This window comes from Panthera pardus, unplaced genomic scaffold (genome assembly GCF_024362965.1).
Source record: "Panthera pardus isolate Hobbes unplaced genomic scaffold, ASM2436296v1 HiC_scaffold_18, whole genome shotgun sequence".
In the NCBI taxonomy this organism is placed as follows: Eukaryota; Metazoa; Chordata; class Mammalia; order Carnivora; family Felidae; genus Panthera; species Panthera pardus.
This window is the reverse complement of record NW_026526743.1, coordinates 23,106,030-23,177,149: the sequence shown is the minus strand read 5'-3', so window position 1 is coordinate 23,177,149 and position 71,120 is coordinate 23,106,030. Positions and strand designations below refer to the sequence as shown.

At 50.0% G+C, this 71,120-nt stretch overlaps 1 protein-coding gene across 2 annotated transcripts; it reads left to right on the top strand.

The window, feature by feature from the left end:
- The first annotated feature begins 15,034 nt into the window (after nucleotides 1-15,034).
- VSTM2B (V-set and transmembrane domain containing 2B) lies at nucleotides 15,035-41,496 on the top strand. 2 transcript variants are annotated; one of them, XM_019423278.2, is made up of 5 exons: nucleotides 15,035-15,657; nucleotides 16,212-16,396; nucleotides 17,313-17,342; nucleotides 18,692-19,172; nucleotides 40,788-41,496. In XM_019423278.2, exons 1-5 carry the CDS (start codon nucleotides 15,576-15,578, stop codon nucleotides 40,874-40,876), a joined length of 867 nt encoding a protein of 288 aa, XP_019278823.1. In that variant the 5' UTR covers nucleotides 15,035-15,575; the 3' UTR covers nucleotides 40,877-41,496. The 2 variants fall into 2 exon arrangements, with proteins under 2 accessions (XP_019278823.1, XP_019278824.1); XM_019423279.2 differs by lacking the exon at nucleotides 17,313-17,342 and having other exon boundaries at nucleotides 15,295-15,657.
- Nucleotides 41,497-71,120: the final 29,624 nt, after the last annotated feature.

Below are 71,120 nucleotides of genomic sequence, written 5' to 3'. Positions count from 1 at the left end.
AACACTTCGTTCTTTAGGAATAAGGAATATTTCTACACCAGTCTCCACACACACACACACACACACACACACTCCCCAGGGCAGCCCAGGGAGGGGCCTGTTCCCCTGGATTTCACTGCAGGTTCCAGGTCTGGATGTAGACAGTCTGGATGACCTTCATGAGTTCCAGGTCCTCCAAGGCTCAGTGGCAGAGCACTGGGACCTACCCTCCCAGGAGGTCACAGTCCGTGTCACAGAAGAGGGACACACAATGTGCCAACAGGGTTGGAAGAAGAAACCATGAGCACTTCAGGGAGAGCTTCTAGAAGGGGGCTGAGCCTTATAAAAACCAGCTATGGACCACTATTCAGAGAGTGATTTTTAGTCAGGGATAAAGACCGGGACAGATACTCCCAGCACTCTTCCAGTCTTAATGGACAGACACTGGGGTCCTGGATATGAAAACAAAATGGGAAGGTACTGGCTAGGGAAGTGAGGACTATGGGGGTGCACCTCTCTCCAGGCATGGCTGAACCAGGGACATCAATAACATCATAAGATGATCTTTCTATGGGTCAGCTCTGGCTTCTCCCCCAAGGATGCAAAGGTGGCTCTGGCCATCCTCACAGCCCAGCACTGTGGTGACCAGGGAGTGCTGCCTTCCTGATGGCTGTGGCCAGACTCCTCATTATGACATAGACATGACGTCCAGCCAGGGCCCTGTGGATCTCTGAGTCTATTACCATGGACAGGGCTCAGAGTGCTCTGACTGGCAAGATCTGGGTCACATTTACATCTCTGAAGCAGGGAATGGTCGCCCCACTCACTCCAGAAGAATAGGGTGTGGGGGGAGGAGTTATCTCCATTTGGAAAGAGCTGTAGGCTTTTCCCTTAAAGATCAGCTATTCATGGCCCTGTTGGCTCAGAAGGTAGAGTTTGAGCCCTGCATCTGGTTCTGAACACTAACAGTGGAGAGCCTGCTTTGGATTCTCTCACTCCCTTTCTATCTTCCCCTCCACCACTTGCTCTCTCTCTCTCTCTCTCTCTCTCAAAATAAGTAAATAAACTTTTAGAAAAAATTAACTATTAACTATAAATGTGAACAGCAAGCCAGTATCACCTTCCTCCACAATGTGGGGACTGGGGGGTGGAAACTTAAAGAGTAGAGAGAATGAGGCTAACATGCAGAGAAAGAGCCTAGGGAGAGAAACAGAACAAGAGTTCCTGGATGAAGCTCTGCCTGAAATCTATTCCATTTCTGTGAATCAACAGACCTCTTTTTTGTTTGTTTCAGGTAGTGTGAATTGTTTTTCTGTCACTTGCAACCAAAATGAAGACATGTTTAAATTCCTGTCTTCCCAGATAAATGGTGAGCTCCAAAAGATCAGAAATCATATCTTCTCCAACTCTGTACACCCCATACCAAGCACAGGATCTGGCATGAGTAGAATGCTTAATGGGTGCTTGTTGAATGAATGAAAAAGTATTGATAGTGATGACAATGATGAGGTCTTCTTTCCTCGCTGCCCTCTGCACATTCTTAGCATTTGTAGAGCACATTCCTGCACTCCACTGTGCCTGCACGCAGCATTGTCCCCACCCCTCACAATAGCCTCAGATTTGGGGTGCAGCAAGGGGGCTGGCTCCCCATTCTACAAGAAAAATGAGGGCTGAGGAAATTGTCACCCAGCCATCTTTCCTCAGGGATTGTCATTTGTTGCATGTAGATTAAAATGTTTTTGAGAGGCCCGTTTATGATACTAGGGAGCCACCTTTTGGACAGGTGGTGTCCCTGCCTCCTCAGAGGGTGTCCCCTCTCCAGAGTCTCCCTAAAGCTGTCGATATACCCAGGCACCTACTGATAGAGGGCTTGTGCAAAGCAAGGCGACAAAGCCTTGGACATGTTTTAAGAGTGAGATGGAAATCGTTAGCTCCCATTTTAATTTAACAAGCCCAATTTTATAAATAAGAGTGAATTTTCCCAGGCTATTATATCTAATTATGCATTTACATCAATTCACATTATGCGGTTCTTGAAATGTTAATACCAAAGGCAATTTTCTGCTGACGGGTGGCATGGAGAAGAGCTTGCTTCACATTACAAGTCAATATTTTTGGAAATAATTACCCAGTTGCTCACTAGAGTCTGCACTGACTAACCCAGTAGCTGTGTCTACACAGCTCCCAATTTGAGATGCTACAAGGGGAGATCCCCCGACAGGGAAGGAAGGTGGGAGGGACTGAGCACCCCCCACCCCCAACCGAGTGACGAGTCCTGGCGGCCTCTGCTGGCTGGTGGAACCCTGGCTCCACCTAGAACCAGGACTGTGTCCTCTGACTGTATCACTAAACTACTCCAGAGCTCAGACTTTCATCTGCAAGATGGGAATGACACTAGTAACTCTCTCCTGGGGCGTAAACACATTTATGCCTTCACTCATTTGTTTGTTCAAGAAATGCTTACTGCAGGTTACTCTCTGCTGGGCGCTGGGTAGATACACAATGCAGGGCAATGAAGATTATGCAGAGAGTAAAGCCCACTGGACGTCACTCTTGTTCTTGAGTGATGACACATCTGACGGAGGTCAGCAACCACAGACCCCCAGGGGAACACCAGAAGGACTGCCCTCCAGCACACAGCCCCAGTAACTTTTCACAGGGCTTCTCCCAAGTGGGAGGCAAGTGCTAGGTGCTGGGGCCATGGGACAACTCGGCATCATCCAGGAAGAGGTGGCAGGGGCCAGGTCGGGATGGTGGTTCATGAGATGAAGAGAAATGGATAAATCTGAGAGATATCCCAAAGGTCAAATCACAAGCTGCTCCCACCCTGGGAGCAGCGGAGAGAAAGGTATTGAAACCCCTCCTGCCAGGCTATAGGGAGGGTCAGGCTAGTTACTAAGCCAGAGATAACTACCAGGTTCATAGAGGACCAGGCTTTGGAGAGAGTCAGGCTGGTCAGGTTCCCTTGTGACATGTATGCGGAAGTGCACACAGACAGAGGACCACCTCCATCTGTGAAGGCAGAGAAGAGGGCCTGGGCCCAAGCTGCCAGGCCTCCAATGCCCGGTGGCTCGGCAAAGACAGCCAGCCCCCTATAAGACAGGTAACACAGCCAGTAGACAGGTAAGACAGCCAGTGCAGGAAGAGGGAAACCAAGAGCTGCGGTCACAAAAGCCAAGGCTAGAGCTTCAGGAAGAAGAGAATGTGTAGAAGGTCAAGATATGGGCTAAAAAGTGTCCCTTACACTTGAGAACATTGAGGCACTGAGGTATCTCACTGGGAGCCATTGCAGTAAAGGCATGGAGTGCTGGTTCAGCCTGAGGAGGACTGGACAGTGAGGACACAGACACAGACCTGCCCCAGAGGAAGGGGAGAGAAAGGTAGGTGGTGGTCTCTGTCAGCCTCTGCAAGAAGGCCTGGAATGACACAAGCCCTCATTCTCCCCAGCCTGGGGCTCTTAAGCCCAGAAGGGAGGGACAAAGCAGGCAAGGCAGGACCTATGGCCCAGCACCTTCTTCCTGTGTGTGAGCCCAGCCTCCTCACCTGTAAAAGGGAGAGGAACTCTAGACACAAGGAGGCTGTGAGGGTGACAGGGTGTGGATCCTGGCTGGCACCAGCACCAGGCCCCAGCCCTCCAAAGCCAGTGCAGGTGAGAGATCTAGGACTGGGGTGGGGGTGGGGGTGGGGGTGGAGGAGCCAGATTCAGGAACAGCATCCTCACCCAAACTTGAAATGGATGGAAAACTCAGGTGAGTCTGAAAACTCCACAGGGCCATATCTCACAGGAAGCTCTAGTCTCACAAGTATCCCTAAAGGGTGCACAAGGGAGCTGCCCAATCCTCTGTCCATGTCTCCACGGGCTTCAGATAAGGCTTGGCTGGGAGAGGGAGAGGGCTCCACCAGACTCCTGCCAGGACAGCTGCAGCTGGGCTGGGGCTGGTAAGAGGTGAGGCCCGGAGGCCCCAGCATGCTAAACCCACGAGGCAAACAGGACCCCTGGGCCAGAGTGTAGGCTGCAGATCCCGGAGGTTTATTTTTGTGGTAGAACCAACATTTAAAAATTAGATTCTGCATAGAAACCTGGATTTCCACCTTCACTAGAAACACTGGAGCATCGGGCCACCTCTAAGTGGGGCATGAGAGCACCAGTTGCCCCAGTCCTCCCCCCTCCCCAGTGATCCCCACCAGTCCCTTTGCCCTTTGCAGTTCTGCCTGGGCCCCGGATAGCCTCAGACCTCGCACCTTGAAGAGAGGTATTGGACTGCAGCCTGCCCAGAGTCCCCATCCACTCGTCCACCGAGAGCAGCCAGGCAGGAGAAGGGAAGGGTGGGGGAGAGGGAGGAGGAGGGACGAGGAGTAGAAGGAGGGATGGGGAGAGGGAGGAGGAGGGAGGAGGAGTGGAGGGAGGGATGGGGAGAGGGAGGAGGACGGAGGGATGGGGGAGAGGAAGGAGGAAGGGGGAGGGAGGAGGACGAAGGAGGATGGAGGAGGAGGGGGAGAGGAAAGGGGAGAAGGAGACATTGAAGAGGGTGGGAAAATCTGGGTCTCCTGCTTCCCATTTCATGCCCACAGGAGGCAAGCAGGAGGCCCAGACAGCCACCTGGCTGCAACTTGCCACCCAGCCTTCGTGTGTGACACACCAGCCTGCACACACACACTCCACATGCATACACACCATTTGTGCACACACTGGGCATATGCACACCATTTACACACATCTATGCTGTCTGCCACACCAGTTGTCCCTGCAAGCAAATGCTGTCTCCGCACACACACACACACACACACACACACACACACGGAGGGCATGCTGTCTGGGCACAGGCATGCCATCTGCACGCATATGAGAGCTACACCATCTGTAGTAGGTACACTTGTGCATGTGTGGACACACACACACACACACACACATCCTCCCTGCAAATGTGTTGTCAGTGCACATAAACACTGCAGGTGCCCACCTCCTTTGCCCTGAGGTCACACCCCTGGGACCCCAGGTCCTGGAAAAAGGGATTCGGTAGAAGGCTGGGCTCATTTGGAGAGTGTGCCTACACCAGATAGTCTTTGAGGGGACAGGCTGCTTGCTGCAGGACGTGTGTGCAAACCACACAGTGACAGAGGATGGCAATGCCTGACGGCAGGCCCCAAGGGTGCCACCCTCCCAGCCCCTCCCCTGTCCAGAGATGGGGATGCAGGAGTGTGGAGAGCCATGCCCCTTTGGTTTACTCCACGTGCACTCTGCCACTCTCACCATGAAGCACCCCAGCTGTCACCCTAAGCTCTGTCACCTTGCACAAATGTACCGCCCACTGCCCCTCCTTCCCCTCAACTTGGCCACCATGGTCTCCTCCCACCTGTCCCCAGCTGGGGGTTCCAGGAGCCATGCCTGGGCACAGGCCGCAGTGCTGCCATCCTGTGGGGCCAGTGCTCTCAAGGACCCCCACCGGGAGCTCCACAAGCACGGAGCCCACCAGAGTCTCCTCTTCCTTGTCCAGGCTTGCCCTTCCTGACCCACCTGCAGAGCCCACTGTGAGCCACACACCCACCAGGCACTCTCAAAAGGCTTGCCAGGCTGGGTTGAAACTCTGAATGCCACTTCTCTAAAGTGCCACAGAGCAAGATCAGAACTTGACAAAAATTCACACCCGTTCTGCACCCTTGCCAGCTCCCTGACCTGAAATGAGCAGGACTGGTGTCCTGTTCTCTGGGGACAGCAGGGAGCTTAGCAGAGAGAGGAGGAACAGGGCACAGGCCAGTGTGGCTGGGGGCCTGGTCTCTCCCCAGCCTCACACCTCTTCCCAAACAGAGAAACTTATTCAACAGCATTTTTCTGCCCTTGGAAAGGGAAAAATGACATTTCGAAACATTACTGTGAAAAATTAATTTAGGTCTGAAGCATCAAAGACGTTTTGTAAACAAAACGAAGGCATTTTGTGGCTGGCTACTGCCCGAGTTTAAATCCCCAGGTGCCTGGGTCCAGTCAACAGGCCCTGGGGGGAGCAGGAACCATACCCACCTGAAACAGCTCTCCTGGAGGAAAGCCGTGGCCTGACTCCAGAGCCCAGAGGACAAGAGAGCAATCACATGCATGCAAAGCCAAGGCAGCCCCTGGCTCCCCAGGCAGAGTGACCTTTTGTCAACTTCGGACGGGAACACAAATCTGCCGTCACTCTGGATCGGCCTTGATTGGATCAAAATCCCATTGGAAAACAGGGGGGAAAGGCAATAAAATCTCCAGAATTGATATTAAGCCACTGACATTTCACAAACCGAGCAGCTCTGGCAGCTGCCAGTCTACGGGCGGGAGGAACTCTAAAGGGGCAAGTCAGGCGTGAAGGTCACGGCGGTGCAGAGGAGACTCTCCCAGACCCAGGCATCAGCACCGAGGGACCAGGAGCCTAGAAGGCCAGGGTCCAGTATGCTCAGGCCAGGGTGGGGGCCCCTGCCTGGTGGTCCCATCTCTTCTGGACCCACACATTTGCCCAGGTGCACCCCAGCAAGGGACGGCTGACCTCCAGGGCCATCCAGACCAGATGCTCTGTGGCTCTAAAGCCAAAGATGATGTTAAACTCGGAGCTTGAGGCTGTTCCCCTGACCCTGGTCCTGTACCTACTGGAGCCTAACAGTGAGGAGGGGCTGCTGTCCAGGATGAAACCAGGAAAGACAGACATTCCTTTGAGAAATCTGCCAGGAGCTGTGCCTCATCCCCCTGCCATCCAGCGCACATTGAGCACCTGCCACATGCCGGGCAAAGTCCAGGAAGATACAGGCCAGTGTTCTTTTCCTGCAGGTAACCCAACTGGGGCAGGAGCAGGGAGGCAGGCTGAAACAAGGTGCTACCAGAAGCAGGCACCTGTGTCTGCCACTCTGTGTGGACAAGGAGGGGGGGACCCGAGGGCCCTCATGTTTGCTCCCAAACTCTGCCAACTCTGAGCACAGACCTATGTGTGCTGGCCTCACAGGGAAAGCAGGAGGGACAAGGAGGCCCTGTCCAGAGCTCAGGGAGCCCAGGAAGCCCCTCCAGAGGTGGCAAATCCTGCCATCTCCTCCTCCCTCACCCATGGCAATGGCAGATGTCACTTATCCATGACAGCAAGCTTTCCTGATGAGCCCAGATGTGGCCTCAGAGTACTTCTCAACACAGAGCCCCAGTAGCTTCCAGTACCTCACAGGAGTTGGCCTGTGAGGTGACAGCAGGGCTGAGCCTTCCTGAAGTGAGAGCTTAACCCGGTCATAAGGGGTGCTCTGAGCGCAGGCAGGTGAAGGACATCATGAGGAAGGCTTCCTGGAGGAAAAGTCTGGCAGCTGGAATCAGTCAGAAGAGCAGGTGGACAGGCAGGTGGGCAGACCCTGGGCTGGAGCAGGGCTGGTGTACCAAGACCACAGGGCTCCAAAGTGGGATTGCAGGAAGCAGCCTCAGTCCAGCCCTGGGGCTCCCAGAAGGGGCGGGAGGTGAGCCTTCCCCAGACCTGTAGGTCCCACTGTGGCTCAGGATGGTGGTAGGGACAGAGAGCCCATTCTGCTTCCTCACCCTTCAGAGCCATCCACATGTCAGGCACCACCTGGGCATGGGGGTAGCTGCCTGAGGACTGCAGTACCTCCTGATGACCCCAAGTCCCCCACGGGGATGCTTTGCTCAGAAGTTTCTAGGTGGTAGCCTGGAAAGATGCCAAAACCTTAGGGCCCTGGAAATAGAGCCATTGGTCAGCCTGACAGGAATTTCCTGAGCTGCTCCTGGGGCCCAGAAATGCAGAGGACACAGGACCACAATCATCAGCATGAGTGATGCCCATGACAACTCACAAAGCTACTTGGTGGGCATCAGCTCTTTTGAACCCCACAAGAGCCCTGGGAGGTAAGGATCGCGGTGCCCTCTGATGGGGAGGTGAGACTCAGCTCAGCGTGGCAGGGAGACTCAACTACGACACACCAGGCTTCAACCACTCCATCACTGCCCCAACAGCACCACCCCAGGGCCTTCATTCCCTGACCATGAGGCCAACTCCTCAGAAGGCTGGTCAATCACAGACACAGGGGGGCTGCCATAGGCTCCCCTGGCCCCCAAAAACATCTCCACTGAAACCATCAAACAACATCTCGCCACAGGGGAGACCTTACTGTGGGTCTGGAGAAAGCATCGGAGCCGAAGCCCTGACCCTCTGTCCGACCCCTGGCCATTATTAGCCAGCTCTGTGTTTTCTAATCAACATCCTCACCATTAAGGTGAAGAAAGCACATAGGGAACTAACAGGGTTTTATCTCAAACAGATCGATCTGCTCAGATCCGTCTGGCCCCGGCCTCTTAATTCTCCATAATGTCAAAGCAATTTTTGGTTAAGTATACAGTCTGTCCTCTACTAAATTAAACTAATAGATCTAGTGGGAAATAAAACCCCAAGTGCATTGGGAATATTAAAAATTAAAAAAAATAAACTCTTCATGGGTCTGTAAGATTTACTTTGGCAAATGATTAAATAAATAACACAGAGACAGGCTGTAATAAGATCCATTAGTGGACACTCAGCTCCACTGGTCACCTCCCCCCGCCCCGTCTGTACCACCCTGCCCAAGCACCCAGGCTCAAGGATGGCCAGGCAGTTCCCTGAAGTCCCCCGCCCTACATTCCTCACAACACAAAAGCCAGCAAGACGTGCACTTTAGCGTGTGGATCTCTGCTGGTGGTGGTGCTACACCTCAGGTGCTAAACCGGCTGCTGCAAACACTTTATCTCAAAAATCAATGATCCTGCTTCCCCCCCCCCCCCCTGCTGTCAGCATGGCTGGGATACCCTCTTTACAGATAAGAAAAGTGAGGTTCCAAGAGGCCAAGGCAAGACCAGGATCTGAACCGAAGCCCATCTGATTCCATAACCCTGGACCCCACCTTGCTCTGCTTTGTTCTAATCTGCTTTTGACTTAATTTTTCATTGAGCCATCAATAACCTAGGCCAGGAGGCAGGATCTTGCTCATCAGAGACGGTGTCTGAAGCCCCCAGAGCCTGCCCAGCTGCTGTTCTTGCCAAGCCTGGCCCAGCACCTTTGGGCATGTTCATGGGCGGTGCAGAAGAGAAAGGAGGTAGGGTGGGAATTAAAATCACATTTTGCAGTTGGGGAAACGGAGGTTTGGGGGCTTTCCCAACCGAACCCCAGTGTCCAAGGCACCTCAGACAGGCCAGGGAGGGTGGGACAAGGCATTTTTCCCCCGGGACTCAAACACTGTGGGGCTCACCCTAAAACTTTCACACCTTCCTCATGCCAAGTGTGCTGTTTGTCAGAGCCAGCTCTCAAGTGCAAAGAAAGTGGGGAGATGACAAAAGAGAGGGAGGTGAGGTCTCATCACAAGGCCACTGCTTGGAGCTACATCCAAATAAGGAGAGGTCTGTGACAACGCCTAGCTCCTGCCCCCACCCCCCACCCAGACGCCCCATCCTATCCTTTCCCCAGATTGCCAGCTTCTCTGCTCCCACCACTACCTCACGCTGCCCTCAGTCAGACCTCCTCCTTGCTACCTTCAATGCTAGTCAATGGTCTCGTCACACAGGACTCTTCTCATTGCCGCACCAACTCCCCAGATCTCCCGCCTCCACACCCCTGCAGAGGCTGCTACTCATCTGGGATGCTGACACACCCTACCCACACCCCCACTGAAGCCAGTCAAACTCCTCTCTGCGCACATTCCTGAACAAAAAGGCCACACATCCATGAAGTCTTGCCAGAGGGGACCCAGCTCCCACTATTTGCTTCCCTGTTAGGCTCTAAGCCCATGACCAGAGCCATGTCCTGTTAATCTCTGAGCCCCATTGTTCTAGGCACAGAAATCCTTCCTGTGCCTGGAAGGCCACATGTGCCCTCACCTGCCTCCCTGTCCCAACTGTGCACCCTTCACTTATGAGGCTCTGCCACCTTCTATTCTCCAACTCCCCACTTTGCCCTGCTCTTGGCCTTCACCCTTGCCACGTCATTCTGCCTGAAGCACTCTGCCTCTCCCAGGTCTCTGCCTGTCTGTCCACTTCAGGTCTTCCTGTGTCCACCAAGACTCCCACTAGGTATGTCCGTGTGTGCGCGAGTGGGCTGCAGGTTACGTGTTACACTCCACTGAGATGATCAGGCTTCGGTTTTGTTTCTTCTTCGCAGGTGTGCCTCTACCCCCTTCTGGGCTGAAATGCAGGTTCCTTGCAGGCAGAATGCCGCGGGGTCCCCAGCACCCTGCAAACTGTAAAGTCCATACCCACAGGTATGTGCTGGATAAATGAATACTGGGCTCTCAGGACATGATGGCTGGGTAAGTCTGAGGTGAAGCAGGCAGGCTCTGCCTGGAGTTTCTCCTCTCATTCCATCTCTCCAGGCAATCCACAAGCCCAATCAATCCTGTTTCTGACAAGCAAACAAACAGCCCCAGGCACAGGGGACCCTGAGCAGTGACACCGACACAGCAATGACAGCCCAGACCTGGGACTGCAAGCCAGGCCTGCTTCTCAGAGCGCGCACGGGCAGGGACAGGGCAAGGGCGGACCCACCTCACTGATGGCCCCAAGGCCCGGTGTGAGCAGAGGATACTCTCTTATCTCCATGTGGGGGTAGAAGACGACAACAGAAACCCAGACTGTGAGCTTTTCCGCTTGCCTTCCCCGTGTCTTAGGGGCACTCAGTCATCAGTTCCTCCCCATCATCCAGGCAGAGAGGGCCATCCTCCACCATCTGGAGCAGCTGACCTGACATTTGCCCTTGGATGGCAGCATTCCTGGGGCTGGACTTCAGGCCCTTATCCCTTGACAGTGAGGCCAGTGAATGACTAAACTGGCCAAAAATAAAAGCCCCCATAAATCTGGTATTTTCCTTTAAGCTGTCGGGTACACAGAGTGTGCCGGGATTATTGATAGAAAAGTTTATGGATGGGTTGCATCTTAAAATCAAAATACATTACCCAAAATCAATGTTGCTGTACGAGGCACGGGGAGGACAGGAAAGGTCAACCGAGACAAGAATATCGAAACCAAAACTCCAAGAGGACCTGAGCATTAAAATAAATAAATTTTGAAAGTGAGTTGCAGGAAACACATTCACTTAAGGGCTGTAATTTAAGGGTACTTTCACGAAAGGCTGGGCAGTCTTTTTAAATAACACTTTTTGAAGTGCCTTTGAGAGTCTAGTGAATCCATCCACAAAATGGTATTGACAAGCACAGCATACCCCAACTGGCAGCCGGATCACAGCAGCACAAAATGACAATGGGCAGGACAGAGCGAGGCAGACACGGGCAAGCGCCCATGCACAGCCCCATCGGTGGAGCAGGTACACTGAGGGCCTACTGGTCACGTTACAGGAGGGTTCACCTCCAGGCCCCTCTACACAATGATCCTGCAGGCATTTTGGAGCCTGTGGAGGGAGAAAGGGAAAGAAAAACCTTGTAGTCTAAAGGGTGCCTGTCCCTACCTACTGATGAGCTGTTGATGAGTAGACAACAACAGCTTCAGAGACACAACAGTTCTGAAAAGTCTCTCAAAAGTCCATCAGTGGGAAACCAGCCTCATTTCATATGACCAACATTTCCTCCAAACAGGGCATCTTTGTGGGAGCCCAAAGGACTGGCAGTTGGCAGGGGTGAGTGGGGTGAGTGACTGTGTCCCCAGAGAGAAGTTTCCTTTTGAGAAGGGAGCAAGAGGAGCAACACGCATGCCCCGTCACAGATGCCTTCTTTAGAGCCTCCGACTGAGACCACATCCCACAGGTCACTGCAGATGTGGCGAGAAGGAGCCGACTCCCCTGCAGAAGGGGGGAAAGATGCAAACAACAACCTTCCCACCACAACCAACAGCACTCTTAGTTGCAACATTTACTGAGCCTAAGCAAGGGCTGGCCCCACTGGGAGTTAGAGACCCAGAAAAGAAGGGCACAGCTGCTGCCCTCGCAGTCCGCCAGCGGCGACGGGAGAGCAAACAGTCTCTCCGGACACGGGACTGCTGTGCACCTTGTAACAAGCAGGGAAGAAGCTGTGAGACAAGTTCAGGCTGCCATTAATCAAGGGCAGAGGGTCCCCGCTCTCCGTACCAACTTCAGGTACTGAGAGACCAGAGTCTTACCTGGAATAGGGGAAATTTCAGTGTTTTGATTAAGAATTAGGACCCCAGACTAAGATAGATCTGAGCTGAAGCTTTACTCTGCCACTTACTAACTGTGTGACCTGGAGCTAGTTCCTTAAGCTCTCTGAGTTTCAGCTACAGTGTCTCTAAAATGCGGTTAAATCACAGTGCCTACCTCATAGGGTTGTTACAGGGATTAAATGAGCTCATTCACTCACTCCACAGTTTTTTACTGAGTTTCTATTCTATGCCAGACCCTGTCTAGATGCCACAGATGCATCAGTGAACAAAGCAGTCAAAGAGCCCCCATCCGAGTAGAGGCTACAGGCCACAAACAAGAAATACAGTAAATAAGGATGCTGTACCATATGCTGGAAGGCGGTTAGTACTAAGGAAAGGAGAAAAAAAGGAGAGCAGGGTAAGCAGAGTGCTGGGGAAAGGGGTGTGCAGATTGCACTCGAAATATGGTGGTCCCAGGGAGCCTCATTGAGAAGGCGGCTTCTTAACAAAAACCAGAACATGACACAGTGTGTGAGCCAGGTGTCCGGGGAAGGAGCATCCCAGTCAAATGATATAGCTAGTGCAAAGGCCCCGGGGTAGAAGCACTGTTGCACTGTAGAAGTATGTTGTGCTGTAGGAAGGAAGCCAGTGTGGCTAGGGAGCATCATCAGGGAAAGGACAGAAAACATAAGATGAGGACATCGTGGCAGGGCAGAAGGGGAAGGCAGCTGGTTTGACCTTGCCAGCCATTACAATGCCGCTGGTGTTTACCCTGAATGAAAAAGGAGCCACTGTAGGGTTTTGAGCAGAGAAAGAGTGATCTGATTTCTGTTTGAGGAGGATGGCTTGACTGTCAGGTTGAGAACTAATGTGTGGAAAGTATATACCCAGTGCCCGATACATGAAAAGCGTATGAAGGAGTATAGCTATTATTCTTGTTAATAATAACACCAACTCATACAATAGGCAAGATACACGTTACCCCACGTGGTGGTACAGGTTCAGAAGACTCGCAAATCTTACTGATAACATAGGTGTGACTCCCTCTAGCTGCAGAAATTCTCCCCTGTATATCCCTGATACTGGCCATCCATCTCTGCTTGCACCTGGTTTCAGGCCAGGAGATTGCCCCTCCAGGCAAGCCACTGCACAGTGGGCCATCAGTTCTCTTGACATCAGAACTCTGCTTGGTATCAGTCCCCAAAAGAATCTGCTTTCCTAGAATCCCATCAAGGTCCTGAATCTGTATAGCACAGTGCAAGTCTGCCCCCTCCCTTCAGATGCTGAGGACAGCAGTGGGGTCTGCAGGGTCTCACATTCAGCAACCCAAAGCAGTGTGTAAAGGAAGGTGAGGTTGCTAAGGAAAAGTTCCTGGTCCTACGGGGGAAAAAAATGGAGACAGCACCTGGCAACTGCCTCTTTGGGTTGAGTTCCCCAGAAAGAAACTATAGAAAGAAGAGGAAGGCCCTAGACATTCTTCCCTTCCCAGCCACAGACCTTGGCAAACAAGGGCTCCATAGCTGAGCAGCAGTAGCCTGAGGATGTGGAAATGACTCCTTGGTCACAGATGAGGATACTGACACACAGGCCCAGGAAGGGCAAAGGGACGCTCTCCAGGGCATCGTACAGGTAAGAGCAAAGCTCAGGAAGGGCCTAAAGCTACTTCTCTACTGAGGGCGTGCCCCTGGGCAGCATGGACCAGCTCTGATGCTGTGATGTGTCTGCTCTCTGGGTTTCCTTCTCCCTGGCTCTGGGAGAACCCTCTGGTGGTGCCTCCAGGAAGCCAGTGAGCAGGGAAAGCAGACGCCTGAACGGCAGGGGCGCGGGGGTGCTCTCTCACCCCAACAGCAGGACAGAGCTGAGAGGTTAGGGCCAGGAGGGTAGGGAGATACACTGAAATCGACCATTTGGGTTTCCCATGAGAAAGGAAGCAAGAGAGACCTGAGCCGAGCTGCGGAACTTGCCCCTACAACTGTGTGCCCATCAGAGCCACAAGCCCGCCCCACGTTTCCCTTTAGGGGCCAGACTGCACTCCCGCAGAGAGCTGGGGAGGGGCAGGCTCCTGGTGAGGGCCCGGAGAAGTACAGGGATGCCAGGGACGCAGGGGCGGGGGATGGGTTCCGGAAAGCAGCGATGGACCCGACCTTTGCCTCTAGCTGCCTGGGGATCCCCCCCTCCTTGCACCCGGTAAAGCGAGAGCTGCGACCGGCGAGGAACGAGTGGGGACGCAGGGGCCAACGACTGAGGTGCAGGAACCCCACCCCCGCTTGGAAACCTCCGGGGCCCTGAGTCGTGCTGGGCGCTCCCCACCCCACCCCACCCCCGCCGCCTCTGCCGTCACTCACGGCCGCTGCTCGCTGGCTTGCTCGTGCGCTCTCCGCGCCACAGGCACCTGCTCGCCGGGCGCTCTGCGCTCACTTCTCGCTCGCACACTGCAGACTCCTGGCGTCGCCTCCGTCACCCGGCCTCGTCCCCAGCCCAGCACAGCGCTCCGCCCTTCTCCCCGGCCCCTGGCGCCCACCCACCAGCCATGGCCTGGGCCTGGGACAAAGAGCGGTGCAGCTCTTTGCCCAAACTGGGGTAAGCAGTTGAGGGCAGGGGTCTGCGGAGAGGGCCGCGGGGCACGCAGGATAAGCGGCCGTCTCGGGAGAGGGAGATTGGGAAGAAGCCAGGGAGAGTTTGGGTGGGAGGACCCCCAGCCAAAGCGGGTGCTGGGCGGGGCTGCGCTCCAACCACAGAGACTGTGGGCCCTCCAAGCGACCCCCTGGAGGGGGTGCGCGCTCTGGTCCGGGGGCGGTGCCGGCTGTGGAAGGGGAGAGAAGGGCGGGGGTGATGCAGCGGTGGAGGCGGCTCCGCGCCCAGCCACTGACCGCCTCCTCCCTTTCCCCTTCCCTTCCCCCTCTCCCCGCCTCTCTTCGGCTCTGGGTCCGCCACGCCGGACCCGCTCTCCCCGCGCTGCACTGGGTCGGACGCCAGGTCTGCGCGCCGCGGCTGAGCGCCCACTCGCCTTGCGGAAAGAGCCGCGGAGGGACCAGCGGGGGCGGCGGCGGGAGAGCTCGGCGGGAGCCAGAGGAGGTGGCAGTCGGGAGCCAAACCATAAGGAGACTGGGAAGCAGAAGCTCGCAGCTCTGAGGCGCGCACTCCCTTGGCAAGGGATGGGTCCCGGGGCGGCCCAGCCTCTGTCCGGCCCGCCGGGCAGAGACTGAATTGCGGTTCCCCATCGTCCTGTGGACAGCGGGGTAGAAGGAGGCACGGACAGATCACCAGTAGCCTCCCGGCGGGACCTCGCGTCCTGAGCCCCCCGCGCAGCGCCCCCCGCCGGAGCCGCGCCGGGCAAGCCGGCGAGGGAGCTGGGCTGATTGGCGGCCGCCGGCGGCCGGGGGAGGGGGCGCCGCGCGGGGCCATGGCAGGCTCGGAGGCGTCCTAGCCCGAGCTGGAGCCGGATCCGAGCCCACGCTGCCACCACCGCCGCCTCTCCGCGCCCGGGCCCCCGCCGCCGCCGCGCCCCCCGCGGGAGATGGAACAGCGGAACCGGCTCGGCGCCCTCGGATACCTGCCGCCGCTGCTGCTGCACGCCCTGCTGCTCTTCGTGGCCGACGGTGAGCGCGGGAACTTTGCTGCCGCGGGGGGCTCAGGGGATCCTTGCTGGGGCCGCCAGAGCCAGCCTGTCCCGGTCGCCAAGGAGCAGGAGGAAGAAGAGAAGGGGACGGCTTCACGGTCTCCAACAATCCCGGTGTTCAGCCCGGGCCCAGAGGGGCAGGGGGAGGAGAGCGGCGAAGGGTCGCCGCAGCTGCGGCGCTCGAGCCGGGGTCATTCGGAGCCGGACCCGTGCTCGGGCTGCGGAGAGGCGGCTCGCGGGGAGCGGGAGTCGGCGCGCCCCAGCCTGGCTCCGGCAGTGCGGCTGGGCGCCGGGTAGAAGCGTAAGCCGCCCCTGCTGCCCCGCCCGATCCTGAGGGAAGCAGCCTGCAGCGGTAGCTGGTCTCTGCTAGGGCCCGGCAGCTGCTCGACCGAACTTTGCTAGAGCCTGGGCCACGCTTGTGGCTTGGGGGTGGCAAGCACAAGGCCGGCGAGCCGGGGACGCACCGTCTCGCTTAGGGTTGCCCCAGGCCCCCGCCCCACAGCTGGTCACGCCTCTCTCTTCCCCCGCCCCCAGCTACATTTACCGAAGTCCCCAAAGATGTGACAGTACGGGAGGGAGACGACATCGAAATGCCCTGCGCGTTCCGGGCTAGCGGAGCCACCTCGTATTCGCTGGAGATTCAGTGGTGGTACCTCAAGGAGCCGCCCCGGGAGCTGCTGCACGAGCTGGCGCTCAGCGTGCCCGGCGCCCGGAGCAAGGTAACCCGCCGCCCACGCGGCGCCGGCGCTCTCTCGGCTCAGGCCGGGGCGGCTGGGGTAATCCTGGCAGAAAAGGCAGGGCGCGCACTGGTGGAGCAGCCCATCTCCCACCTTCCCCATCCCCACAGTATCTTCAACAGCAGCAATCGTTACCCACAAATCCTGGTAATCCTTCTCCTTTCCCTTAAAACCTCCCGAACTGCAGCCTGCCGCTAAAAAGCAACACCTCATCCAGTTCGACTGCTCTTGCTTGCTGGCTGCGGGCACCGGAGTCAGATGGGTGCTGGGTCCTGAAGGAAGACCACTTGGTAGGGCCAGGCTTTCCCGGCCCTCTGCTACTCCGAGGTCCCCGGGGCACAGGGCCAAGGAGTTAAGCTCCTCTTGGCTGGGTTCCAGAGGCCCGCAGTGCACCTCAGGATCGGAGGGAAGGCTCCCACTGTCAGTAGGCCTCTTAAACCAGTCTCTTACGTACACTCAAACACACACACACATACACACAGCTGCCCTCTACCCAAGGTCCCACCCAGAGTTACTGCTCACGTCTCCCTCTGCGTCCCGTCCAGATACACCGGCCCCTCCATCCAGCTTTCCACGGGGTTTAGGGAAACACTGCAGGGAATGAGGATGCTCCAGGGAGGGTGATGAGCCTTTCTTCCCACCCTGCTGGCAATCCAGCCTTTCCTCTTTGGCCAGCAGGTGTGCTAGGGCAGCCCCTCCTGGGTCAGGCACCATGCTTCCTTCAGGGTAAAACTCCAGGAGATCCTGATGTCCTTCGTGCCCTCAGCCCCGGCCACTTCCCGAGCGGTTTCGAATCCTAGCCCGCCCGCAGAGAGTCCCCTTGCCGGAGGCGTATATGAGTTCCCCGGAGCCTGAAGGCCGAGAGCCTAATGTGTCTCTCTCCCTCTTTGCATTTTAGGTAACAAATAAGGATGCAACTAAAATCAGCGTAAGTGTGGAGCCCAGCGCGGGCCGCGGGAGACCCCTTCTGGCCGCTTCGCGCCCCACATCTTCCTCCCTTTTAGAAAGGCTCAGCGGCCGCCGTGGTGTAGGGCCTTACTCGCAGCCCTGCACAGTCGGCTGTTTGGCAGGTCGGGGGGCCATCTGTCGCCGCTAGCGGAATCGGGTTCGCTTTTGTGTAAATCAAGGGTCCCAGGCCTGAATCTCCTTTCTCCGTTCGGCGCTCACCTGTAAAACTCTCCTTCGGCCGGCCGGCGCGTTCAGGCCCCTGCGCATCCGCTTGCCTCTGTTCTGCTGGCATGTCTCCCAGCAACTGGAGCGCGCTGCTCCTTGCGCTAGCAGCGACCTGTGCTCCGACCGTGGGCCCACCCCTCCTCCACACACATACACACACCCGGCGCCCAGGTGGCGCCTTCCGCCGCAGCCCTCTCCTCTGCCTGGGGTCCGGGTCCCGTGCCCGGCGCAGTGGGCTCCTTGTGGAAGAAGGTGTGGGGCGGGGGTTGGCGAAGTTGAGAGGCGCTGGGGTCGTGGGGCTTGGGAGGAGACGCGTCTACGCTTCCCCAGCTGGAGCATGGAAGTATCGGGGCCTGGAGACCACCAGGGCCTCATAGAGCTCTAGGTTCCGAGGTGAGGGCCCCAGAGCGGTTGCTTGCCCATGTCTCCTCCAGGACGCTGGGGAGGAGAGCTTGGTCGGGAGCTTCAGGCTGCCGCGCTGAAAAGCAGACTGCGAAGTAGCAAAGCTCTGGGGGCCCAACAGCAACCTCAGCGTCGCCTCCTTGGGAGGGTGGAGGGTTAGCTGTAAAGGGCTGGGGGGGGGGGGCAAGTTTTTATGTGTACTGAGAGCAGAGTGGCTGTCCTTCTGGCACTACCCAGGCCCTCCGAAATCCAGAGTAAAGGAACATTGGTGTGAGTAGATGTGGAGGGCTGGGCTTAAGGCCGTGCAGCAAAGAGGGTGGTTAGCCACAGGAGGCCGAGCCTGACACTTCTCCAAGATGCAGGAGGGAGGAAGGACGGGTAGGTTCTGCAGCTCTGAAGGTCAGAAGCATAGTTTGGCAGGAGGATGCAACGTGATGAATTCGGTTAAGATGATGGGGACACGATGCAATGGGTAGGACCATCCAAGATCCAATCAGGATTGGGAGCCCCAGGCCACTGGGGAGCCACGGAATGAAAGGAAAACCGGGTCGCGACAGGCAAACCTGCGTCCAGAGGTGTTGGGGTGCTGTGGCATGGGGGCGCAATGGCAGAGCTGGGCGCAGGTGCACTTCGCCGGCAGGGAGAGCGCGTCGCGGACCTGTCCATCCCGGCCTTCTGACCCCAGCCCCTGCTGTCTTGCAGACCGTGCGCGTCCAGGGCAATGACATCTCGCACAGGCTGCGGTTGTCAGCTGTGCGGCGGCAGGACGAGGGCGTGTACGAATGCCGCGTGTCCGACTACAGCGACGACGACACGCAGGAGCACAAGGCCCAGGCGCTGCTGCGCGTGCTCTCGCGCTTCGCGCCGCCCAACATGCAGGCCGCCGAGGCCGTGTCCCACATTCAGAGCAGCGGTCCGCGTCGCCACGGCCCCGCCAGCGCTGCCAACGCCAACAACTTGGGTGCCACCGGCGCCGCAGGCCGAGCCACCTCCGACCCCGGCCACGGCAACAAAAGCCCGCCTCCGGGGAGTCCTCCTGCCGCCCCAGGTCCCGGAGTCCCAGAGGCGGCCGCTGCCTCCGCGGCCCACGCAGCCGCCACCACTGTCGCAGCTGCGGCCGCTGCTTCGTCAGCGTCACCGCCACTGGGCCAGGCGGTCCTTCTGCGCCAGAGGCACGGCTCAGGTAAGAGCGTGTGCAGAGAGGGGGGCGCGCTCGAACGGGGACTGCGGGGACAGGGTCCTGAGTGGCTCTGGCCAGAGAGGCAGCCCTGCTCTGGCACTTGGCGTTTGCCTAGTGGTGGTAGTTCACGTGGGTGCGTGCGCCTGGGGCAAGTTTTCTGCAGCCTCGCTTGGGTTCTCTTCTTGTTGTTTCCTGTTTATTGCTGGTTGCTTCGAAGCTTTCAAGACTTGTATTTAGGAAGGGGGGAGGGGCGGCCTTGCCCCAAATTCTGGGTAAGAGTAGGCAAGCGGCTCCAGTGTGAGGACCCCTCTCATGATGAGTTTGGAGAACTGGACCTTTTTCTCCTGGGGTCCTTAGAGTCTAGAGGGTGGGGCACTAGCATCCAGAGTGGAAGGAGGTGGTTACCACTCAGGCATGGTGAGTCTGGATGCTGATTGACTGATGGAACAGACAGAATTTGTCCAAGGCTGTGTGGTTGGGCCTGGCTGAGTAGCCTCTGCTCTCTTTGGTTAAGTCCAGAATGGTCCTAGGCACAGGACCTGTGCTATAAATAGTCCCCTTTGGGCCCTCTTGGGGGATGGGGAAGTAAGGATAGAGCTTTGTCATTGCTAGGAGAGCACCCACATGTTAAGGCCTGCTTTCCTCGGGAGCCAAAAGGGCTGGGGGAGATGGAAGGTGGGCAGGCAGAGGGGAGTCAGAGAGCAGGAAAACATACTGACTGCCAGGGCAGGCAGCTCTGGGGCAGAGTGTGTATCATTCTTGGAAGATTGAGAAAATAGCCACTGAAATCACTTTGGTAGGGGTTAATTCTCTCAGAGAAAATCTGCTGTAGAGACTGGCAAGGCAGGTTTTTAAGGCCCAGGACTAGAAGTGGTATATATTACCTTCACCCTCACCTTTTGGCCAGAACTAAGCCACTTGGTGCCCCATAGATGCAAGGTTAGCTTAGGAGCTGTTTTTGACCTCCTCTCTTCTGGGTAGAAGGAGAGCATAAATCCTGGGGGGACTTAGCCATCTCTCTTTAGCACACAGTAGGTGTGCTGGAAAAGTAGTTACTGACTTACAATTGGCTTAATTGCATGATTAAAAAAAAAAAAAAAAGCACCTCTGCTTCACTCTTATGGGATGTTCTACAGACCATGAGTGGAGTGGCAAAGCAAAGGATTTGGAAAGCAGAAGCCCAGATGTGAGTTGTGCTTCCACGGCTTACTAGCTGTATGACTTAAGCAAGTGGCTTAACATGTCTGAACATATTTCTTCATCTGTAAAATAGAATGGTATTCCCTGATCTCAGAGGGAGCTCAGTATGGAGATTTCTATGTAAATGTTTGTTGTCATCACCTTGGTCATTACCTGCTCTGGCCAGAGAGGAGGGGATGGGGGAGATAAGGCTGAGTGGTGGGCAGTTGGAGGCCAAGCTGCTGAGGGCCTTGAATGCCCAGCAGATCCAACAGAGACTTTAGTCAAGGCTTTGGTCAAGGAAGTATTATATGAAAGAGATCTTTGAGAATAAACTTGGTAGTGCTCACAAAAGGTGTTAATGAGACCAAGGCTATGGGCTCATTCCTGCTTGAATCTCCCTGTCCGCCTGGCCAGAACCTTGACACCTTGAGCAGAACAAAGGCTGATCGGACTATGCCCCGCATTGCTAGTCAGATATTCAGTCTCTGGGCTGGCCACAAGGGGGCTCTAGGGCAACTCATCCCAACAGGGAACCTGTCTGTGGAGGGTGGCACGGATAGTAAGTACCCTTCTTTCTGGGAGATCTGGGGGTCCTCACATCAGTTCAGTTCTGATGGCACAGTGTCCAGGACCTCCCAGCAGGTGGGGCCTTGGGCATCTGCCAGTCACAGGGCAGTATTTTAATGCCCACACAGATCAGGGCAGCAGCCCAGGCTGGGGTTCCTCTGCCCTCCCATGGAGTGGCTTGTAGTGTGCATTTCCCTCCAAAAAGCACAGCCAGCTGGGCTCCCATCAAGGCAGGGAAGGCTCCCATTAGGCCCTGGCAGGGAAGTGCCACCAGGTTGGGGGTATGGTGGCCCCTAATGTCTCTGTCACCCCAAAACTGTTGCCAGCTCCTGAATAGGCCAGGAACCATGTAGACACATCTCAGAAAGAACCCCAGGTTTCTTTCCAACTCCCATTCAGAAAGCCAGAAGGTGGGCCTTCTGCCAAAAGACCAGAAAGCCTACATCTTCCTGTCTCCAGGTGAAGGTCTTGGGAGAGTCGCGGTGCAGTGGGCACCTCTGGAGATATGCGCATGGAGAAATGGGTTAGCTGACTTCTAACCCACAAACATACCTGAATTACCTTGATCCCAAGGAGGGACCCATGCTGTCTTAAATGTCCCATCCTGCCCACCACCCAAAGCCACCCAGGCTGGGGCTGTCGATGGGGCAAAGTCTGAAGACTACCTTTTGGTGGCAGGCATTAATAACCTTTCTGCAAGGCTGTGTTGTTGAGCCATATGTAGTCCTGCTGAGCCTCCCTGGGGTGCAGCAGGCCAGCCAATCACCCAGAGCTGCCAGCAGCATGAGCTGGAGAGGGAGCTTGAGACAGCAACCTCAGGCTTGGCCTTCCCTGCTCAGTTCTTAGCAGCCTAGAGGGCAGGGGACCAGGCAGGACCGCTGCCACCTGGTTCACAAGCAAGGTGATAGACTCTGTTGACAGAGTCTATCAGTCAGGGTGCTTGGCTAAGCAAATGGCACATTCAAACAGGGTCTCGGGGGAGAGGCGATGAGAGTAGTGTTTGAAGGTGTGGACAGGGTTAGGGCAGCCAGAGAAGGGTGAGTGCCAGTCCCCAGGGCTAGTGGCAGTGGGAGCCATTAGCACCTCTAATGGCAAAGCGGGAGTGATTAGTATAACCCAGAGGGGCGCGCCAGATGGAGTGACCTGCCTGACAGGAGCTGTGGCCTTGGTACGATGGCCCAGCAAGGACCTCAACTTCCTCCTGCCCTCCAGTTCCCGTCAGGGCCTCCTACTGGCCAAACCCCCCTAAAGCAGAGGCAAGGGTGCTGGCTGATGCAGCCTATACGGACCAGTGCCCAGAGGCTCAGAGCAGAGTGGAGAAAGGTGGATTGGGGTGGGGGGGGGGGGGGGGAGGAACAGAGGGAATAACCTGACTCTCAGAGAGCGGAAGATAGGTTCCACCCTAGCTCCAAGACAAACCCAAAGGTCATCCCAGGCCGGGTCAAGTGCTCACTCTGGCTGTTTCAGAATGGCAGCCTCAGTGGTGGTCCCAATCCACCTCCCCAGACGGTCACCAGTAAAGTGATTACTCATGGAAGAAAGTCAGAAGAAGTCCCAGACAGTACTGTGGTACTCTGTTATTCAAGCAAGCTACTTTGGTGATGACAGAGAAGGGGTGGGGTCGGCGGGGTGGGTACTGACCTGAATCCCTCACCCTTCAGCTTCTGCACAGCCAGGCCAGGAAACCCTTCCTGTGCCCCACTTGCACCCAACACAGCCAAATACATATTTGTACTAAAAGTTTATGTGCAAAAACTCATTCATTTCACGTCTCATTTGTCAAGAGACGTTTTGATATTTGTGCTTAAAAATAACATGGGCTGGATTAGCACAGCAGAGCTGGCACAGGAGACCAGGCCCCTTCCTAGCCACGTTCTCATAAATCTGGCTCCTGATTAATCTGAACACTGACCTATTTTATATGAACACTTTGTTGCTGATTGCCATTTCTAGAAAAAAAGAGAGGGAGAGAGAAAGAGAGAAAACAAAACAGAGTACCTTCCAGACAAACCCTTCTAATCCGGAAAGGCACCACAGTGAAGCTAAGTGTGGCCTCAGAAGAATACAGTTAGCAACTGAATGGCTTGCATGTTGGCAAGAGGATCCCCTCTGCAAGGACCTGGGGCTCAGATCTTGTGGTATGTGAACCTCTAATTAGCCTCAAGGCTCCAGCTCCAAGGAGAGGTGCCCTGGCCCCTACAGAGAACCGGCTGATGTGGCAAACTCCTGCCTGGTGCCCACACGGAGAACTGGCTCTCAATATTTCATTTCCTAATGAGAGAAAGACAGCCAAGGCCATGGGTGTGCTGGCTTTAAAGAGGCTCTTACTGCTGGGAGCCATCAAGGGGAGCATCCTTGGGTGTCTCCATGGCAACCGTAAACCATGACTGAAGGGGGCTGTGGACAAGGTGAAGGCATTCACTCTCAACCCATGCCCCCGTGGCTGACAAAGCTGGCGGAAATGGTGCCGGCATGACCTGGGACAATCTCCACAGAGCTGGGAAAGTCTCCAACTAGGCCAGCAGGGCCAGGCGGCAGTCACCCAGTGTTCCCATCTCCCTGGACCCACGAGGACCCAAAAACAATTGGCTTAAATAAACAATCCACTCTTCCCTCAAGCTCCGATGTGACACGAGGATCATAATTAAAGAGAAAATAAATCTGGCACAATTTGTCCCAGAGAAGAGAGGGAGAGGCTCCCTGGGTATCCTGAAAGAGAAAATTAAAGGATTTCACAAAGAAAATGGCTAAGCCTCACAGCTGGCGAGAGATGCCTGCATCATCCCTGACAGCAGCAAATGTGTGTGATTATTGGCTGCATGGCGTCCTCTCCCTCATCAGCCTGTCATGTGATTGCCATGAGTGGGAACTGGCAAGGCCAGCCATGGGCCCAGCTCAAGATTGGCAAGGGCGCCCATGTATGTCCAGGATAAAGCTGTCTGTGTCAGTGGGAGTCCCAGGAGGGGCTAGCCCTACTCCAGCTAAGGCAATCAGAGGAGGCTTCCTGTAGACAGTGTGCGATTTCTGACTCGAAGGGGCACCTGGGGCTTTGTCCTCCTGCTTAGGTCAGCCCTGCGGAAGCTTCTGGAGGCCTCACCTCCCTCCCTGTCCTGTACCACACAAATAGAGAAAGTCACACCAAATGGAATGTCATTTGTCCAGTCGTTAGCCAGCTCACTGCGTGGCTATTCTCTCCTTAGAAGAGAGACCCCAAATTGAGGGTAAAATGGCTACACTGTGGATTTAATGGTGATAAATAATACTTACCTTTTACTGAGCACTGATTATGTGCCACACGCACATATCACAGATTTCCCTCCTTTTTGCCATTCTCCATAACTCCACCTGCCTCACTTCATCTCACAGTCTGTCCCCAGGGCCCAGACCCTTTCCCCAGCTGGAGTGGCAGCCCCCATGAGAAAAGCCGAGAGCCGGCCTTTCTAAATGTCACTGGGAGCCAAACCCACCACGGAGCTTCTCATTAAATACGCCAGGTGCACATTTTTAGAGCTCTGAATATTAAGGATTCCCCAAGCATCTGTGGGGATAAATGAGGTCAAGTGCTTTTGTAATACGATATTGATTGGTTCTGCCCCATGTGGACCAAGGCAAGGGCTTGGCTGTGGTCTAAACCCCTGAGCTTTATGGGAGAAGGCAGCTTGGTTTTAGCACATCTTTGCAGCACAGGAGAAAAAAAAGTATTATCTTTTCTATTCCCCCATGCTTTGCTATCACCAGGCATCTCTCAGAAACTCATACCCGAAGCGTGAGAAGCTTCCCTTTGTCTTATGTAAGGGCTGCAGGAAAGTTTAAGACGACCAGCAAACAGGCCCAGCGCCTGTAACTGCTGATCCCTACCTGTTCTTAAAGGGTGACAAACTCCTTCCCTGGGGTGGGGCTTCTGGGGAAATTAACCTGCTTGTCAGTGGCTTTGGTGCTCTTGGGGAAGGTGTACTATAAATACTAAGATAACTTATCCAATTTGTCCTGCTCTGGGCTCAGGCTAGCTGCTATTGTGCAGTGAGTCATGGAAGCGGCCGCTGGAGGGGCTCAGCAGCAGCCCCTCAGTAGCCGGTGAGACCTGTACCCTCCATGAGATGGCCCTTGAGATGCAGGTCTTGTGAAGTCCTGTGTTGGCAATCCCAGGGGAGGCCGTTTCTAGAAATTATTGGTTGTTCTGTTCTGCATTACCACCCCCCTGGGCTGAAACATCAAAGCTACTTCGAACTGGCTTCTGGTGTTTATGGTTCAAGTGGAATGTTGAGGGGAGGGGGGAGCTCTGTCTATACAAAATAGAGCCAAAGTGGACATTACAAAAGCTTTCTCCCCACTTATAATCCACCCACACTTAGCTACCCCTGGGGGCTCTGTTCTGTCCGGCTCAGAAGTGACCACCTTGCCAGAAGGGCTGCCATGGGGAACAGACCACTGGTGTCTGTGGAGGCCACCTGTACACAGGGCACCTCCTGAGTGCACCTGCTGGACACCCAGTGCCCATTAAGGGATGAGCCCAAGGGGAGGGGCCTGGGTGAGGTCAGTTGTCTCAGGAGCAACCTGAGAGACAGGTTATGGTGGAAGAGACAAAGTATAAACCAGAAAGAGGTTGAGAACAATTCAGGAGGAAGTTATCCTCACCACCTTTTCCAGACATTTCTTTCTTCCTCCTGACATTTCAAATGCTCCTCACTGTTCAGCTACCTGGTTCATAATTAAGCCAGGGTTGGGTGACATAACATTCTCCCTACTTCTGGTCCCTATAGAGCTCTGACCGCCCAGATATCAAAGTATGTGCCTTATCCTTCTTAACCTTTGTAAGTCCTGTGCTTCCCATTCTCTGCATGAGTCCAACCACTTGCATTCAAATCCTGATCCACGCACCCCACATGTGATTTCTGTATCTGTTCTCATCTGGATGGCACCCATACCCATGCCAGAGAACAAGTGACAGCATCAGAGGAGATAATCCACAGAAAGAGTTGAGCTTCAGGAGACCTAGCACCTAGAAAATGCTCAATAGATGTTGCTTCTTGTTCTCTGCATTATTTGCAAGAATGGAATTGACTGTCCAGGATCATTTCATGGTGCTCCTATCTGAGACCTCACTCCGAGACATTTCTCCCTCTGCACATTCTGTGAGCATCATGGAGCTAAAGGTGATGGAAGGAAGCTGATGAACTAGCTTCAGAACAGAGAGTGCCTTCAGATTGCAAATGGCTCAGCAGGTCGCTATTTTTGTCCTTCTCTCTCTGTGCCACTTTGAGGGGGGAGGGTAGGAAATGGGGAGGATGCCACGTCCTCGTCCTTGCCTGGCTGTGGCTATTTTCCATGAGTTCGGAGCTCCTTGGTGAGCAAGGACAGGTTCATCATGGCTTCTCACGTCCAGCCCCGAAGTTACACCACCACATTTGCACACCTGCCTGTAGGCCTCATTGTGCACCTGTGTTATGCCTGGTCTTGCTTCACTGTTCTATAGGTTGTTGGCAGCAGGGAGGCCATTGTGATGGGAAGAGGGGGGCCCTTTAGTGGCTAGAAAGCCAAGTTCGGAGGAGAGGCTGGTGTTTGCAGCACAGGACGAGAGCCTCTCCACAGGAGAAGGGAACAGAAGGAACAACCCCCTCAGTGGCAGTCAGCTAGCCAAAGAGCCTCCAAAGCAGGCCTGGGCTGGAGAGGAGGTGCCCCATGTCCTCCTCACTGGGACTCTTACCAGTAGAGGTAGAGGAGGTTTTGTGGGCAAGCCCAGTGCCTCACAGGGATGGGCCTATGAAGTGATGGGGATTGGGGCCACTGTCATAGGCTTGGGCATGCCTGGGCTCTTCCATGCAAGGGCTTGCATTTGTTTTTCCTATTCACGCCCTACCCAAATGCCCTCCCTGTGGCTCACAGTGCCTGCTGCCTGCCAACAAAGGGGTACTCAAGGATCAGTGAGGAGAAGGTAGGACAAAGACCACCAGAAGGAGGTGCTGGGAGCATAGCAGGCTGCTTGCAGGGCCAGAAGACCAGGACCGCTCCTGGCCTGCCCCACATGAGCCTGCCTCCCACCAGCACAGGGAGCCTACACAGGTTCACCAGAAAGGAGGCCCACTCACTCTTACTGGCTGTCGCCAGAGACAGAGAGCCCCTTACTCTGCTGATCCCTGGCCCCCTGCCATCAGCTCTCCTCAGGAGGATGTCAGTTTTCCTTAAGCCAGGAAAGCCCAGCTGCAACATTAGTCCCCTTATAGCAACTTTTATTACAATTGATTCTCATACAAATGCCACTTGGCCCAGATGAAGGATCTTTTATAAACCCGGGGGAGGGAGAGCTGATATCATGTCATGGCTCATTCTGAGCTAGGGTGGGGGTTCTTGGCCAACTATATCTGGTATGGCCAGAGCCAAGGGGCAGAGGTCTTCCCAGAGCATTAGGTAGACTCAGCCCCCACCTCAGGAAGAAGCTCACAGTCTCACCATGGCAGTCAGAATAAGCAAGAAGTGCTCTGAGAATGAATTCAGGGCTTAGCTGGGGCATAAGAAGGACTCAGAAAAGGTGGCACCAGTGGAGATCACTTCACAGAAGGGAGGAAGGCTTTGCTGACCCTGCAGCCAAAGGGGTCTCATCCACCCTGAGTACCCAGAAGGGCTCCACTGCTGTCTCAGGGCCCCCAACATTTCCTTCCCTGTCATGGAGTCAGTGCCTAGCTGATTACCCCATCCAGACTGATGCCCCGGGGAGACAGGCCCAGTTCCTTCTCATATCTGTATCCTCCCTACTCCATGTTCATTGGGCCTGTCACCAGTTCATTCATTCATTCATTCATTCATTCAACAAATGTCAAATTGGGCATCTTTTATGTGCAGGAACTAGGCATGGATGACACAATGTGAATAAGACCTACAAGGTCCTCAGAGTCTGATAGAAGGAGAAACAGACATTGATCAAATAGTCACATGGCAAGTGGAAATTTATACCCATGGCTGGTTACTCTAAAGGAGAGACCCATGGGTCTCTAAGGAGCTAAGAATAGGGGGACTTGACTCAGGGAAGGGTCCTTGAGGGAGTGACACTTGAGCCATAATCTGAAAGATGGTTAAGAGTAAAGAGAGAGTGTAAAGGGAGTGGGTAGAGCCTTCCAGGAAGAGGGGGTGGCATGTGCAAAGATCCTGTGGCAGGAGGGAGCAGGGGAGTACAAAGGCCTGACAAAAAGTTAGTATGGTTGGGGCAGCAAAGCAAGAAAAGGAACAGAGGGAAATTTATTTTTTTAATGCCTTAAGCAAGATTTTATTTTTATATGAAATTTATTGTCAAATTGGTTTCCATACAACACCCAGTACTCATCCCAACAGGTGCTCTTCTCAATGCCCATCACCCACTTTCCCCTCCCCCCACCCCCCATTGACCCTCAGTTTAATCTCAGCATTTAAGAGTCTCTTGTGGTTTGCCTCCTTCCCTCTCTGTAACTTTTTTTTTCTCCCTTCCCCTCCCCCCTGGTCTTCTGTTGGGTTTCTCAGGATCCACATATGAGTGAAAACATATGGTATCTGTCTTTCTCTGCCTGACTTATTTCACTTAGCATAACACTCTCCAGTTCCATCCACGTTGCTACAAAAGGCCATATTTCATTCTTTCTCATTGCCAAGTAGTATTCCATTGTATATATAAACCACATCTTTATCCATTCATCAGTTGATGGACATTTAGGTTCTTTCCATAATTTGGCTATTGTTGGAAGTGCTGCTATAAACATTGGGGTACAACTGCCCCTATGCATCAGCATTTCTGTATTCCTTGGGTAAATTCTTAGCAGTGCTATTGCTGGGTCATAGGGTAGATCTATTTTTAATTTTTTTGAGAAACCTCCACACTGTTTTCCAGAGCGGCTGCACCAGTTTGCATTCCCACCAACAGTGCAAGAGGGTTGGAAAATTTAAGTAAAGAGTAGTTCAGAGCTCAAACTCCATAAGGCCTTATGATAGAGATGGGAGCTTTGGCTTTGTCCTAAGGCAACAGCATGGGGAACAAGTGGGTGGCAGGGCATGATGTTTTTGGAACTGATATTCTGGCTGCAGTGTGAAGATTAGAGAAGTGGGGACAGAGTGGATGTGAAGAAACCACTGTAGAGGCAGTGATCCTGCTAAGAGATGACAGGTTTTGGACTACCTGTTTGGATAGATAGGCGGATAGGTAGATAAACAAGTAGCTGGTGTCTGAGTTAAGGGAAAGATGTGAATGGATGGATGAGAGTGTAGGGGATGAGTGGAAGGAAGGATGAGTGAACGTGTGGATGGGTGGATGGAGGGAAGGACATGTGGACATGTGGATGAATGGATAGAAGGATTTATGGATGTGAGAATGGATAGAAGAATGAGTAGATGGGATGGATAGAAGGATGAGTGGATATATGGATGGATGGAAGGATGAGTGGAGGTTTGGGTGGGTGGATGGAAGGATGACCGGATGTAAGATTGGATGTAAGGATGAGTGAAGGTGTGGGTGGATGGAGGGATCAGTGGATGGATGAATGGATAGGTGGATGAGTGGGTGGATGGGTAGATGGAAGGGTAAATGAGGTGTGGATGGGTGGAAGGAAGAATGTGAATGGGTGAGTGAATGGGTGAGTGGGGGGATGGAAGGAAGAGTGGATACGTGGTTGAAACAGGAATGGGAAGATGGGTCCATGTGGGAGACAAGTTGGGTATTGCAGGATGAATGGGCTTGGGGCTGCAGACATGCCCAGTGTTGGCATTCCCCACATGTTACACTGCATACTCAGTCCATATCTTCTAGGATAGAGGCCACGGGGAGAAAGGTCCCAGGTGGTGGCATGGCACAAACTGACTAGGCCCAGAATTCCATGCCAGCCCTTGCTTCTCTCTGCAGTCCCCAGACCATAGTAAGATGGGTGGGGTGAGTAGACACAGCTAGTCCCCAGCCTGCTCCAGCTCCCCCAACACCTCAGCCTTTACAAGGCACCAGCATCACTCCCAGTGAAGGACATGAGCAGGGGCCTTTCCATATGCTGAACTCTGGTTTCTCTGGTGAATGCAGCCTGACCAAGACTTGCTGAATATTGTCCATGTAAAAGTTACCGTGGATACATTTTTTCAAGCATCTAAAAAATCAAATCTCCAGGTGGGCAGATGAATAACTGTATTCGCATTAAAGACTAATGTAACAAAAAATACACAAGGCAATAATTCATAATGCATGCTAGTCTACAGAGTCATATTTTAATGCGTGACATATCCTGGGCAGCTCCTCTGTGCTAATTTTATTTAATGAGCACATGTTCTAGAATTTTCAGAGCACTATCCCTGGGCAATTAAAATGTGTTAACCTTTTCAGTTAAATCGTGTTCTAAAGAGAAGTCCTCAGCATGAAACAGAAAGAAATATCTAGGCACCATGGAGGCAGAGCCTAGAGGAAAGGATTGCTATTGTGTCCCAGCCGTGCCAGACTCAGGGGCCTCCAGGCCTTCCTCCCTGGCCCTCAGGGCTCCTGTCTGTCACTCCTCCTCATCTTGGCCAGGCCCACCTCCATGGAGCAGGGCGAGAAGGCTGAGGCAAGGACCCACACACTGAACAGCCTTCACTGAACCAGCATTGAGTGAGTGCCCAACATTTGCGTGAGCCAGGGGATGTGAGGCAGACTCTGTGTCAAGGGACATGAAGGCTATGGAGGGGACATGAGGGATTTAAAAAGGCCAGGATGCCCCCAAAGAGGGGCAGGTCCACTCATTTGAAGCCCATTCCCTATCTGTGTAATGGGCACACTAGTACCCCAGCATCCACAGGTCTGTGAGTTTCAGACCTGAGCCTCTGGTGAATGGTTCCCAAACAGTGTTCCTTGGAACCCTGAGCCCCAGCCCTACCCCCAGCTTCAAACAGAGCTGTTCTGTTTTTCTAATGATTTGAAATATCAGGCTTCCATGCAGCAATTAGCTTAAAATGGAGGTTCCACTGCTTTAGAAGATTTGAAAGCAACTGATATAGTCCAAATATATATATATATACATATATATATATATATACGTAAGTATATAAATTATATAGAGTATACAAATATGTTTATGTGTGTGTGTGTGTGTGTGTGTGTGTATGCCACCTTCTAAGAAAAGAATTTGAAGTGGCTTTCAAAGCTGCATGTGACCTAATAGAACAGAAATTTTTTAATGAAGAAATCGGAATACAGGGAAAATGAATGTGAAATGGTGAAACTAGTTTGAGGAAAAGTTGGACAAAGAGATGTGTGCACACAGTCTCGGGCAGTTGAAAGGTCAGATCAGGGTGATAGCGATGGGCCTCCAGCACCACCTTGTATTTGAAGATGAAAAATGAGATTCCAAGCATGAAGCATCTGGTGGATGTCTGGTGCATCGTGGCTGCTTAGACTAGCTGGGGACACCTAAGAAGGACTCCCATTCATTCATTTGATGAATATTTTATGTGTGGGACGCGCACAGGGTGGTGGGAGAGAGGAGTCAAAAGGTAGACCTTCCATGGCCACCAAACACAGCTGGGAAGGATCAGAACTTGCTGTAAAGCCCATAGGATGCAGGGAGCCTCCAGCTGGAGTCTGGGGGATGCAGTGTCTGAGGGAGGCCTGGGGGTGCAGAGGAGGCAGACAGGTGACACGGGGTGAGCAGCACGGATGATGGTGGGGCTGTAAGGGAGGGGTGAAGTTGCAAGGTGGTCTGGGGTGGGGCCAGGAGTTAGGTCTTCAACCTGGGATGGAGCCCCTGGGGGATTGGGGGGCATCGTGTGTTTGCACATGATGTGTTTTTGTGTTTGCAAAGGGCACTGTGGCCTCTTTCTGGGTAGGGACCTGTCAGGTTAGAGCTAGTGGATGTGGGTCAAGAACGTGGCCCTGTCATGAGAGAGCTGATGTGAAGGGAGGGTAAAAGGACCAGCAAAGGTGGGCCAGGGCGGAGAAGTGCACAGAGTGAGAACTGTTTTGGAAGCCACCTTGTAAGTGGCTCTGGGCTGGGCTGGCAGGGAAGGGTGGGTTGGCTGTGGGCAGCCAGAGGAGACAGGATAGGGCTGACTAGTGAAGTGGACAGCATGAGTGGCTTCCATGCAGCATCCCAGTGTACTGGGGCTGAGGGCATCTGAAGCATCGTGGAAGCAGGGGAGGCAGAAATGACCCTGGGTTGGGGTCAGGAAGAGCCTCGAGCAGGCTAAGGAATCTAGGTTCGATTCACAGGTACCAGGGAGTCACTGCAGATTAACTTCTGTATCTGTACTGCCTACTAGCTGTGCAACTTTAGGGAAGCCACTTAACTTCTCTGGGTCTCGCCTGTGAGAGGGGAGTGGCTTCTACCTCCTAAGTCCACTGAGAGGGTGAAGGGAGAGAATTTTCTTGGCACTGAGAACCCAGAATCATGTGCCTGTTAGCATCCTGCAGTCTCAGAGCTCAGAGAATCTGGATGGGCAGTGGGGGATCCCCCTGAGACCTGGACCCAGCACTGAGAGAGGCCCCCCACCACCCCCGCATGGGGAGAACCCTGATGCTTACTGTGGTCTGGGCTACCCCTAGCCCTACCAATGCCAGCCTCCTGACCACACAGAAAGACCTGTTTACCATTTTCATTAAGCAACACCATTAAAGGATAATTTGAGGCAAGATCTAATTTCAAAAGAAATAGAAGCTGGAAAGGCATTCACAACAAAGTTGGCTGCATTAAAAAGCTATTACGAAGGTTAAAATACAGAAAAACATCTCATCCCCCATGAGGTCTCCCTTGGAAGCAGCCTAGGGCTGGGGTCAAGCCAAGGCATCGGGGAAAGGGTCTGGCTCTTTGGTCCCGAGAGGTGGCGTATGTGGTGGGTAGGTGTGTGGACGGCAGACACACTGTCTGAGTTCAAGTCCGGGCTCTGCCATTTCTCTTAGTGTGGCCTTGGTAGGGCCAGGTTTAGCAAATAAAAATATAGGACCCCCAGTTCAATTTGCATTTCAGATAAACAAGAGGTAGCATTTTAGGTTAAGTAGGACCCGTGCAGTATTTGAGATATACATGTACTTAAAATTATCCATGGTTTACCTGAAATTCAAATTGAACTGGTGTCCTGTATTTTCTCTGGCAACCCTAGGCCTTGAGTATTTTGCTTCACATCTCTGGACCTCAGTTTCCTCACCTGTAGAGTAGGAATAAAAGAGTGACTCCTACAGTTATGAGGATTGTATTTGATGTAATATACCTGTGACAGTGCCTGTGTGAACAAGAGCTAGCCAGCTTCGCTGTAGTCATCCTGAAGCTGATCACCTCTATCTGCTTGAGCCTGGCTGGGTCTGCCCCCTGCCATGCACTCCCCACTGCTGGTCATCTGCTCCAGCATCAGATCCATTCCCTGCTGGGGGTGGGGCTGCTTGCTGGGGGCAGAGGAGAGGAGGAGGTCTGAGGCCAGCCCTCTGGTGCTTGGGCTTCCAGAAAGGTGGAGGGGTAGGACATGTTGTAAGAAAGGCATTTATGGGAGTGGGGGGAGAAGGGGAGAAGACAAAGGGCCACATGAATAGCACAGACATTTGTCCCAAACCCTCTGTGCCTAGGTGCTCAGGGAGGGCTTCCTGGAGGAGGTAGTGCTTGTTCCAGGCTTGAGGCAGAGGTCAGAACTAGACAAAGGACAAGGAGGTTCTGCAGGTGAGCCCAGAGTCTGCTGTAGGCACTCACCAGGAACAGTGGACTGGAGTGCAGGTCAGCTGGCCGGGCACAGCAAAGGCGAGGTTGTTTGGGAGTGTCACAGAGAAGTCCTAGCTGTGGCACTGAGCCGGAGGCTCTTTCTCCTGTGGGTAGAGGGGCCGCATCGAGGTTATGCACCTCAGGGAGAGTTCTCGGGTGTGTCTGAAGGAGGGGGGGTGAGCAGTGGGTGTTGTGGAGACAAGAAGATGCTTTAGGAGGTCACTCGGGCCATGGCAAGGAAGAGAAGGCACAGCAAGCAAGGCTAAAATGAGTGTCCCACACCTGCCCCTGCCCCCCTTCACCCCAGGGAGTGCCTAGGCTCCCCCCACTGCCTAGACACTGAGGCTACCGGAGGACAGCTTGTGTTCGAACCCAGGACCTGGGCAGACTAGGACAGCAGGGTGGATCAACACGGGACCAACGGACCCACGTCCCATCTGCTCTCCTACATCTCTTCATCCACACTCAGCTCTCCTTCCAAACGTCTCTGTTTCCTTTAAAGCCCAACGGCACTGGTTGCGCCTAGTTTTTGCCCTAGTTACCAGCACACATTAATTTTATGGCAGAAATTAATTCTGTCCAATTCTGTTAGTGCCCGGTTATTCCTTGCTGACTCCCTTTGAATAAATATCCATGAAGAGGCTTTAATTAAAACGTCAACAAGGGAAGCAGCCTCCTTGCAAGGCAGCATCTTCCCGTTCAGCTGTGGCCGGGCTGCCTGGCCTGCTCGCCACGGCATCCAGGGGAGGTAGAGAGCCATGGGGAGGTGGGCGCAGCGGCCATGGGGAAGCCAGGAGCGTCAGAGCAGGGAGAGCCAGCTTCACACAGTGCTGTACGAACCAAGACGGGACCCTGGCCAGGCTTCCTGGATGCTACAGCAGAGGCTCAGAGGCTGCAAACTCAGGCCCCACCGAGCGCCAGGCGGGGTGGTGGAGAGGAATGAGACTGGCTGGACAAAGGAAGCCCCAACTGTTTGAGGGCCAAGAAGGGAACTAGCAGCCACCCTGGGCCCATTTGGGGGTCAGAAGCAAGCAAGGAGCAGCAGATTCCTGCCAGAAGAGGAGCCCGCTACTGGTCATGTATCTTGGAGGAAACCGTGCCCAGGGTTACCTGAATCTGTGCTTTCAGGTAAAAGTCTCTGAGTTTTACATGTTGGATTATAATTTATAATTTTTTAAGTTTTTGTTTATTTATTTTGAGAGAGAGAGAAAGAGGCTAGGGGCAGAAAGATAGGGAGAGAGAGAATCCCAAGCAGGCTCCACACTGTCAGCGCAGAGCCTGATGCGGGGATCAAACTCACAAACCGTGAGATCATGACCTGAGCTGAAATCAGGAGTCGGACACTTAACCCACTGAGCCACCCAGGTGCCCCTATAATTCATAATTTTTATTTAAAAAAAATTTTAATGTTTATTATTTTTGAAAGAGAGACAGAGCGTGAGCAGGGGAGGGGCAGAGAGAGATGGAGACAGAATCCAAAGCAGGCTCCAGGCTCCAAGCTGTCAGCACAGAACCCAATGCAGGGCTTGAGCCCATGAAGGGAGATCTGAGCCCATGAGATCATGATCTGAGCCGAAGTCCGACGCTTAACCGATTGAGCCACCCAAGCGCCCCAATTTGTAATGTTTGAAACTGTGTGTACCAAGTCAGACCCCTCTGCAGACAAGACTGAGCCTCCAGTGGCCATTTTCCTTTCCTCCCCTTTTCCTTGCTGTTGCCCCTGGGCTCTGCAGGAGATGGTGATTTGTAGCCAGTGAGGCAGGGCTGGAGAAGGGGGTAGGGTGAAGAAGAGGGAGAGGCCAGCCCCCAGAAGTGCCCCCGACCCTGCCCTCAGCTCTGGCCTGGTGCTTCCAGATCACGGGCATCTCCACCATGGCCAGGGTGACTCCTACATGCCCTCTCTGCTTGACTCCACAAACCCCTCTAAACCCAGAGAGAAGCCTCTTGCACCCTGGCACTGGGTTGCTCTAAGAGGGTGTCTCTCCTTCGACTGGGGGCTGGCCCTCTGCTGTGGGTCCAGGATGGGCAGGGCACTGATGGGAATGGGATCGAGGACCAGTCCAGACAGGCCTCCATCCCATGTCTAAGCGCATGTCCGAGGCCAGCCCATGAAGGTTGCTGCCTCTTGGGGGCCAGCCGTCTTCTCTCACTTTGAGGCAGAGCAAAAGGGCAAAGGCCCAGCACTGAGCATTGGCCTTGACAGGGGTCTTGTCCAGGGCACTCACTTGACTTCCTACCTTTTCTAGCCTAGAAGCCTATATTTAAGAGATGTGTTGTGACAGCATGAAATGCAGAATATTCATGTGGCCTTGCTCTGTGTGACATGGAGGGGACTGTCCCCAAGATCCCCATCACAGTCTTTATGTCAGGATACCCATGCTTACTGGTGGGATGGCTCTGTCCACAGAGACTGGACTAGTTCTCTGGCTGCTGTAGTCAGCTTCTGAATGTTCTAGTGCAATTCTGGACGGGGAAAGGCCAGGCATCACGCTGTGGCCAGAGTGAACCTCCAACTTAGCCCAGGATCTGTTTCTGTAGGTAGAGCTAGGCCTCCAATGTATCTGAATTTTATTTACTCTTTACAAACTTGAACCAAATTTTAGTTTTCAAGCTATAGCATAAACAAACACAAAAACAGCCCCTGAACAACCCTGGACTCCGAGGGGCACTGTTTGCAAAGCTCTGACCCAGGCAACCCCTCCAGTACAGCAAGCAGATCGTCAGCAGGCCCCTAGCTCCCTCCTGCCCGCGGCCAGCATGACAGGGGCTACAGACCACAGCAGGGCAGACGTCACCCCCGAAGCCAGGGAACCATCTGTGACCCTGGGAAGGACAAGCAGGGCACATGGAGGGAAGACAGTGGCTTCCCTGGCTAGTGTCCCCACTGGTCAGCTGGGGAGCAGCTCACCATGCTCCTGATGCCCACGGAGCAGGGGCGGTCCCCTCAGTGCACCCACGCCTGTGGGAGTCTGAGACAGAGTGGGAGTGGGCAGCTGCTTCCCCTGCAGGCACTGCCCCACCAGGAACCTGACTCATGGGCTTAGCCTCCAGCCAGTGCAGGCAAGGGTCCCAGAGGATGACCCAAGCAAAACCTCCTCCTTCACTTTCATCACCAGGCCTCAAAGCTTCTGTGTTGTTCTCTGACAGGGCTTTTGGCATTCTGCCATTGCCGTGTAAATGGAAAAGTGGGATTTCCCAGTCAGAAGCAGCTTGGCTGGTGCCTTTGCGGTGCCCATGGGGGCTGAGTGCCCCCACTGTTTTCTTTGGGAGCCTCTTAAATGGCTCCAGCAGGTGTCTTATCCTGTTCACCATTTCAATGATAAAAGCTAATATTCGCAGAGCCAAAGCAGCTTTGATTTCTTTAAGAATGATTAGCAAAATGATGATCCTTGTTAAATCAAAGAATGAATCAGCCACTATTCCATCAGAGGGCTTCCCTCACCTCTGATTTTCCAGCCTGATTTCAAGCAGCCTGATTTTCCAGCTTAATCATGACAAATAAACTTCTGCGTGTTCCAGTGCTATTCCTGGTGCTCTTAGGAAGGGAGGAAATAGATACAGAGACTGTTAGCATCCAGACACAGCAGCCTCATAGGAACAGAGCCATCCCCACACTGCAGAGGCCAAGATAGGAGCTCCTACCTCAGCTGAGCCAAAGGCATCCTCCTGGCCCTGGAGGGTCCAGGTGAGCCCCAGACAATAGCGGGAAGTCCTGCCTCACTCCACTCCAGGAAAGCAAAGACAGGGACTGAGGCAGCAGACGCTGGGGGCGGTGAAGGGAGACCGGCAGCCATGTCCTAAACAGTTGTCGATCTTGGAAAACTTTCCTCTTGAGGGAAGGACAACCCCCCATATTATATTTTCTCCAACGCTTTTCAGAGAGGTAGTTATGTTACCCTTCTCAATTGTATCTATTTTCAGAGCAGCTGACTCTGTTTACGTAATTGTGTAACAGAAGACGCTCAAATTCGGTGGCTTTGGTATGACACGAGGACAATTTATTTAGCTCATGATCCTGTGGATCAGTCGGGAAACTCCTCTGCCAGTCTCTTGTGGACTCATTCCTGCTCACGTGGACAGCTGCCCTTTCAGCTGAGGACTGATTGGGCTAGAGGGAGTCCAGCTGGGACGTGTCATGGCTTTTATCCTGCAGCAGGCTGGCCCAGTCTTGTTCATAGGCAGTGGGTTACAAGAGGCACAGAGGAAGGGCAAGCCTCAGTGGACAAGCACTTAAAAAAAAATTTTTTTTAACGTTTATTCATTTCTGAGAGACAGAGACAGAGCATAAGCGGGGAAGGGGCAGAGAGAGGGAGACACAGAATCCGAAGGGGGCTCCAGGCTCCGAGCTGTCAGCACAGAGCCCATCGCAGGGCTTGAACTCACCAACTGTGAGATCATGACCTGAGCAAAGTCAGACGCTCACCGACTAAGCCACCCAGGCACCCCTAGACAAGCACTTTTTTAAGGCTTTGCTTACTTCACATTTGATAATATTCACTGGCCAAAGCAAGCCATGTGACCAAGCCCAGCATCTCGGAGGGGTGGGGGGGACGCACTATCACAGGGTGTGGATGCTGGGATCTAAAAGGTGAGGGGGGAAGGAGATTGTGGCCATTTTTGCAATCTACCACTGTGATCTTGCTTGATCTGGACCCCAACCTGGAAAGACATGCCAAGCACATGTTAATTTTACAGAGCCATGCATATGCGCATCCCCATTCTATAGAGTGGGTGGCACAATGCCCAGAGAGGTAAAGGGTGTTGCCCCAGGTCACACAGCTGGCTTGCTTGAAAGCCTCTCTCCCAGGTGCCAGCCTGCTGCCCCTGACCACCTCCCTTGGCCCCCTTTGTGGTGACGCTGGGCCAGGGAGTAGATGAGGTGCCACCCAGGAGCCAAACCCTGGCTGAGCCCCCACAGACATCCACCAGCAGAGACACCACAGACTCTGGTGTCTGCCCTCCACAGGCTCTGGTCTCCAGGAGCCACCACTTCAGCCGCTGGCCCCTGCTGCTCCCACTCTGGCCCAAAACAGAGTGGCAGGCTGCTTGTTTTAACCTGGGGTCTTTGGAAAGTCTTGTGAAATTTTAAAACTTTTCAATGTGAGTAGGTGATATTGTGACAGCGGGAAAGGCCAGTCAGCAGTCTCTGGAGGCAAATTAAAATGTCTCCTCACATCTCCTCTGTCCCCAGTTCCACAGGCAACACTTCCCTTGCCCAGCTCGAGAGCCCAATTGCCGTTCGTCCTGCCCCCGCGTGTCTTGAGGCTCCGTGTTTTACTGCACACGGACATCTGCTTTCCAGGGCCTCGTGTGGCTGTTTCTATCCTGCCTGCACCTGTCTGCGTGTTGGGTTTGCAGGAGCGTGAAGTTCTGAGCCAGGAGATCTGAAGGCCAATGGGCCCAGTCTGGGCACACAAGCCCTGTGTGGCCAGGAGGCAGCGTTCTGCCAGCAGCACCGCTGGTTTCCGTGTACCTGAGCCCAGGCACCTGGCCATCCATCAACACACCCGTCACCACGTCCACCCTCATTCTTCCCAGTGATGTGTGGCAGTGAAAGCAGCAGAGGAGGAGGACCTGAGTCTTGGGAGTGATGACCACACCCTGGTCCTTTCCACGGATGGATGGCAAGGGGCAGAATGTCAGTTCCTGCCAGGCTGCAAGCAGGGCCAGGAGGGACAACTGTGTAAAATATTAGTGTCTGAAGAGGAAGGTTAGCACACCTGGATTTGTCCTGTCCTTGTGCTTCTCCACGGGGTCTCAGACCATGCATGGAAACAAGTAATGGTGGGCGAGATGTGCACTGCAGACAGCTTCCACCCCCTTTTCATTCAGATGTTTGAACCCAGCCTGTGTTTCCCAAAATGGGCACATAGAATCTCGGAGTCTCCAGCAGGAATGGCCCCTGGATCATTATCCTACCCTGTCCTTTCACAAAGGGACACTAAGGCCCAGGACACAGTTATTGCCAGAACAAGATGGATTTGGGATTGGGGGAAACACCTTAGATAGAAGATTAATGGCTCTTCCAACTGGAGAGAGGGGGAGGTCATGGGTTCAGGCCCAGCCTGGTCAGGAAAGCCAGAAACCCGGCCTGCCTGGCTGCAGCGCCCGTGGGCAGATAAGCAGAGGTGGCCACGGCCTCTGTACCATCTGCTTGGCACAGGGAAGGGCCTCCTGCCTCTCTCCATCCAGGCACAGAGCTCCAGCCCAGCTGGCTGGCTGGCTGAAGTGAAGGGAGGAGAGAGGCCTCCAGATGGTACAAGTGAGCAGGGTAGGGCTAGAAACTGTTTACATTAATGCAGTCTGACCCTAAGCAGGGTGGCAGTGGCAGTGACGTCATCCCCACGGTTTGGGTAGCACTTCTTCCCTGGCTCCTCTCAGGACCCCTGGAGCATCCCACCTTCCAGGGAAAAGCCTGTGATTCACGGGTAGGCTTTCCTCCAGTTGCACCGAAGGTCTTCCACTAGACGCAGACCCCAATGACAGATGGGCAAGAAACCAGGCAGGCAGCCCAGGGGAGGCAGGATGAAGGCACACGTTACAGTTCCAGTGGTGGGCCAGGGGCCCAAGTTAAGCAAATGGAAGTGACCTCACTAGAACAGTGCAAGGGTCACTCCTCCAGGAACCTAGGAACCAGGAACCCCTCACCTCCATCAACCAATGATTTCTGAGTTCCCCACTTTGACCCTAAGGTAGGATAGACCAACAGGGCATGAAAACAAGACTCACAGAAATATCAGGATGCCTAAGACGGCATCTGTGAATACTAAGCTGTGTAGTTCAGGCAGGGGTTGGAAGGTTTGGAGTTGTGTGCAATCACGGAGTATCCTTGGAGGAGAGGGGAAGCTGGGCCTTTGATGCGGAAGGCACTTTCCAGTATAGTTCTGGGGAGAGTAGGGGGGTGGTGATTGGCATATTGCCTTCTTATTCAGCTCAAATAACAACTGGGACTTTAGAATTGCAATTGTGATCTAGCACACACGGCTTTAGGCTGGGGTACCTGGTGTCTGACCACAGTAGGCTCCTAAAACGTGTGGTCTGTAAATAACAAACAGCAAAATGCTTCATCGTTGTGCAGAAGTGCCACTAGGCACCAGCTGAGTACTGAGGTCAAGATGTCCAAGTTGGAGGAAGTCTCATTCTCCCGGGTTTGCCCATGGCCACTAGGTTCTCGTGAATCCGGCATTGACCGTGCCCATTTTCTCACCCCCTGCAGGCACTGGCCGTAGCTCTGCCACAGACCCACTCTTGTCCCTGCTCCTGCTGGCTCTGCATAAGCTCCTTCGCCTGCTGGTGGGGCACTGACACGCACAGCCATCCCCCCGCACCTCAGCCCGCCCACACGGCCTGCCCAGACCCGGCGTGAGGCTCGCGTCACCAGATGGACACAGAGAGACTGAGAAGCATGACCAAGTCCATGTGGAAAATAAATAAATCCTATTTTTGGGGAAGTTACACAAATGTAGAACACCTAAAATAATGCATCTAGTTTCCAAATAAGATGGAATTTGGACCATGCGGTATGCATGGGATCAGTGATTTCGCTACTTCAATGTATTTTTCTTTTCTAAACTTTTCCTCCAAGTGTTCATTTTGCACGAACTGTTGAGCAGTTATCTTTAGGATACTATGTAAAAATGTTGGGTCAAAGCCTTTCTGACAAAGCAAAATATTTTTAGTAGATTATTGTGTTTAGGGATTTTTTTATTTACTTTTTTCTTTAGGGGCTTTCCTTTTTTTTATTAAAGTAAATTATTTCTTTTGAGACATTTTGATTAAAAAAAGATACATCTTATCATAATTAAAATTCACTGTCAATAATATTTATTTTTAAATAAAGATTGGAAACAAGGTCAGACACTTGTTTATAAACTGTATTGTATATTGCTGAATAACAGTTGAATAAAAAACAACTTTGAAATAACCTCTCTGCAGGCATGTATGAATGTTAAGCCCGGATGCCATGACCTCCTGTTCTTTGACGCCAGCTGCACCCTTGGCTGGATACAGCCCAGGCTGGAGGACAGCCCCGGGCACCTGGCCAAGGCCGCACAGAGCAGACGGGAATGCTTTCCCAGCCTCCACTAGGGACAGGGGACCTCATGAAGCCAGAAGTCAGAGGAACCTCCAGCCTGGGTTTGGAAGGAAAGAAGGTCGCTGGGAAGGGGTGTGATATAAATCAAGAACCACTTTTTCCCTCTTGGTTTAAAGTAATTGTGCAATGCATTTGCCCACGTGGAGATGACAATGACACAGCCAGGTATACTCACAGTTACTGGATTCACAGCTAGTTTGAGGAGGAAATTTGGGGAGGTGAAACAGCTCACACCCTCTCTTCATGCATGAAGAGATGGCTTTGAACCTCTGAAATACATGTGTATGGGCAGGCGACACAGATCTTAAAGAAATAGACGTGACTCGGGGGCTGTTATTCCTTCCATGATAGGATCGCATTAAACTGCCAGGACCCATTGGATTTGTTCATCCAGCCAGTTTTTACACAAGTGTGTTTGTCCTTGATGTTGCTCATCTTCCCACATTCTGTGGCAGGTGGAGCCGTGTACCCAGCTCTGGCCAGTGAGTGATGAGCAGAAGGGATGTGCCTGACTTCCAGACCCAGGCATCTGACTGCTAGTGCAAGACCCTTCAAAGCCCTCTCTCCCTCTGATAGGACCATCTGCAATTTTCAAGACGAAAATACCAGCCTAGGTCCTGAGCTTCTGTAGTAGACAGAGCTCCCTCTGCTGGCCAGCACTGGAAATGCAGCACGAAGGCGAACCAACCTGTGCTGTTTCAAGCCCCTGAGCTTTGGCTCATTAGTGCAGCATCATCCAGCATACCTCGACTGATTCGGCAAAGTACTGCCTGCTTACTTGAGGGGTGAGAGAAAGCAAAAGTGCTTTGGATGACCACTCGAGTGCAGAGACACTCCCCCACCCCCCACCCCCCAGTGTGGAGCACAATGCACGTGAGGAGACCACCTCAGGCCTGCTGTTTCTGGTGGATACGTTAAGTTGTTCACATTTCATTTATATTGATCGGCACCAATTGAGCTGTAAATGTAATCATTTTGTCTGGTGGATAGTGATTCCGTCCAGAGGATCATCTCTTTTATAGTTAACTCAATACTGCAGCAGGCTAATGTCATGTTAAATACAGGCCCCGTGTGCTTGCAAAGAAACAGGCACCTGCCGGATGCCAGGTTGAATGGAAACGGTGTGTCAGTGACCGGCTAACATTGTGCCAGATCACTCCGGGGACCAGCAGCTGGGAGCCATCTCCCATCCCCAGAACCAGACCCTCTGCAAGCACAGATGCCAGCAGCCAGGTTTCTGCCCGGAAGCAACTGGCCCTGGTGTGAGACATATGGGAAAGAGGAACAGAGGTGCTTTGGGGAACTGGGCCACCCTGACCCTGCACAGAGAGGCAGCAGCTCACACTCAGAGAAACAAGCCCTTATGTCTCCTCCTCAGGACCGACGATTTCCAGGAAGGAAGTCACAGGTGAGGCTGGGCTTAACACCCCCCAACAGAGGCGTGGAAGTCACACCAAAGCCAAGGAGGAACTGGGGTCCATGAGGGGCGAAAGCAAATCACTCTGACAGTGGACTCCCTTGGACCATATCCCAGCTGGCTCGGTGCCCTGGACTCAAAGCAAGGAGAAGTGGAGTGTGCACCTGTGCACCCACAAAGCAGATAGATGGGGACACTTGCACATGCCCTCTGAGGTCCTTCATGTCATGTCCCAACAGGGGACAAAGAATGGGCAGGCTGCACTGAGTTTTAGGGGATATCTACAAGCCAGGAGGAACAGCTCCCACAAAAAACGGACACTGAGACAGTGGACTCACCACCCAAACCACCTTTTCCTCAGGATTTCGGTCCCAGTCCACGGCAGACAGGGGCTCGGGTATGAAGACAAAGACGAATATTTTAACTTGAGAAGAAGAGACTGTGGAGGATTCAGGAACTCTGGCCCCAGGCTGTGAAGACCAGCCCCTTGGATAGAAGGGGTTGCAGAAGTGTGGATCATCAGTGCAAATAACACCAAAATAAGGGTGAGGAGGCAAGAAGGGAGAGGAAGGAAGTGACAGCAAGGCAAAGCTCCACCCCAGGGGGAGACTGAGTGAGGGGGTGGAGGGGCCGTGAGGGGGCAAGGGGAACAGGCCCGTTGGAGAGACTGGGCCACCCACCCCCCAGACCCAGGGGAGTGGCCTGCACTCTGCAGTGGTGATAAGGGCTGCCCCTCGCTGGTAGCGCCTCGTGGTGCTGTCCCACATTTCTCCTCCAGGCAGCAGGCAGCTCTTCCAGGTGAGGCCTTGGGGGAAGGACAGGAATCCTCAGAGAACTGACAGGAGGTGATGTGACCAGAGGCCATGGCATTCTGAGTTCAGTTCCCGGTCAACCCCACATGCCTAGCTACGCCTCTCACCAAGAAAAAAAAGAGCTCTGACTGATCAAGACGGGGCCGTGGTTGGAATATAACAAAGTGAGCCATGTGTGAGCTGAGCTCGTAGCTAAGGGGCTTATGACGCGGGCAGGCAGGGGTATAACCCCCGCACATCTCTGCACCGCTTCCCCCATGCAAGCTCACCCCCCAGTTGGATGACACCAAGCATCCATGTTGCCAGTGGCTGGGAGGGTGCACCCCCTGCTGTTACTGGATAACAAGTGGCAATAGGCCTGGTGCATCTCTCCCCTGTGTGCACAAGTGTGTTTAGCAGCCAACTGCTTCAGAAGGGCTTTGCTTTCTTTCTAGTGAGTGGTGAGGCATGGGGAGTGGCCCAGCACTTGGGGGAACTCCAGCCACCCTGGGCGCTCATTGGTGCTGCCCCTTAGAGATCTCTGCCTTCATCAGTCAAGAAGAACCCTTACCAGGAGCCCTCAAACACATGGAAAACCCATGACTTATGAAGGACCCATCCCTTTTTGTGTCTGCAGACACAACATGAGGCAAAGTCTGAAAACAACACCATCAGTGACCCCTTTTAAACGACAGGGAGCCATGGATCTTTAAATATATATATCAAGTCAGAAAACATGACTTCACTCCAAGCCTAAATTGCTACCAACTAACAGACACCCAACAAAAATCAGATTTGTTCCCTGAACTTGATTTTTTAGAGGGCAAGTGATAAGTAATACTGTTGTCAATAAGTGGTAGTCTTAGAATATATGGATAATATCTTTTAGATTTTGAGGTTGAGTATTTCTTAAATAAGCCCCATAAAGGGGTAACTATAAGAGATCAGATGGATGATTTTGACCAAGGATAATGAAAAGTACTTGTTTATCAAAAGCCACCATAGGGGCACCTGGGTGGCTCAGTCAGTTAAGTGTCTGACTTCAGCTCAGGTCATGATCTCAGAGGTCTGTGAGTTCAAGCCCTGTGTCAGGCTCTGTGCTGACAGCTCAGATCCTGGAGTCTGCTTTGGATTCTGTGCCCCCCTCTCTCTGCCTGTTCACACCTCTCTCTCTCTCTCTCTCTCTCTCTCTCTCTCTCTCTCTCCCTCTCAAGTAAATAAACATTAAAAAAAAATTTAAGCCACCGTAAATAAAGTTAAAAGTGGGGCACCTGGGTGGCTCAGTCAGTTGAGCATCCATCCTTTGGGTCAGGTCATGATCCCAGGGTTATGGGATCAGGCCTAGTGTCGGGCTCCACACTGAGCGTGGAGTCTGCTTAAGATTCTCCTTCTCTCTCTCTCTCTCTCCCTCTGCCCCTCTCCCCTGCTTGCACTCTCTATCTCTCAAAAAAAAAAAAAAAGTGAAAAGAGACTTAACAAAATGCAACCAAAAAAAGATTAATATCAAGCATGTATGAAGAACTCCCAGAATCAGTAAGAAAAGCACAAATGATACAATGGGAAAATGGACAGAAGACATGAACCACAAAAAAATATGGCCAGTAAGTATATAAAAGGTGCTCAGCCTCAATAGTGGTAACGGAAATGGAAATCAAGTCCACAATAAATATGTCCACTCAATTAACAACAATTTGAAAGTCTGACAATACCAAGTGTTAGGATGTGGGTCACATGACTTCTCATGCACTGACTGTGGGAGCGTCTTCATTGGAAACACTTTGCCACTGACTCCCAAGATTGAACGTGCATATACCCTGTGGCCCAGCAACTCCACTCCTACATGGCAAAAGCCTTGCTTATGTGCCCCAGGGAACATGTAAACAAAAGTTAATGGCCCCTCCATTCACATAACCTGGAAGCAAGTTCATATAGATAGGAGAATGGGTGAATATACTGTAGAATATTCTCGGGATGGAATACTACACAAGTCAAAACAAATGAACTACATCTTAGCATCAATTAGTTGAAATAATTAAGTCCCAAAAGATTGTGTACAGTATAATATTCTTTATAAAGCTAAAACCCAACTAAAACCAATAGATAGAGGATGGATGGATGGACAGACTCTTTTAAAAAGCCTATAGATGAGATAAAACTATCTAAAAAGGAAAGCAAAAGAGTGATGAATATGGATACAGAACCATGGTGACCTTGGTCAGAGGCAGAGAGAGATGGAGTAAAGGAGGAGCTGGCAGGTGGATGTAGGGGATTATCAAGAGCTTAGTTTTCAAACGGAGTGGTGAGTTCAGGTACTTACTGCACTATTTTGAATGAATGAATGAATGATGCTATACTCGAATCAATGATGAGTGCTTACCATAAACAAGGACAATGATTAATCAATTCAGTGCAGGTGAGGTTTAAACCAAAAGAAGAAAAGACTGAGTCCCATCAGGGATTTATATCAAAGTCAGAAAAGGAAAATTCAACTTTCCCTTTCTCCAGCCTTCAAGACAAATTCACATCTAACTCAATCTCCCACCCAGAGGTTGCAGACTGAAGGCTCATGAGCTAATCTGGCTCACAGACATATTTTGTTTGGCCTGCACAAAGATTTTTATTATTACTTTACAATATCAGGGACTCTCATGTAAAAATCCGAATTTCTGGCTTCTCTTGAAAAAAAAATCATAATATGGGGCTCACGTTCCTGTGTGGTGACAATTGATGATTGTCAAGCAGCTGTCGCCTGAGAAAGAGCACAGGCTCCTCACTTCCCAACAATCCCTACCACTCTCTGTCACCTCACCCAGCCTGCCTCATGCAGGTGCCCGGTCTGTGAGCATGGTGGACAAATGAGGTGCCCTCAGGAGGCCCTGTTCCTGTCTCCATCCTTCCTCTGCCCTCAGCAGCCTCTGACAGATGTGCTCACTCTCCTAGCCTTGCAGCGCCAGAAGGGACTGCAGCCATTCAGAATGATCCCCAAAGGGGGCTGAAGCAAAAGAAGTTTTAGGGTTAACCAGAATTCCATTCCCAAAGCAGGTTGATGTTTTTGTGTAACATGTATCCAGTTTTCGATTTAAGAACACAGTGAAGTTAAATTGGATTGCAGATAACCTGAGTTTTCTTTCCCTTGCAAATGTTGATTTTTTTCTGTGCTTTTTTTTGTAGTAAATTATTATATACAAAATTTTCCATTTTGCTTTGGAGGTCTGCAGTATGTCTATAGCACAATCTACTAACGTACTCTTATCTACATAACTGACTAATGCCCTGTTTGCAGCTGAACATATTCCTGCTCCCTAAATACCTAAGAGTTTGTTATTGTTCGAGCTCCTCTCCAATGACCCAGCTCTAAGCCCCTCAATGCTAAAAATTTGATCCCACCAACCACCACCTCCCACAGCTTCTCCAAACAGTGTCCTAATGAACCGGTGCTTTTAACTAAAGCAGACCACAGTCACTTTTCAGAACGTTAATTCCCATAAAATGGAATGTCAGTTTTACAGGGAGGGCTCTCCTTTATCAGCAAAAACTGATTCCATTTGACTGATTAATTGTCCTTAGAACTGTCAAAGGCTTCCAGACTAGCGGTGACAGCTGAGGAGGAGGTAGCCATGCAGTGTTGTGATGTGGTGCACTCCTGGGCTGGGGAAACCAGATTACAAATGCACAAATAATTAATTCAAATCAATACAGCAAGGGGTTCAGGCTGAGAGACATTCAATTATGTTGTTCAAAGAGAAGATGCTGATCTTCAACTAGTCCACTCCACGCTGCAAATAATAGAGTATTTTTAATTTGTGCAGCAAGGATGTTAATCTTTCCTGGTGTAATCCAGTCTTTGGGGAACGCCATAAATATGTGGCACTGAGTATGTGAGGCTCCCTGTGGAGGGCACTCAATCAACCCAGCCCTGGCTTCCCTGCCTGTCTCTTTATGTCAATCTCTCAACACTCAATTAAAAAATATATGATAGGCTAATAGATGATGGATGGACGGATGGATGGATGGATGGATATGGAGGCAAAGACAGAAATAGAAATTTCCAAAGATTGTCAGACATACACACCCCCAACCATAAACAGTTTATGACCTCTAGGCTTTACCTGAGCCAGTAGCACCAATAAATCCCAGAGGAATTATTCATTTCCCAAAAGGAATTACTTTAGAATTCCTTCAAAAGCAAGCTCCTACAGCATGTTTAAAATAAGGTTTGAATCCTAATTTTATTACACAGAAAACAGAAGTGCACGCACACACACACACACACACACACACACACACACACACAGATTTGGAAGGTTACACACCATGGTGTTAAAAGTTTATGTCTCCCTGGCAGGTGGGACTGTGTGTACTTTAATGACTGACTATAAGGTTCAACTTTTCTGTGATGAACATTGCTTCTGTAATAAAATAAAAGCAATAAAATATTTTTAATTAAAGACAATTCTCACACACAATAAGGAAGATTCAGTGTATAAAAATGTAACTTCCCAATGGTTTTCAGAAGAACATTTACTCTATGAAGAGGCTCCCCGGGAACATGGTGCTTTGCACATCTGGCTCCCTCGTGGCCGAACGTGTAACAGGTCACGTGGGTGAGAGTTTGAGATTCGTCTGAGGTGGGTGATCTACCACACTCCACCACCCCACAAGAGAAATCTGCTTGGTCCAAGCACAGGAGACGTGGCAATCAGGGCTCAGAGGAAGGGGAAGCTAGGGATATGGGGTGTCCTGGGGGCCAGGGACCCATGAGGTCTGCAGAGCCTGGACATCAGCTACTATTATTCATTCAAACACACATTGGTTGTTTATTCCATCCACAGCTCTGCATAGGAGAAAGAGCTGAGTAAGGGAGGGTTCCCCCACTTCATTACAGGAGCTGGTGGTCCAGCAGGAGGGGGAAACCCATCCATGGTTAACTGGAATTCCAGTTGGACCAAGATAAGCACAGTAATGGGGTAGAAAGGGACCCAGGGGGAGAAATAATTAATTGTGACAGGGTGTGGGGGAGGGAAGCAGGGGCTCATCAAACATTCATGGAATTGAATTGAAGCGGCATTTAAGCTGGGCCTTAAGAGCCCTCCCTCCCTCGCCCTGATGCTCAGAGACTCCTATTAGACACAGACACAGCAGGATTTCCCCTATGACCGAAGCTGCTGTCATTTGAGCAAAACTCAGTGCTTCTTTGCAGCGGCTGTCACCAGAAGTGGAGGCCTCACTGCACTTCTTTCTGAGATGTGTTGAGATGTGGAAACAAGAACTAGTGGGTCTCGGGGCGGCTGAGCCAAAGGCAGCCCACGAGGGAGTCCCAGAGCCCACTCACAACATGGATAGATCTCTGGACAGGGCCGTGACACTCAGCACATGCCAAGAGTTGAGTCAAACGCAGGCAGTGGTGTGTTCTGAGCCATTCCAGGCTGGCACAGCTGGGGAGACAGTGCTGTGCTGCATGCATCAGAGGACACCTGTCACAACGGAGACAGATGTGGGGGGAAGCCAGGCAGACCACAAATCAAAAATAACAAGGAAAACCCCAGTCAAATAAAACTAAAGAAATGCCAGCTCTTCCACTCCTACCTTCACCTGAGCCTGGCCTTCCGTGAGCACAGACTACCCGGGACAGCAGAAAATGGGCCCGGTGGAGATTTTGCAAATGAATAGGCAGGCCCAGGTCAAAAAGATGTGTTTGTTGACCATGTAGAAAACTGAAATCAGTCAAATAAATGAGAAATTTGCCATCTCCCCCTAAATTTTATGAGGCAGGGGCTAAGAAAATGATCTATCAAGCAGGAAATATTTCAGCAATTGGTTTTTATTTATTAAAGAGATGTATGACATTTGGCATGCTACCATGTACATTTTATGTAAAATAGAAGTCGTAGAAACAAGTCCGTAAAACCAGAGAAAAAGATCAGAGATTTTGTCCTTGCCTATAAAGTTCCCAACTTCCCAGTTCATGCCATTGGTCAAGGTTGAAAGGGAAACTTCCACCAGATCATTGACAAATGCCTTTTTGAGGTAATTATTCCATCATTCTAGTTTTGGAGTATCTAGTATGTCCCCACATCTTAAACATGACCTGTCAGTGTGTTGTGACTGGAGCAGATGCTTTTTATGCCAGGCAGGACCTTCCCTCACCCTTCTCTGACTTTAGCCAGCTGTGATGGATGCTTCCAGATGCTGGCCGAGGATCCCTCTGAGGCCTCTGCTTTTCCACCCAGGGCTTCCACTAAGCCACTGTTCAGTCTGGAGCAGGCACAGTAGAAGCACAGTGGGGTTGGGTGGTGCCCAAAGGATCCCATGGGTGAATACCCTCCTCTCCATTCTCTGGTGGATGCTTCTCAAAGGCATTCTGCCTGCTTCTTAGTAGTGTACAGCCTAGCCCCCATTGACCATGGAAGTGACCTTTATTCCATCCTTTATTGTCTTTTCCTTCTTCCAGGCTCATTTTCTGATCCCTCCATTTCTCTTTCTGGACTCACTCCCAAATAAATTGCCTCCACTCAAGTCCTTGTCCCAGGCTTTGATTATGACTCAGAGATTTGCAGTGTGGGGCTGTCCAGCAACCATTCTTCCTTTATAAGGGCATAAACTGGGTGTTTCCTTGGGGAATTACCATGCTCTGGGTGTGTGCAGATCTGTGGGAGGTGGCTCCATGAGAGACCCATGAGAGAGCCAAAGCAGCCAAATCTGCCCCTTTCCCACCCCCATGGCAGCCTGAGGGCCACTGAGCCCCCTGGAGGGAGACACATAGGGTGAGAACAGCTTGAGGCCATTCCCTGGTGACAGTTGCTTATGTTTACTGGACTGTCTTTGCTGCATAGCCTTGACTGTGTCTTCTGCTACCCACCCACCCAGTTCCTTTGTTACCACCAGCCTCCAATGAGCTCCTGACAGCCTTCAACAACCAAGAGATTCTCTCCAATGGAAAATAGCCAGAGTCAGGGTTCCATTGCTGCCACCATAAATCCCAGCTGACATGGTTAGCCAACTCAAGCCAGGCTAGGCTGACCAGGGGAATTTATCAGGATGTAGCCTCATGGAACCCAAGGGTGGAATTTGAGCTTGTGCTTCAGAATGAGGCTGAAACAAGACTATAAAAGCCATCGCTATCCATTGCCTAACACATCCCCTTGCTCAGGGCCCTGCAGCTGGTAAAAGATGACCCACTCTCAAGTATATAGTTATACACATGGCTGCCCAGGGAGACCGTGTGTATCTCTCTGTCTCAATGTCTCTCTGTCTCTCTCTCTCTCTCTCTCTCTCTCTCTCTCTCTCTCTCACACACACACACACACACACACACACAAACTAGTCCTAATCCAAATTCCCAGGGAAAGGCTGTGATTGGCCCAGCTTGGGTCAGATGATTAGCCCTAATCCAATCAAATGTGACAAGGAGCTGGGGTTATGTTATCCAATATAGCTTCCAGCACCACCTCCTCCTGCTGGTGAGGGAAGAGGGTGCCACTGTGATCTGGGAAGATACTATAATGGATGTCCATGATATCAGTGCTGCTCACACTTCTCTGTGCATACAAATCCCTGGAGGATCTTGTTAAAGTGCATATCCAGGGTAAAGCCCGATAGTCTGTATTTCTAACAAGGCGGTGTTGACATTGCTGTGCACACTCCATACTTTGAGGAGCAGATACTACAGTATCAACAAAGGAGGACCCTCTTCAGTCTCACTAAGTAAGTGCCCATCCCTCCCCACAACCAACAAGAGAAACCACTTTGCTACACAGCAAAGATTACAAGGAAGCTTTCTTGCTGGTTGGGATATGATAAGGAGTGAGTTGTCAATGACATTTTGATGGGCTTTTTTTTACACAGGGACATTTAGCACAGCCTACAAACCAAGCCATTAAACTTTCAGCCAAGTAATTACTTTCACCAAGTAATGATCAAATCAGATCAAATCAGACCCCAGCCCTGAGCCTCACCCTCCCATCATCTGTCAGTGATTGTGATGGGGACATCACTGATTAATTAAAAACAGTGATTGTACATTTCATCACAGCAATTTTGACACAGAGGCATCAACTGGCTAAGTCAAAGTGGTCTGCTTCTTCTGCCCCCTTTACTCAGTCCCTGGAGTGTTCCTGGGTGCCCTTCCTCTTGTAAATTTCATTTCCCTACAGCTACAGTGTCTTCTTCCCTCACTTGGAAGGGCTCCCAGCCCACAGAGTACCACACTTGTGCCTTATGCTCCCACTCCCAACCTCTAGTCTCCATCTGTGTCTGTTCTACCCTTTCCTGTCCATGGACTTAGCAGCCACCAGTAGCAGACACTTCTATTTCAACCGCTTTTCATGGTTGTGGCCATGTTGTCCTTCATAGCCCCAACTTCTTACTAGCCAGTCAGGAGATCACCACGGTCTCAGGCAGAAACACCATGAGGTGTGGGGCCATGTCCACCTGGGGCAGCAACTAAACCTCAGTGGAGACCCTACCAACTGGATGCTGTGAGGCTTCAAAATGACCAGGGAGAGTCACATGGCACTGTGATTCAGGGATGGCACCGCAGGGGCAGCACAGCCTTAACACCTGTTACTCAGTATCTCATATCACCGTGATCCCCTGCCTTTCTGTCCAAACCCTGCACACCTCTCTTCTGGAAAGGGCCACTCAGGGCAGTTTCCCAATACAGCCAAACCCAGAATTGGGACCCACAATGATCTTGCAGACCTGATGGAATTTACCCTTACTCTTGCGCCTGACCCTGGAACCAGGGGTTCTCTTGTCAATTCCCACACTTGAGAAAAGCCCACAGTCCCCATTTGGAAAGCAATTTCTGGGAAGGAAACTGTGTACACCTCCAAAGAAACCTCCTCCCCAGTTCAGCAGTGTGGTCACAACTGTAACAAGTAATAGGAAAAATAGCTCATGTGATGAAAAGTGCAAGCATGGCTGGATCAAGTGTGCAAACATCATTACCAGGTATCAACTCCCTCCATCTCCCAAATCTGCTTTCCTTCTGGCTGATGTGGGTCCTGGACAGGCCCCTCTCTCCGTGGTGACTCCCATGGCTCTTGGTTTACGTCCTCTAGTTCAGCAACCAGTGGAAGGAGACTACCTCTCTCCATAAAGGTCCTGGGGTTGCCTATCGGTGGTCTGTCTTAGGTTATGTGCCAACCTGAGACCCAGTCACGGTGGCCAGGTGTGGCACTCTCATTGGCTGGGTATGAGTCATAACCTCTCCCTAGAGCTAAAAACTGAGGATGGGACAACCTTGCTTTCCAAGGAGAAGTTGAGGGTTGCTAAGAGAAGAAGCAAATTTCAATTTGTCTAAAACAACTAAATCTCTGGGGACCATGTGTAAGGTCTTATAATTTCAATTATTATATATAATATCACACCAACCACTTATTCAATATGCCCAAGGAATAGCATGTTCTGGATAAGCCTATATTTCAGGTTAACATGATGAGATCACTCAAAGATCATACCCAGATCACTGAATGTCATGGATTGCCCCAGATGCAGATCCTGAGATGAAGATTTGAGCAAAAGTAGTTTGTTTGGGAGGTCATGAGATATCTATAGGGGAAGGGGAAAGTGAGATAGCTCATAAAGTGTATGTTGTCAGGCTCATTACCACCATAAGTAATTGAAAACCATCCCATCAGGGAACTCTGGGAGATGGCAAGTCACACCTGAGCCATCCCAACCAGGGGTGAGGAAGTTGGGACATTTATACACCAACTCTGCCTGATGGTTCCCAGGAGCTTTTGGCTTGCTGTAACCAGTGGCAAAGGAGTCCTGAGGCAGAGAGATGCAGGTACTGGCTGCTGGAAGTGGAGCTGGCATACACTAAGGTAAGAAGGGTGACCAGATATAGGTAGAGAGCCAACAACATCCACAATTTCCAAAGAGTGACTAGGACTGAACCACATGGTCTTGGAGGTCCCAGGGTCATTTGAGAATCTTGTGATTCCTCTAGGTCTACAATAGGAATATCATTTACTACTGTATCAAGTCCTTTACAAGAATATGGTTAGTAGAGATTTTTGTAGGTAGAATATTAAATAAAATCACTTTAAGAGATTTAAAAGTTAGAAATGTCTTCTTGAAGAATGATACTTTTTTCCTTTTTGATATTATTCTTACTCAGAATTTCAAAACATTTGATAATATAACATGATCTCTAAGCCACAATGAGAAAAGAAAACTGAGTTTCAAGGTTTTTTTTCTTAAAGTCATTTTCTTTTTTTTAAAAGATCCAAACTGGTTGCATAACCTCCTGGAGACAAAGTAACTGACAGACTGATTTTTGCACTTTTAACCCAATTGTTCTGTTGATGAGGTGCCACTATGGCACATACAGCATTTAGTATCTCACAAATTACCTTTTCCAGTCTCCAGAGCTGGTCCCTAGAAGGAACAGTTTGTTCCCAGAAAGCCCAAGCCAAAAGTTTGATCATTATACTTAAGAATCATCCCAACTGCAGGCCATTAACCTGACACATGCAGGGCACTTTACCCCTTTAAGAGGGAATTTAATACCCATAATTCCACATGACTCTGGAGACCAGGAGGACATTGACTATAAGATCCACTCTGCAGATGGGCTGAACTTCATCTAGGTGAGATCAAGTACCAAGGTTGCTGGAAAAGGTAGAAACCAACCTCAACTCTAGACTCTAGCATGAAGGTCTTTCCACCATACCACTGGGTCCCAGATGGTTGGTTCCTTGTGCATTAGTAAAATTATTAGATTAAGCCATCTGAAATGGCCATTTTTATTGGTTAAAATGATCAAATTACAGAAAATGTGCCATTTTTATAGGTCAAAGAGATCAAAACTGAATATTCTCAATTTCATGTGGTTCAACCTAATGCAATAATTTGGGAACCTAATTCTAGTGAGCAAGAATATCAGGAAAACCATTATTATTACCATCTCAAATAGGAAAGACTCTTTTAATCAAAAAGGTGGGAAGGTCACCATCTCACCATGTGAGACATTGTGCTTTGTGAAGCATTTACTGTGCTGTCTGTATTATGATCACTGCACCTGCTTTGGGAGCCAGGAAGCCAGGTCACTCTGGAGTTTCCAAGGGCTGACGGTCCCCATATTGCAAAGAAATGTCAGGGAAGCCCATCCTGGGACCACTGCCATGGAAATCCTGTGCTCCAAGGATAGAGCTCTGCTTTGGTGGCCTGCTTCCATTGCACTCCACACTGCACACTGACCCAGGAGAGGGAAGAGTGGAAGGTAAGAGGTGACTATCATCTCATCAGGTCCCCAGGAAACAACATGGCAAAGCATCAGAGGGGCGCACAAGTTGCAAGGACGTGATCTGTCTGCGGAGCCACCCCCACTGCATGGCAGAGATGAGCAAAGTGGATACCACAAGGGAGAGACCCCTCTGATGAATCTCAAGGCAGAAAGCTACAGGCTGAACAGACATGATGACTAATAAAATCCACAATTGTTTTGAGACCAATTCCTTTTTATGTAAAAAAGAAGAAAAAGAAGAGAAGAAATATGTCTGTTTATTCTTTCTCTGCAATGAGCTCAATATTTAAATGAAGCATTTTTATGAACGAGCCCCACAGATCATCATCTTTGCTGCATTAGTTCTAATTGCATTATTGCTTAATTTCAGAGCAATAGAGTGTGTAATTTGGGAGCTGTAATGCCTGGGTGGTAGGGGGGCAGGGATGATTTAAACTTTTGTGCAAAGCCCGGAGTTCAGAAAACTGGACTGAGAATAGCAGCCAGGGTCCAACTTCCCTCTCTAGCTACCTTCTTGGATATCTCAACTCTTCACATCAGGGAGACAGCAGAGAAAAAAGACCCTTGGATGATACCTCATGCTACCCTTGCAGCTGAAGCTCATGAAGCATGAAGTTCAGGAAGAGTACATCATCCAGCAGTTGCTGTATGCCTGCCATCAGGCTGCATGAGCACCGGGGATGCACAGATGAACATGGCTTAGCTTCTGACCACAGGAGAGCCAGTCTAGTGAAGGGAAGCAGACATGTCAACAAAGCCACTCATTGGTGGAGACAAAAGGGGGAGCTTTCTTCATAGAAGAAAGCCTAGACCCAAGTGTCTAAAAGAGAAAGTTGGGCCAATAAGGACCTGTGAAACTAGCTAGATGCTCACCAGCACTTGCTTCTCTTGGGTGCTATTGATTTGTTGAAAAAGTGCTGCTGAAGAAGCTAGTAAGGGAGTAGTGGGGAAGCAAGACAGAGAAGGGAAAAGGCAATCAGGAGTGTGATTCTCAGTGAAGTTCCAGATTCAACCTGATCCCTTGGGAAGCTCTGAAACATAAATTACACCTCAGAGTCTGACCTGCCTCAAAGCAAGGATTCTGGGCATTTCTTCCCTAACAGCAGACAGTCATGTTTACAGGCTGCTCAGAGGAGGCTCTGATGCTCAAGAACATCCCTCAGAAGGCTGCAAGTATGGTTTATTAGTCGAAAGCCCACAGATGCTTGGGGAGAGGTGCATGTGATGAATGAAAGCGACCCAAGAGGATCAGGGTGGGCCAACATCCAGTCTGTAACACAAAGTGACTCAACCTTGGCAATGAGATGTGAGTGTAAGATTTGCCAAATCAGGCCTGGCCATAAAACCCCAATACAATTGGCCACCTACCTGCTCCCTGTCCAGTTAATGCAAGTCTTCCAACTTTGTTCTTTTTTTTTTTTTTTCAAAATTATTTTAGCTAACCTAGGACCATTGCACTTATATATAAATTTTTTAATGTTTATTTATTTTGAGAGAAAGAGGGAGCATGCACATGAGTTGGGGAGAAGCAGAGAGAGAAGGAGAGAGAGATTCCCAATGTGCTATCACTGCAGAGTCCAATGTGGAGCTCGATCCCATGAATCATGAGATCATGACCTGAGCTGAAATCAAGAGTCAGATTCTTAACTAACTGAGCCACCCAGGTGTCCCTACATATAAATTTTTTAATTAGCATGTCAGTCTCTACAAAAAACTTCTGGGATTTTGACTGGGATTATGTTAAATTTATAAATAAAGTTGAAGAGCATTGACATCTTAACAATATTGAGTCTTGTGATCCATGAAAATGGTATATGTCTCCTCATTTATGTGAGTCTCTAATTTCTCTCAGCAGTGACTTATCGATTCCAATCTACAGGACTTGCACATATTTTGCCAAATTTATCTGTATATATTTCAAACTCTTAACGCTATCATAAATTGCATTATTTTAAATTTAAATTTCTCATTATTGCTAGTATGAAGAAATGCAATGTGCTTATTCATATTGATCTTTTTATTGCAACCTTACTAAACTCACTTATAATTTCTGTAGCTGTTTTTTGTAAATTCCTTATAATTTTCTACATAGGTAGATGCTATCAGCAAGTTAATATGGTTTAGCTTCTGGGGCGCCTGGGTGGCTCAGTAGGTTGGGCATCTGACTTCAGCTTGGGTCATGATCTCACGGTCTGTGGGTTAGAGCCCCGCATTGGGCTCTGTGCTGACAGCTCAGAGCCTGGAGCCTGCTTCAGATTCTGTGTCTCCCTCTCTCTCTGCACTTACCCCACTCATGCTCTGCCTCTCTCTCCTTCAAAAATAAATAAACCTCAAAAAAAAACACTTTAAAACAACATGGTTTAGCTTCTTCCTTTACTAATTGTATGCTGTTTTGCTTTGTTTTTCTTTTCATGCCTTATTGCACTAACTACCATCTCCAGCATACAAGTGAATGGAAGAGCTAAGAATGGACATGTCTTGTTATTGATCTTATGGAAAAGTACTTTGTCTTGCACCATTAGCAGATTTTCCACAGAAACCCTTTATCAGGTTGACAAAATTGTGTTCTATTCCTGTTCACCATGTATTTTTACCAGTTTTATGATTTTTTAACAATTTTTACCATGCTTGAATGTTGGATTTTGTCAAATCATTTTCTATGTCCATTGAGATGATCATATGATATTACATTTTAGTCTGTTAAAAATGAACTACACTGATTTATTTTCAAATGTTAAACTACTCTTGCATTCCTAGGATAAACTCTACTTGGTTGTGATTTATTCTTTATGTTTGGTTGAAACCAATCTGCTAAAATTTTGTTAAGAATATTCACATCTATGTTCATGAGAAATCTTAATTTTCAGTCCTCTTTTCTTGTAATGTCTTTTTCTGGTTTTGAAATTGAAGATAATGCTGGCCTCATAGAATGAATTAGGAAGTGTTCCCTCATCTTCAATTTTCTAGAAGGGTTTGGATTGAATTGGTATTATTTCTTCTCTAAATGAGTGGTGAAATTCTACACTAAAGCCACCAGGGGAGTTTACTTTAAGGAAAGTTTTTTGCTGGTTTGTTTTTTGTTGTTGTTTTTGTTTTAGTATGCTCCCCACCCAATGTGGGGCTTGAACTCATGACCCCAAGATCAGAGTCACATGCTCTATTGATGAACCAACCTGGTGCCCCTTTGTGAAGGTATTTATTTTTATTTATTTTTATTTTTGAGAAAGAGAGAGAGAGACAGAACATGAGCAGGGAAGAGGCAATGAGAGAAAGAGACACAGAATCCAAAGCAGGCTCCAGGTTCAGAGCTGTCAGCACAGAGCCCAACACGGGCCTTGAACCCATGAACCGGGAGGTCAAGATTTGAGCTGAAGTCAGACACTTAACAGACTGAGTCACCCAGGTGCCCCAGGAAGGTATTAATTTCTTTAATAGATATTGGGCTATTTGGATTATCTACTTTTTTCTTGAGTAAGCTTTAGTAATTTGTGTCTTTCAAGAAATTTGTCCATTTCATGTAAACTGTGGAGTACAGAGTATATTTCCTGGGGCCCTGGGTATTACAAAATTTTTCCACTTTTGCTATTGAGAACAAGATTTATCCCAGCCATGTGTGAGTTCCAGGGATTGTTCTACCTACGTCTTTCCCGTGGTCCCTTTCAATTGCCCCAAGTGGTTTCCTTACAGGCATGCACTGATTGGTACTCAGCTGAAGACTTGAGTGGAACCTGAAGAACTCCAAAGTCCTCTCTCCTCTCCTCTCCTCTCCTCTCCTCTCCTCTCCTCTCCTCTCCTCTCCTCTCTTCTCCTCTCCTCTCTTCTCCTCTCTTCTCCTCTCCTCTCCATTTCCCTCTCCCTCCCTCCCTTCCTATCCTTTTCTCTTCACCCTCTGCCCTGGTATCTGCCTGCAAATTTTAGCTACTTTGGCCTCCCTGGATCCTCCACACAGAGTCCTTATCTTAAGGAAACCACTGGGTTCTGTATGGACTTCCCTCTACCTGGAAACTCACTCGACTCATGGGAGAGGTTAGGACCAGAGGTAAATATTTAGGCACAGTACATAGAGCTAGTAACTAAAACCATAAGTGCAACTGGAGGAAACTTGTAATGGAGTAAGGACAGTATCCTAAATATAAAACCCATGGGGTGGGGTACGTACAAAAGAGACCATGATAGAGGAGTAGAAGAAAGACATAAATGGAAGAAAGCTCATCAGAGAATTAAGTTGTAAAACCCAGGGCTTGTAGAGTTTCAAGAAACTGCAGGACTCTAAGCGTCCTTGTCCCAGAGGCCCTGGGCATCAATGTCAGAAGGGCATATGCAGGCACAATGCCACCCCTGCTATGAGTACATCCTGTGCAGTGGCTTTGCATGTGCTTGTTTCACTGGTTTTGCCAATATAGACAACTGGTCCCCTTTACCAGAGAAAATTGAATTGGGAGTAAGTGAATGAGATGGGCAGAAGTGGTACAGGCCATACTTTCAAGAAGCTTGGCTGAGAAGGGAAGGAGATTAGTAGCTAGGAAAGGCAAGACCAAGGTGTTGAGTGTGGAGGGGACACTTTCTGCTCAGTGTCCAAGTCTTCAATCTGCACATAGTCTAAGGAAGAAAAGGCAGTTGACAGGTAAAGGCTGAGATGTGGAAGGAGAATAATTGATGGAGCAAGATCCTAGGAGATGAGCAGAGGGAAGGATGTAGGGGTGCCTGGGTGGCTCAGTCAGTTAAGCATCCAACTTCAGCTCAGGTCATGATTTCATGGTTCATAAGTTCAAGCCCCACATAGGCTCTGTGCTGACAGCTCAGGGCCTGGAGCCTGCTTCAGATTCTGTGGCTCACTCTCTCTCTCTCTGCCCCTCCTTTGCTCACTCTCTGTCTCTGTCTCTCTCTCAAAAATAAATAAAAATTAAAAATTTTTTTTAAAAAGGAGTGGGAAGAGTTTAGCCCCACAAGGAGGGAAGAATGGGTGCCAAAGCATGAAGACTGCAGATTAGAAAGAAAGTCTGCAATCCATGTACTGCTCTCCAGAGATTGACAACACATGGGCAAGTCACATGCCAACCTATGACAGCTGGAAAGCAAGCCTCAGATTTGTTTCTACCAGCCCAAGCCTGCAACTCTGAGACTTATCTCCCAGAGTGATGGCAGAAAGTCTCATAAATGCGATGAGGTAGTGGGCATCTGTACATAGTGCTCACAAACGCAGTTTAGGACTCTTTCGGGTCACCCAAATTGTGTGACATATACAAGACACTAAGGAAATCCACTCTCCATAGTATCTGTACTGAAGTATTAAATTCCACATAGGAGAGGTACAACTACCTGATTTCCACAAAGCAGAAGTATATCATATTGACAGAACATGGTAATCCAAACTGGTTGAAGCCAAAACAGAATTTATGGAGCTGGATTTGGATGCAGCTCATTCCAGAACACTCCCAGGTTTCCTGACACATTCCAGAACACTCCCAGTTTTCCTATCATATGGGTAGCTACATATGGTTGTTAGCTAATGGCAGCACCATTTTGTTACCAGCTCTACAAAAGTTCCAGAGTTGAGTACTGGTTCTGACCCACCTGGCCTGGATCATATGCTCATTTGGAACCAATCTCCAGGGCCAAGGGAACTCAATGTGCTGACTGTTTGAGCCCAGGATGGCCTCACCTTCACTGAATGCACATGGGCTAAAAATGAAGAAGAAGTCAAATTATTCGGGAATGGGAGGGCGGGGGGTGGGACTCGTGCCAGTAGACACAAACAGCTAGTGTTCCCTACAGGAAATCTGAAGGGGCTCATTCCAAGACATCAGCTCTGGGGGCCCTGCTCCAGGAATGGAAACAGGACACAAAGAGCCATGGCCTATGTGTGCATTTGTGATAGAATTTAGTCCTACATAACGTATGTATGAGAAGGAGAAAGACAGTAAGCCACAAGCCTGGAAAATGAAAATGTCATTCTGGAAACTGCATCTTTCAGATGGTGTGTCACAATATGCTTAGAAAACAGTGTTCATTAGCTTCTCCTCGACCTTTGAGTTTGCTGCCCCTTCAATTTTGCTTCAAATGAACCCATAATTTCATCTCAAGAACTCAACTGGAACTAATTCCTTTATTAAATAAACCTCATTTGGGGGCTGACTGCCTGGGTCCTGGGAGAAAATGCATCTTACTCTTGCTGAGACCAATCTAGGTCAGCAGTGCAAAAGCTTCTTTTTGAGATAGGTAAACCACCATCCCTTGGATGAAGGACTGAGAAAGCTTCTGTACTGAAGGTGCAAAGTGGAGAAAAAAGAGCAATCGCATGGGGGCCAGTTCAGAGGGCAGAGACAGTGCACAGCCACCTGCTCCTTCCCCACTGCCCTGCCAGGAAAATTCTCTGAAACAAAGGCATCCATGATCACAAGCAGTCACTAGCAACATCCCCAGGGCAGACTCAGAGCTACCACTGCTGCCTGGGGCCTGAGGCAGAGGTTCCAAAAGTAGTCCCCACAGAGGCTATCAGTTTGTTCAGGAGTAAGAACAGACACAGAGACATTTGGGCACTTTGCTCTCTACGCCTGGGTCCCTTTGCTAGCAGGAGACAACCCTGGTAGCCAGACTCCAAAATGGTCCCCTGTCTCCTGGTATTGTCTCTCCCACATTGAGGGGGACTGTCCTGTGCAACTAATTGCATATTTCAGACATGGTGATGTCTTTGGAGGGTAGATCATAAAAGATACTGCAGCTTCTCACTTGCTTTGTCATTGACTCTGGGGAAGCCAGCTGCCATTTTGTGAAGATAGTCAAACAACCCAATGGAAAGACACCCAAGGTCCCCTGCCCACATCCATGTGGATGAGCCATTCTTGGGAGCAGACACTCCAGCCCAAGTCAGGCCTTCAGATGACTGAATCTGTGGCTGGTATCCGGGCTGCAAGATGAGGAACCCCAAGAAATAACTCAGCGAACCCACTCCCAAATTCCTGACCCACAGACACTGAAGTAATAAATATTCTTCTAAGACAATCAGTTTTGGGGTCATGTGTTATACAATAAAATAAATAATATTGATCTACTTCTAGATGTAGGCAAATAAGCCTTGTCTCCTGGTTATTTGTCTAAAATTTGCAAGACTTGCTCTCATTCAATGCCTTGATCTCATCCTGCTGGATAGAAACTTCCAGAGAGTATGGACCAGATTGTCATGAACACCCTCTTCCTATGTTCCTAATTTCCCCACAAACTGTAAACGCTCAATAAATATTTGCATTAACTTGCAAATCAAGATTAACTTGATTCTGTCTTCTGTAGGGGAGAAATCTCATGAACACAGAGATGTTTCCTTCCCCAAGAAATTCTCTACCATAGTTCAAAATGAGAAAGTGCAGCTTTTAATTAACAGAAAACATCTGAACCCAGATCTCAACAAATCTGGTATGATTTAGGGCTGCTTCTTGCAAAGACTATAGCTACTTGCAAAAGTGTGTGCAGGTCAATACAACTTCAGAGAATTGTGTCCAGCAGGCAACCTCAGTATCCCAAAAAGGACCTCACTGCAGCACAGATCAGCAGCACATGTGTTTGGCCAGTACTGCACCTGCTGAGCCCACTTATCAGTGAGGACTTAACATGTACCAAAAACCTGCCTGCTACTCTGCCAAGGTGTCCAACAAAGAGCTCTGTCTTCAGGGGACTTGCAGATAACTAGGGTAGGAAAGATTCACATGCAAGGATGAGCCACACTCACATCTGAATTTTCTCAGGATCCATTAGAGTGGCAATGACTGTAGATGGTCTTAGGAAACCAAGGAAGGGCTCTTCACTCTGGAAGAGCATGCCACACCCTATACTCTTTGTCAAGGAATTAATGGTCTGGTATGCAAAGCTTGCCAGGGTGGGCCTTCTAACTGAGCCTAGGGACAGTGCATTCATGCCTTAAAGGACGAGCAAGAAGCATCTGGGGAGGAAGAAAGCATTGCAAACAAGCATCCCATGAGGCAAGGAGATAAGCGGTTTGTCATGACTGGACATGCATTGTGAGGCAGGGGTGAGGACAGACATGGGTCATGGAGATGTTGGGGGACAGTTCCTCATGGATGTCTCACATTTCTGCATACCTTGTGAAGAGAGGCACCAGTGGCCTTTGTTCTGAACTACTTTTCAAGGATGTTTATATAGTGAATAGCCTTAAAAGACAGAGATAGATTTGCTCTCCCTCTGTAGTGAAGGGCAGGAATGCTGACTTCCCAATACAAAAATTCAGAGACCCTAAAGATTCCCCTCCTGTAACACAACCCACTGAGTTGAACCAGCACAGGAAAATGCTGATTATGGGCTACCATGACTGCTTGTGAGAATGGAGCCCTTGGCATCTGACCCAGCATCTATGACACTGGCAGGCCAACTTGTGAACTGACAAATGGGGTACAGCTCCTGACGGGAGGCCCTTGAATTCCAGGTTTTGTCCTGCTTGTTTTTGCACAGTAAAATTACGTATGTCTTTAGACATAGAAGAATGTTCCTGGGAGGATAGGAGGGTGTTTTGATAAAGGGTCATTTATTGGGTTGTTTTGTGGGGATTTTTTTCAAGTTACACAGAAATCTCTTAAGGAAAAAGTTAAACTCCTCTGATGTTTTTTTTTTCTTAGCAGGAGTTAAGTAAGAGTCTACAGAGTAGAAGGGGGAAGAAACTGGGAGCATCGCACCAAAATTAGAGAAGAGCCTATGACTGCCAGTCCACTGAAGTCTTCAGGACCACTGCCCAGAGGGGGCAGACAAACTTCCCACCACCTGTAACAAAGAGCCTACTAATGCATATCATCAGGCCCCTCTCCAGACACAGCAGTCTGAACCACCTTGGTCAGTGTTTTAGTCTGCTCTAGCTGCCATAATAAATTACCACAGACTTGGCAGCTTATACAAACAAAATTCATCCTCTCACAGTCTGGAGGCTGGAAGTCCAAGATCAGGGGGCCAGAATTGTGGATTCTATTGAGGACCTTCTTCCTGACTTGACCATGTCTGCCTTTTCACTGTGTCATCACATGGTGAAAAGAAAGGGAGCAAGCTCTCTTGTGTCTCTTCTTATAAGGTGCTAATCCCATCATGAGAGCCTCACACTTATGATCTCACCCAAACCTGATGACTATAGTGCCATTTCTATATATTATTACATTGAGGATTATAGCTTCAACATATGAATCGGGGCAGGGGGAGGGCACATAATTTAGCCCATAGCAGGATCTCTGGGGCCCTGCCCCCCCAAAGCTCCCAAGGCATATATGCACCTACTAATTTATCATACAACACTCATGGACTCCTCAAGTCCTCAAGCCAAGAGAACCTTGAACACCAACTAGTTCATCCTCTTGACACTGGGTGAGGAATAGCAACATTATCTAGATAGAGTAGGTGGCTGGTTATTCCATTTTTAAAATCTTACGGAAGCAGATACCCTCCTTACTCCTCTCAACAACACAATGTACTCTGATGGTCAAATCAGTCAACTCATCTGACTATATTCTCTTTGCATTTCATTAAAGATTTTTAAAAATATTTATTTATTTTTGAGAGAGAGAGAAGGGGAGAGGGGCAGAGAGAGATTTGGAAGACAGATTCCAAAGCAGGCTCCAGGCTCTGAGCTGTGAGCACAGAGCCCAATGCAGGGCTTGAACTCACGAACTGTGAGATCATGACCTGAGCTGAACTTGGATGCTTAACTCACTGAGCCACCCAGGCACCTCTCCTTGTATTTCATTTAAACCTAATTTCTTGACCTTTTGGTCCCACTAAAAATGGCACTTGGTTATTTTAACAATAATTTGTGCTGAAAACCACCTGAATTGTTTTAAAGTCAAATGGGCAGTTGGAAAAAGGAAACGTTCAGGTGCCCCATGCCCAGGAGTCATAAGACACTCTGCCATTACAATTCAACATCAGGCAAGTGCTGTAAAGAAGCCACAGGTAAGGAGATGCTGTAGGTAAGGAACCTCTCCTGCTTAGTGCATAAGAATCCAGACTAGACTAGAGTCTGTGACTCAACTGGGCCTTCCTCTGTGGCAGCTCCTCCTCTGCATTGCCTCCTCCATCACAGGCCAATGCAGGCATCTGCAGCAGGGGCTCTGACACTCCAGATTCCCAGAACCCTGGAGCCAATGCTTCTCTGACCCACTTCCTCACCAGCTGTCCAAAACCTCTGCACCTTCTCTCACACCATCCACATTTCCCATGAAGGTGACAATTAATCAGGCCCACCTTCAGAAGACCAAAACACACAAAAAAAACCATGTCATTTTAAAAAGGCAATTTACAAAAAGGCAATATGTTATACTCTGACCCTAGAAGCCTTTGCTGGTAGATGATTTCTGGCTTTCTATACATTTGACACAATTGTTAATTGTCATCTCTCAAAAGAAAGTTTTCCCACAAGGGTGACAAGACATGGGCTTGGGGGGGGGGGGGGATGTATGCTGGAGGGGAAGGAGGAAGAGGCTCAGATCTGCAGTACAAGGAACAGGGACTGCTACCAGCTCTGTCATTTTTCCTTCTCAGAAAGGATGCCCAGGGAGCATCAAATAGTATTCATGTTATAAAATTGGAACAGCTTGAAACCTCCATCTGCCAGGTGCAATTTCCCCATTTTATTATAGGTTGGTAAAATCAAATTTCCTGGACCCCCTTTGAGGGTGTGGCTGTCCTGGGTCACACCCAGTGACACATCACACAGCTTTATCCCTTCCAATTAGTGCCTGGTGTGGAAATTGATGTACTGAAAATTAACTTCATTGATCTTTATACGAGAATATGGTCAACAAGGCATAATTTTTTTCTGATCGATGCTAGTGATCAGTTACCTAATGAAAGAAAAATAAAGGAAGGTCCACCTTGGCATCCGAATGAATATATATGCCTCCAATGCAGCATGCATATACCTCAGGACTGGTTCTCTGTTTGGGATTCTGCATTAATAACAGATAACCTTTCAAGCACAATGAGAAATTTGTGCTCTGTGCTTTCAAGGAAAGCATGTGTATGTAGCTCCAGGAGGGAGGGGCAATTGCCTGGTAAAGCCATCAGCCTCAGGGCAAGCAGAATTTACTGCCTGCCATAGCTGGGTGAAGCAAAGTGGCCCACTTTACACAAGAGGCAGACACAGGAGTGCTCCCCACACCTGCCCCTCTAGTGGTCTTTGCATACAGTTTTATCAACATCCTCAGTGGAAGGAAGGCTAGAAAATAATAAAGAAGGAAAACATTTCACTTCTCCCCAGTTACACCCAACCAAGATAAGCCAAGCTCTCAGGACTCTGTCCCTGTCAAATGAAATTCTACGTCCCGGTTTTCATTGCAGAGGCAAAAGGGTTGAATGAGCCAAGTCGCTTTTTATCACCTCCTCTTGTCCCCATCCCCCACCCCTGTCTTGACTCAGTTGTGGCTCAGCAGGCCTGGTGAGGGGCTTACTTTTCACATGGCAGAGTTTATTTATCACCCTCAATTAGTATTTGTATTTCAAAATAAAACTCCGGAGACAGCAACACTCCCCATGAAAGAATGATTCTCCATTGGAATTGCAAGCACCGTGGTTCCCTGAGCAGGAGCATGCCTGTTACTATACCTTTGGGGGTGGAGGACAGGGTTATTTTATGGTGCCCCTGGACTCGCACTGTTCAGGAAGCCACCTCTTCTGCTGCTGAGGCAGCCCCTCTCTGTGCTTTTCAGTCAATTGCAGACACTCAGTCACTCGGGCATCCCTTCACAGATGCTCTCTACACAAGTGCCCCACCCCGCGCAGTGGGTGCGAGCGATTCCCACATGCAGCCTGTAATAAGGAGTAGTGCCTGGTTCCACTGCCCTCTCCGCCTCCCTCCTCTCTCCACAAGCACTTGCTGTCCCTTGATAAGGAGGAGGGAAAACTACCATCAAGAGCTTCCTCACCCAGATGTCACAAATAAATGTCACCAGAGTCCAATGTCAAAAAATAAATAAAGCTTAATTGGTAGCAATTTTGCTAAGTAGCCTCAGCTCCCTTTGTCTTGATTTCTACCTCCATAAACACAGAAAAGGACACTTGTTACATGAAATTCATAGCTCATGTCTATCCATCACTGCCCAATGTTGTATTATTTACTCTGTGACTATGAGTGTCTCTCCCTGGTAATAACAAAGTCACTGGACAGAAAATCATTTCATAGCAAAAGGGAAAAAGGGCACCTCCAAAAACAAACCCCACCGCAGTGGAAATTCCCTCACCTTCCTCCAAGCAGCCCCATCCGGAACCGGCTGCAATCTAGCCACAATCCAGCCGGCAGCTCTGCTCCTCGCCTCCTCTCCCTCCACCTCATTGATGCGCCATCAATTTCTGAATGTCAGCCACGATCACGCCTCCTTCCCCAGGGTCTCATCATTTCTCTCTCCTTTTAACCTCTATCTTGTTGAAACCACTTAACTCGGTAACCATCCGTTCTGGCAGGGAAAGTGTTGATCAAGTTACATTGTTTAGAGAGAAATAACCCCATCTCCTGGATGGTCGTGGTTTTTAGTACCCAGGGCTGCAATTCTTTGAAGTAGATGGTAAACCAGGTTTTTGACAGGCTGCGAGGAAAAATAACTCCAAGACGTGGGAGGAGGCTGCCAGCCATGGATTCAATCCTTGTGTTAGGCTGCCATCTTGTGACACCCTGGGATATCCAGCTGAGGGCCGAAGACAGCTTTTATGTCTAACATCCTAAAACCTTCCCCCCCACACACCTCCAATATAAACCAATAAATAATAAATGTCAATATAACCTGACATAGCCCAAATGGCTGAATTAATATTAAAGCCAGTTCATCTTCAGGCATCAAGGAACCTCATTATATAGGAAAACAGATTTCACAGCTGACTCAACCTTTGTCAAAAATCTGAAGTATGCCCTGTCATTGGCCCGTCAGACCACCTCCACCTCCTGTCTCCCACCGCCCAACTCTGTGGCAGATGGGCTCCTCCCTCCTCTTGGCCTCTGAGCCAGATGTGGGGGCTTCCCTCACAGCCATCAGTGCTCCAAAAGCAAAGACAGATAGGCCTCCAGGACTGTGTTAGAGATGGATCTGCCATTGATACCCTCATAGCTCCCGGGTGTCCCCGTCGATTCCAGAGATCCGTGACACATAGGGGCCCCTCCAAGCTCACAAAGAAGGCTACTGTCCCCACCCAGGCCAGCGCTGGGGATAAGATGGAGCCCGTTCTCCCTGTTTCTTCACTGACAAGCAGGAATGGAGCCTCATTACTGAGGTCTGACTTTGGCTTCCGGGAAGATGGACAATGACTCAGAGTCCGGCCTCGACCTGGAGCCATTCTCCAGCTGGCAAGCTCCACGTCCTAGCTCTCCAGATGTCTGAGGCTCTGGGATGTGGCCCTCAGAGCCCAGAGTACACAGAGAACCCTTCCCTAGACCTGGCTCCTCTCCAGCAGGGCAGCAGGGGCTTTTGGGGAGGGGGGGGGGGGCGGGTAAGAGTCCCCATGGTAACTTTCATTTAAAAAGCAAAATGCAGGGGCCCAGAGAGCCCTCAGGAGATAAATATTTGTTTATAGATGATTAAAAAGGAAGTGTGGTCTGGGGATATATTCTCGGTAGTTATATATATTCTCGGTAGCTAGGTTAAGTTTGCACAGGCAGGCCATTGCCATAACAAGGAAGCACTGAAAGCAGTTTCTGCTATAGAATTTCTCTGCTGAAATTCCTCCTCTTTTCACCCATTTTGGCCCTTTTCTCCTGTACGTTATTCGATGTATTTATAATAGTATTTTTTTATTGAAGTATAGTTGACATACAATATGATATTAATTTTGGGTGTACAACATGGTGATTCAGCAATTCTATATGTTACAAAATATTCACCATGATAAGTGCAGTCACTATCTGTAACCATACAAAGTTATTACATTATTAGCTGTATTTCCTACTCTCTACTTTCCATCCTCGTGATTTATTTTATAACTGGAAGTTTGTACCTTTTAATTCCTTCACTATTTTGCCCATCCTCCCAACCTACCCTCTCTGGCAACTATCAGTTTGTTCTCTGTATTAATGAGTCTGTTTCTGGTTTTTTTTTTTCTTTGTTTTCTTTGCTTTTTAGATTCCACATATAAGTGAAATCATATGGTATTTGTCTTTTTCTGTTTGACTATTTCACTTACCCTAATAACCTCTAGGTCCATCCATGTTGTTGAGGATGATAAGATTTAATTATTAGCTGATTACTATTCCATTGTATACATAGTTAACCTTGAATAATAAGATTTGAGCTGTGTGGGTTCATTTATACATGGATTTTTTTCAATAAATACAATAGAGTACTGTAAATGTATTTTCTATTCCTTACACTTTTAAATGACATTTTCTTTTCTCTAGCTTAATTTATGATAAGAATACAGTTACAAACTGAGGGTTGATGGGGGGGTGAGAGGGAGGGGAGGGTAGATGAGGGGTATTGAGGAGGGCACCTGTTGGGATGAGCACTGGGTGTTGTATGGAAACCAATTTGACAATAAAGTTCATGTTTTAAAAAAAAGGGGGGGGGGGAAAGACTGATTGGTCATTCTGAATTCTAAGTAGCCAGAAAAGGAGGCAGATGGACGAAGTTCCAGGAGGTGAGAGATATGTGACTGCTTAGTCAGTTTTTGTCAATTGGTTGATAAGTGACCCTCAGGACTAGGAAGTGAGATCCCAGTCTGAGTCAGTTGAGAGGCTTAGAAAAAGGAGACTCTCCTTGTGAGCTCTTCAGTTTCTAGACCAGTGTTTTTCATCCTCTGGATTAAGATATATTAGTGGGTTATGAGATCAATTTAGTGGGCTGCAACCAGCATTTTTAAAAATTGGAATAAAACAGACAATAAAATTTAAAAAAAAGAATACAGTATATAATGCATGTAACATAAAATATGTGTTAATTGACAGTTTGTGTTATCAATAAGGCTTGAGTATTCAGGTTTTGGGGTTGGGAAGAGTTATGTACAGATTTTTTTTTTTTTTTTTTTTTTTTTTTTTTTTTTTTTTTTTTACTGTGGAGGGGGTCAGCATCTCTAACCCCTGCATTGTTCAAAGGTCAACTTGAACATCTTTATCCATTCATCTACTGATGGATACTTAGGTTGCTTCCATATCTTAGCTATTGTAAATAATGCTGCAATAAGCAGAGGGATGTGTATATCTTTTTTGGAATTAGTGTTTTTATTTTCTTTAGGTAAACACTCAGAAGTAGAATTACTGTGTCATATAGTGTCTCTATTTTTAATTTTTTGAGGAAACCCCATAGTGGTTTTCCATAATGGGTGCAAAAATTTTCATTCCCACCAGCAATGCATGAAGGTTCTGTTTTCTCCACTTGTCATTTCTTGTCCTTTTGATTCTAGCCATTCTGACTAGTGTGAGGTGACATTGCATTGTGGTTTTGATTTGCATTTGTCTGATGATTAATGATGTTGAGAATCTTCTCATCTTTTTGCTACCTTATGTATTCTTTGGAAAAATGCCTAGTAAGGTCCTCTTCCCATTTTTAATTGGATTATTTGTTTTTTGGATGTTGAGTTGTATGAGTTCTTTATGTATTTTGGGTATTAATCCCTTATCAGATATGTCATTTGCAAACATCTTCTCCCATTCAGTAAGTTGTCTTTCCATTTTGTTAGTGGTTTCCTTTGCTATGCAAAAGCTTTTTAGTTTGATGTAGTCCCAATAGTTTATTTTTGTTTTTGTTTCCCTTGCCTGAAAGAGATAGATCCAGAAAAATATTGCAATGGCTGATATCCAAAAGATTACAGCCTATGTTTTCTTTCAGGACCTTTAAGGTTTCAGGTCTTACATTTAGATCTTGAATCCATTTGGAGTTTATTTTTGTTTATGGTATAAGAAAATGGTCTGGTTTCATTCTTTTGCATGTAGCTATCCACTTTTTCCAGCACTGTTTATTGAAAAGAACTATCTTTCCTCCATTGTATATTCTTGTTTCCTTTGTTGTACATTAATTGACTATATAACT

Bases quoted from the DNA above. Each gene is read 5' to 3' on its own strand.
- VSTM2B (XM_019423278.2), top strand. From the start codon at position 15,576: ATGGAACAGCGGAACCGGCTCGGCGCCCTCGGATACCTGCCGCCGCTG. The intron at 15,658-16,211 runs GTGAGCGCGGGA...CCCCGCCCCCAG, and splicing joins GCTGCTCTTCGTGGCCGACG to CTACATTTACCGAAGTCCCC. The intron at 16,397-17,312 runs GTAACCCGCCGC...TTTGCATTTTAG, and splicing joins TGCCCGGCGCCCGGAGCAAG to GTAACAAATAAGGATGCAAC.